This window comes from Diadema setosum, chromosome 4 (assembly GCF_964275005.1).
Source record: "Diadema setosum chromosome 4, eeDiaSeto1, whole genome shotgun sequence".
Lineage (NCBI taxonomy): Eukaryota > Metazoa > Echinodermata > Echinoidea > Diadematoida > Diadematidae > Diadema > Diadema setosum.
Genome location: NC_092688.1, coordinates 13,684,365 through 13,756,453, shown reverse-complemented (window position 1 = coordinate 13,756,453; position 72,089 = coordinate 13,684,365). Strand labels below are relative to the sequence as shown.

General features: G+C 36.9%; 1 protein-coding gene across 1 annotated transcript; it reads right to left on the bottom strand.

Moving 5' to 3' along the window:
* Positions 1-17,692: 17,692 nt before the first annotated feature.
* On the bottom strand, positions 17,693-48,999 carry LOC140227564 (sphingomyelin phosphodiesterase 4-like). Its single transcript, XM_072307981.1, has 17 exons — positions 48,891-48,999; positions 47,520-47,609; positions 46,141-46,356; positions 45,281-45,383; positions 44,428-44,489; positions 43,685-43,842; positions 39,914-39,946; positions 32,591-32,927; positions 31,925-32,070; positions 30,738-30,828; positions 29,556-29,722; positions 28,732-28,892; positions 27,262-27,467; positions 26,639-26,860; positions 25,940-26,056; positions 24,555-24,683; positions 17,693-22,918 (listed from the first exon to the last, which is right to left on the bottom strand). Exons 1-17 carry the CDS (start codon positions 48,972-48,974, stop codon positions 22,520-22,522), a joined length of 2,721 nt encoding a protein of 906 aa, XP_072164082.1. The 5' UTR covers positions 48,975-48,999; the 3' UTR covers positions 17,693-22,519.
* Between the last annotated feature and the right edge of the window lie 23,090 nt (positions 49,000-72,089).

Sequence of the window (72,089 nt, the reverse complement as noted above, 5' to 3'; positions counted from 1 at the left end):
TCATAATAAGGTGGCTAATGAATGAGGCGTTTTTTCTCGATATGTTAAGTGAAACTAACTTTGTATTTGAAGGGTTTACACAAGGAAAGGCCTCGGGGAATCTACAAGCCTCACCATCATGTATAGACCTGTACACTTAAGCGCTTTGTGCTTTCGGGCTATTGTTTTCTCCAGATTTCTCTCTTCACTCCTTCCTTGTACAAATGAATTTGAGACCAGTAAGATGGACCTTGCCAACTCTGCATAGTACAAGGACACGTGTCACTATAGAAGACGGTCTATCCTTGTCCATGGTAGTTTCTAATGAGCACTCGACAAAATGTGACGACATAAAGACGAATTATTGTGTTCAGGGGAGAACAAATTAATATAAAGTCGACAGCCATAACTGACAACGAATACCTGATTTATGAATTTCCTAAGCTGTAATTCCAGCACACCTAGTTGCGTGTTCTTATACTCAGGATTAGGACCTATACTAATCATTACTACAATAATGATGATGATGATGATGATGATGATGATGATGATGATGATGATGATGATAATAATAATAATAATAATAATAATAATGATAATAATAATGATAATAATAATGATAATAATAATAATAACAGTAATAATAATGATAATAACAATGATAATAATAGCGATAACTGTAATGAATAATATTATTATTGTTGCTATTGGAACTATCACTATTGTTAACACTATCATTATTATTGTCATCATCATTATCATATGTAGAAGTAGTAGTAGTGGTAGTAGTAGTAGTAGTAGTAGTAGTAGTAGTAGTAGTAGTAGTAGTCGTAGTAGTAGTATCAGTAGTTGTGGTAGTAGTAGAAATAGAAGCAACAGATGCATTATTTCACAAAAGGCATGAAAGGCGTGGAGATACGCTTAGACAGATATGAAAAGACGGCAAAGTGTAAGTGAGGAATGGTAGAGCTGGTAAAGCACATAGTTTATAGTGCAACGTATCTGGGTTTAATTATACTTGCGTAACTCCCGCTACGTCTTACCAAATAAGAGTTGCAACACAATGCATGATGGGATACTTGTCAATCTTCAGCCCTGCGGTCATTGTGCTACAGAATAACTGAAATCTGCGTGGGCGGGGATAAATTTTGTGATAGCAGCTGGCAGCCATCGTAAGAATTTTAAGTTAGACTAGAGGTTGGTACCTTGTAGATCATGCAAGTTCTAACATTCGGTAGAAAACTTGAAGCTTACTTCATTCGCTCATTAAAAGTTTGTTCCTCCGATAGTTCCATATCCCGAAGATAAGATAATCCAAAAATAAAATGACGTTCGTCATTTCAAATGTTTGTTGATTCGAAAATGAAAAAAAAAAGGTTCCTTATTGCAAATGTTCCTTTTATCTGAAAACTAAATAAGCTTCATTAGTATGCAAGTTTGTTTTGTATTGTTGTCTGTTTGTGTTTCTTCTTAATTTCATCAAACCTTTCAAAAACGAAGCTGTTGCATTTTCGGATTAATGAGTCTTCGGAATAACGCCACAAATGCGAGGATTAACGAACCCTATTCAATTTTTGGATCAACGAACTTTGCAATAACGAACATTACCCCATCTAATTTATTCATTTATTTATCTATTCGGTTTTATTCAAACAAAAAGTGAAGAGAGTAGTCACATTCAGGATCCAGGGGCTTGCTTTTGAAATGAGTCCTGTTACAAGTATTATAGATATTACATATGAAATAACATAGTACAACGACGACTAAACAAAATAAAAAGTAAATAAACATCTGGAAACGTAAAAGATGCAATGTCATACACAGATAAAACGTGATACAAAGATAAAAGATAACAACCTTAAGAGATTATCGAAGGCAAGTTCGAATAAATCCCGATGCCAATAAATACAATACAAAAAAGCAATGAGCAATAAGAACCAAAGCGATACAGTAACGAGTAGAAACAATTTGGGATTCGTACAAACTATCATTTGCTCGTCGTCATGCATACTGAAATTGTCTTCTGCCTGCTCTGAACCTTTCGAGACATATAGACGTTCGGATGAAACCCGGAAGTTTGTTGAAAAGGGAACAAGCAAAATAGGAAAACGTACGTTTTTTTATTCTGTTTCAGGTACAGGGATAAACAATGGGCATGATATCTGGTTTCTAACTTTTTTCAACTTGCTTTTACATTATTATGCAATAAAATTCCATAAAAAACTTACTATGATGAAAAAAAAAACTATATAAACGTTGTTTAATGTTTAAGTATGACCACGTGGAAATTTGACCCCCCCCCCCAAAAAAAAAATAAATGTATATATATATATATATATATATATCACTATTAATTAACAGTCATAATAGCTGTGGACTGTGGTGGAATTCGAGCTAATTGATAGCAACAATCAAGCTGAATGTGACCTGGATTGGATTAGAAATCAAGAACCTAAAGTCACAGATAATGTTTGGTTTGGTTTGGTTTTATTTCCCGTCATAAAAAAGACATACAAATGAAATTACTTTACAAATATACAGAGTTTACAGAAATACAATGTTATACAAGCATATGCAAATAAGAGAAAATTACTATCATTAAAAAGTAAAAGTATAAGTTTACAGACAGAGAACCTAAACATTAATAACAAAGACAGGGTAATAGATGAGATAGAGTAAAACGGCTGGAAAACCCATATTCAGCGACACTATTGTAAAGTCACTGGTCTTCCATGGGGACCAGAAAAAAAAAAGATAGAAAAGAGGGGGAGGAAAGGGGGGGCGGTCGTATCGTCTTGTAAAAATAATAATAATTTTCAACATTATCTTTTTATTCTAGTTAAAGGTCCTTATACAAAACATAATAATCATTAATAATATACAAACATCATACATAAAAATCTTTGAATTATTCATGAACAAAAAAAAACAAACAAACACACGATTGAGTCTTATTCATTGATCGTATTATTCTACCTACCTGTTAATTAAATTATTTAACAATGTTCGTATCAGCATAAATTCCGAAATATCACATCGTCTTCCTATTCTTCTGAGCTTCAGGGGTATTACATTATACACTCTCGGTGACCTGAATATTAAATATTTATGTCGCCGAGAGTGTATAATGTTTAAATTTTGAAATCGACAGCCATGCAGGTTACTCCAAAGCAAAATTCTTTACACTTTGATACCCATTGTTGATCAGCAAAAGAGATCTTAATCTCTTTCTGTGCTTTGATTGATTACACCATCCATTAGACCCCAGTTCAATGATATCGCGTGGCAGTCGGATCGCGTCCGCAAACATCCGCCTTCGTCGAGAGATTTGCCAAAGAGATTATTGGTACTTTCAAATGGTCATCTGCCATCAACGTCCAGTTCCTTGGTAGTTTTTGTCTGGCTCTGTATGATAGATCCGTCGGGCAGACAACACGTCGTGTCCCATCATTTTTTCTTTATCTTTTCTTTATAATTCAAGGCATATTTGATGTTATGAACAGACGAATCAAATCACTACGATACACTAAAACAGGTAGATTGATTATCGAAAAATTGTTATTGTTCATTTTCCATCTGTGAAGATGGCTGGATAGCCCATATTCAGCTACACTAAGCTGGTCTTCCATGGGGTCCAGTTGGATGTTTGATTTCTGACTGATGTTTGATTGCATCTTTTTATGCAGCAGGGCCCAGGACTTCTACATGTTATTTCATGGGAGAAATCACATGGAACTAATGGGAAACAAGCAGTCAGAAAACACAAAAATCCGACTTTAACTGGATAATCTGCGTGGAACTACATTTACTTTCCCGTTCTAGAGATCTTCATGGGTGTTTCACTCAGCCCCTATATAGGAATATGCCTGTAGGAAAATTGTCTTCTGGTGCAGTTTCCATATGACACCAACAAGTAACGTATAGACACTTGCAGTTGCATTTACCATTAAACAAATAAAACTGAGACACAGATCTCCATTTGAAACTTGTCATCAAATCTCCACATGCATCATTATTTCTTGAAATATCAAGGGAGAATATTGTTTTCTCAAATCCATCCTCCTTATCATCTTTATTCACTCAACAATAACAACAAAATCATATAAGATTCAGCATATTGTTTAATCGAATTCAAGCTATTCATTTATAAACAGGTGTCATTCAACCCTATGTTTTTCTTTACCCTCTTCCTAAACAATAGACGTTTATTCATAAAAAGCCACATATATCACACGAATTTGATATGTCATTCACCCATTACAGCTCCTTATATATTTATTATATACGTCTATATAAATTTGGATGCTATTTGTAAAAAGAACACAGATGAATGAGTTACGACAGCTTTACATTATCTTCATAGAAAAATAATAAATTTACACAAATAGTGGAAAGGAAAAAAACCACAACAACACACACACCGTTATTTGAACAACTTCCGTTTTCATGACGAGATGTTGTTGTTATCATTTGCATTTTCTTCCTCTTTTGATAAAATATTAAACAGCTCTGCGATATTGAGATAATCAGTCTCAAGACAACCCTTTCCTCCCCATTCATCCCTCTCTGTCAACCCTTTGAAAGAATGCGGGTGATTGATAAGTATCGATAAGTGGCTGGCGGGAGAATAAGCACATTATAATGCAGGCAGGGCGTGGCCTACACATACACTACTTTGTACCGATAAGGGCCACCAAGCCTGCTTTTGTTCTGAAATTGAATTTGATTCAATTGAAGTGTGATTTGTTGCGGAATCTTTAAAGACCTATACATACGCTATACTGATGTAAAACCCCAACCAGCACTGCTGTAAAGTGAAGATTATGAGTCTATGATTTTTATATTACGAATGCACTTTCGTGAGTCAACTTTAAACAATTTTAAAACAAAATAAAAGTGTGTGTGTGTATATAGGGGGGGGGGGGGTTGCACTCCCCCTTCCCCGGTTCCGCCGGTCTTGTATATACGTAGTGAGTAGTAAAACATCTTGTTCCAATGATGACTGTTTCAGAAAGTATTCGAACCAATAAGACATCTTTACAAATCAAAAGCCTTTACGCGCCACGGTGCTCCCGCTGGAATCTGGGCGTCATGAATGTTGAACTATCCCGTAATTTGGACACGTCTCATTTTCGGAAAATGTTGAAGGCTATCATCATGTATTAAAAACAATAACATATCGTAGATTTTGTCGGCGATACCGATATAGACGGATCTAATACCTAAAAGTCAAGAAGCGGAAATTTTTTAAATCTTTGTATTAGTGCAAATCCATGCATCATTTACATGTTCCTTTTCATTTGACTTAAGAATATTTTCAAAAAGACAGACATTGAAAACTTATTGAAATCCACGGATTTGGTCTGCAGACCACCAAAAAGAATTAAAAAAGAATAAAAACAGAAAGAAAATGTCTAGTCTCCGGCTATAATGAGAGATTTGACATGTCTTGCTTGGGGCACGGAGCGCGGTGATTTTTGTTTGATGGAGGCTGCTCATATTATGTTATCATGTACCCTTTCCCTAAACTACCGATTATGCTTTCATATAATAGACAGTTTATTGGGAAAACAGTGATACACCTGTAAAACAGTATAAGAAGTATATGAAATATAGTAATGTATCTTGATTGTTTTCTTAGTTTGAATGAAATAAGACGGAATTGCGAAAATCTATATAAGCGCGTGACGGGTATAAAGTGGGGGGGGGGGGTACAGAGAGTACTTTCGGCCCATGATTACAGATAACACTCTGCCGAAGTGACGGAAGTTTGAATGAATTGAATTGAATTAAATCAAATTAGATTAAATAAAATCAAATCAAATTAAATTTAATTGAATCGAATTGAATCGAATTGAACTGAATCGTCTTTGAACTGAATTACTTAGCTGCACCGGTCTTACACTCGAGACTCACTGGACAGTTCCGGCAAGTTTTTTTTTTTTTTTTTCCATATTTCACTTCACATTTATGTGATACATATACTAAAACAACAGTACAAAACAATAGATTAGGGGCCTACGTACCTCTCTCTGATGTGGAAAAAAAAAATACATCTTCGTCAGTACTCATTTCAGCATATTATACTTGATACATTTTGTTCGCATTTAATTTTAGAAAGACCGATGTTAGATGTTCGTTGGTATGATGAAAAGTAGCAATTTCTGAATAAAAATAAATCGTTTACTACTTATACAAGCGACGAGCCTTAGTCGATAATCCTGATTGCTGCACGAAAACTGATAAATTTATACGTCATACTTATATACAAGAAATACATAGATAAGCACGCAACAGAACAGTAAAAACGAAAGCCTGTATACCGTCGAAAAAAAAGAAAGAATGTTCATTTGCTATCAACTCTTTTTTTTTTCACACTATACTTATCAACATTCCGATACAAATGAATGTCATATATGAACATAAAACAAATAATACGATTCGACAGGCATGCTACCAACAGTCTAAATAATATGAATTCGATTTCAACACTGTGGAGGCTTCCCTGGATAAAAACAAACATTATCATCATTATTATTGTTATCTCTATTGCTTTCACTATTATTATGATTATTGTTCTTTGCAACTGATTGACAAATTGCCCTACATCGACGTAAATAAGCACTGAATTGATCAGTGTTTTAGTAGTAGCCATGATAAAAAATCATGGGCGTACATACTCGAGCAGGATTCGAACCTACGACCTCCCGATCACCGGACAGGCGTCATCTCCACTAGACCACCGAGCTTTCGCCCGACAGCAAGTGTTGGCCCTAATCCTTATAGCATGCAGCAGGTACTGCTTTGTTATTCAAATTCAAGAAATTCTTCCGTCGATTTTTTTATCATGATTTTTTATCATGGCTACTACTAAAACACTGATCAATTCAGTGCTTATTTACGTCGATGTAGGGCAATTTGTCAATCAGTTGCAATGAAAACATCTCGACGGAAGAATTTCTTGAATTTGAATTATTGTTCTTCTTCTTCTTCTCCTCCTCCTTCTCCTCCTCCTCCTTCTTCCTCTTATTATTATTATTATTATCATCATTTTTATCATTATCATCATCATCATCATCATCATCATCATCATCATCATCATCATCATCATCATCATCATTCTCATCATCATACCTTATGATAGTTATTCCTACCATTATCATTATTTCATCTTGAATACTAATGCTACGCTACTGTAGTATTGTAGTATATTCCGAATATGTATACAGGCATCACAGATCGCTCCAGTCAGCCAGGCTAAACAGTATCACGATTAACTATACTTATAGGGCTAAATTTCTTTTTTTCATAGCAAAATGTTCAACTAGTTAGGTTTATATCAGTATTATTTGGTATTATCTACTGTCATCAAATCATTCGTCGGCAATAAAGTGGATGATTAGCTGCAATGGATACGAGAAACTACAACCATTTTTCCTATGTCATGTGTGTGTAATACATGGATTGTGCAGTTGCTCTTCGCGGTCAGCTCGTGGGGACACCAGTCCCTAGTAAAGGCCATGCTGATAGATGGCCATAAATACACAAATGCGCTCCTCGGATCGAATGAAAATAATCAATCAAGTCAAATCATATCATATCATACGTTAACAGAGCCTTACATCTTTTATATACATGAAATCTGAAAGATTTAATCTCTTTCTCTTTTTTGTTGTTGCAATGTTGCAAGCGCCCTATGTATATCAAACATATTCACTGTATTGTATTGTATTGTATCATATTGCATTGTAAGTTTCAAAGTTGACGTAAATAGGCCTCAATAATATAGATAACTACATGACGTGATATTTTGATTCCCTATTATACGTTTGAAGGTGAGTTTTCTTTTTTGTCTTTTGCTTTGTTTGTTTGTGTGTTTGTTTGTTTGTTTGTTTGGTTTTTTTTTTTTTTTTTTGGGGGGGGAGGGGTTAAACACTTCTGATATTTGATGGGAGCAGTGGCTCTAAAGTATTGAGGTTTTCTTCAACGGGATTAAGGTTGACATGATTATCTTGCAGGACTGGAAGGGAAACCCCCGTCTATAATGTGCCAGCATGACATAACATACCATATGATAGCTGCTTGGGTCCCTGTGGTATAGGGGAGATGGTGTCATGAGGAGAGTGGTGCCACAAACAGTGTTGAAGACCCCGCCTCCTCAAACTTTTGTTAAGAGTTCACAGGTCAAAGCTTTTGTGTCCTCTGTTGAAAGTGCTATACGATCATTGTCACTCTTGCACAAGCGAACAGAGGTGGTGCAGCACAACAACAACAATAACAAAAATCAAAACCACAGTAAGAAGGGAATTTCCCATATACATGTAGGCTTACTAATACAATGTATGACCCTTTCTACTATTGGATTGTTTTTGAAAATATAGGAGAAAGGATGACCTCAACATTGATAAAGAGGATAATCTATTTATAGAGATTGAAAATATTGATCATAAGAATATATTTCTTGGAGTGATATATAGGACCACCAAATAAATCAAGTGAATTGTTTTTAGATAAGTTTGATAATGCTTTTGAAAAGATCTCACTAGAAAATAAACTTGTATATTCAATGAAGTGATTTTAATATAATTTTTTCTTCTTCTACTTCAAATTCAGCAAGTCGAATATTGACTATATTATGATCATTTGTAATATAATAATCTCCCCACAACCAACACGCATTACACACACAACAAAAATGCATATTTTTTTAATGGTATGTTGCTCTGAAATATCTTACCATTTTCCTATTTTTGCGATCACGAAAAATGTCCCCATTTTACCTCACGGCCGTCAAGTTGAAAATCGAATGTGCAGAAAAGAAACCAATGTTAGCATCGATTTATCAAATTTTGATCTAGCAGAAGAGCAACAGTTAGATGTTTACCAAGAAAATGACATCAATACGGAATATGACAATTTATTCATAAATTGTATAATTATAAATTATATTATGATAAAAACATTCCTTTTGATCTAGTGAAATATCGTAAACGTGTAAAAAATCCTTGGATAACTATGATTTCTATTCAAAAGAGAAATCATCTTTATTAAAAAAAAAAATCAATTAAAGAGCCATTTTCAGATAATTGTTATATTTACAGACGATACCGTAATATGATATCGTCATTGATTCGGGAATCCCCTAAGCTTTATTATATGCAAAAGATTGAAACAATAAAGGTGATAAAATTATCTTTGGCAGATTAACAATGAATAATTAGATAAGAAGACAGTTACTATTACTACAATCAGGAACGAGGGTCAAGATATTAGAGATCCACAATAATTGCACATATTTTTGATACTTATTTTGTAAATACTGGTTTGAAATTGGCTTCTGATATAGCTATTACTGATAATAATTTCATTCAAACTCTTCCTGAATCCTCAACAAATTCTTTTTTTTTTTCTTTTTTTTTTTGGTGGTGGTGGTGGTGTCCCGTAATGTTCCATTTTGGAACTGTTATTATTCATTTTACGTATGATGTTGTTTATCTCTTTATATGCCATGGTGTAAACCCCCTGTGTGGCACATTGTTTTGAGACAGGAACGTTGTCATGCTTTGGGAAAACATTCTGTTTTTTCAGATCTATGTAACTTTTATAGAATTTTGTTACCCTGGACAGGTAAGGGGCAAATTGTACAGAAAATGCAAGGCTTTACTTTAATGTAAATTGTATGACAAATCTATGATTGCTTTTATTTTAAATTACCAGTAGCTACATTATTGTAGAGAGATTACTTTTGCAGTCAAAACAGTGACAACAATTAAGAATTTACATGTAAATCCAGTCGGGAACACCCCTTGATAGTCAATCACCACATTAAATGCAAGCTGTATGTGACAGGAATTGAATCGTGTGAAACGAATTCATTGTACTGCGGCATTTGGCGATTTATTGATCAGTTTGGGCGGGTTTTTGCGTTCGGGCAGAATATGAGGAGTTGCCACGCCGGTAACTGAGTCGGGTGTGCAAACATGGCACATAAAGAGTTATTAAGCTTCATTATTACATTTCACACGTCACATATATTGAATTTTCTCACAAAAGTTTTGATACCCTTGTAAGCATAAGATACTAAATTACTGAAAATGTATTCATGGTTTGAATGTAATAGATTATCATTGAATATTTCAAAAAGAAATGATTTGCATTTCAACGGTTCACATTTTCAACCTGATGAATGTAACATTTGTATAGATGGAAAATTGTTAATTGGACGAATATCTACCACAGCACTCACTCATTATCTTCTTTTCTCCTGTAAACCATATTACTATTGCAATAGAAATAAAAATCAAACTAAACATTACTTTGCGTGAGAGGAAAACCTGAGCTATATTCCCAATGAGTCCATCAGCCCAGTCAAGCCATCTTTACGCTGACTGTCCCATGCTTCCTTGTTGAATCAAATGTACCTCTGTACTGCCTTTATTGCATTATGCAACTATAGGCCTGTAAATGTAATGTTTCACTATGATTTTTGTTATGCATGTAGTACAAACTTTTGTGACCTTTTGTGTTGCTCCTTTGTCATTTGGTTATGTTTTGTTTGAATTTGTCACACCAATGTAATTTATTTTGATTTGATTTGATTTAATTTGATTTGATTCGATTTGATTCGATTTGATTTGATTCGATTTGATTTGGTTTGATTTGAGAAGCAAAATAAATACGGGCGAGCGAACATATTTGATGAATGTTTGATATGCGGATTGTGATACATACATTTAGGTAAATTTAGCATTGACAACCTTGAGGAGAGTTGTGCTATGCAATCAGAGGAGAGTTGAGACATGGCTCAACTCTCCTCTATGACTGCATGGCTCAACTCTTCGGTTATTGGGTGACCACTTTCGTGTCGTTATTTTTCATTTGTATAGTTTTGTTCCCCTTTTCTATTTCAGAGCACCGTGGCACAAACAATAAACGGGAAACACAAAGAGGGATCTTAATGGGTGTACCGCATGAGTCTGCTTTAGAGAACAAAAAAAAAAAAAAAAAAAAAACAAAAACAAAAACAAAACACCCAGAAATGAAAATATAAAAATTGATTCTATCAAAACTCCAATGTTAAACGTCGATAGCCCACAGAATGTGCAGAGTAGTGGTACCTGTATCTGAAAATATTATTAGTTATACTCTGCTCACAATATAAATCCAATATATATTAAAGTAGTAGAGCAACCTAATTGTTCAAAAGTTAATTTTCCTCCACATACCAGGCTGCATCACTCCTATAACGTTATTCTTAAAAAAAAAAAATCGAGTGAAAATATTCACTCTTAAAAGAGTGAATACAAAAAAGAGTGAATTTAGAGTGAAATTGGGGTGAATTTTGAGTGAAAATGTTCATTTTCACTCGTTTTAGAGTGACCTCAGGGATCACTCCAAAATCTTCGAGTGATCCTTGAGATCACTCCAAAATGAGTGAAGATAAACATCTTCACTAAAAATTCACTATTTTTTGGTATTCACTCCTTTAAGAGTAAATATTTTCACTCGATTTTTTTTTTAAAGAGTAAAGTTGCATGATTTTAACGTTCGTTTCAATTGCGAAGTTGTCCATTAAGAGGGTGGGCTCCAAAGGAAATATCAACTAATTTCCACTGGCATGAATCCTAAAATGATATTTTCTTTTTGTACACATCTCGGACATAAATGACTATACTTTTTTTTTATTTACCTTTTTTGGGGGAGGGGGGTTGTCAGAAATAGTCGAGTTTATTGTCATAAAGTTCATAATTTGTGTCAATTATCTTACATTGCTTGCCTGTAAATTCAATTTTTGTCACGCAACAGGATGATTTAATGTTGATATGAAGCAGAAGCACAAGCATTCTGAAAAGGAAATACGTCTTAGTTAAAGTGAAAAAAAAAATGACTTTCCTTAAAATGATGGTGTCTTCTTACTTTCTAAGATTCATATTGATGAATATGTGTATATAATTGTATGTAATATACAGGTATATAGAAACAAACCATTTTAGGTTTTAGAACCATTAGACCATTAGACCATTAAACCATTAGATCATTAATGGCACTAAACCATTTTAGGTTTTTGCAATACTGTGAGGTATAAAAACCTAAAATGGTTCTAATGCCATTTTAGGTTTTTATCACATATATTGATGATATTGATGATCAATGATATTGATGTCCTTGTCTATTCCTTTGCTCTGGGTTGTCATCCAAGTTTACCAAAAATAGAAGAAAAAAAAAAGAAAAAATAAACTGCTTTGCACACAAATCTCACTTCTACCTCTTCAAGAATATTGATTGCAATACAATGTACCACCTTTTGGCAGAAATTGGGAAAATCCCACCGAAAGTTGGCTGAAACGGGTACCAATAGTATCAATGATACACATGATGTCATAGGTTACTGTACTGTACGTTTAACCTATGACATCATAGGTTAAACAGAAATTTGGAAAATCCCATCGATAGTTGTCTAAAACGGGTACCAATAGTATCAATGACACACGTGATGCTATAGGTTGATGTACTAATTATACGTTTAAAAGTGAGGGTTTTTTAAAAACATTTTCTCTTTTACTGATATTTTATAAAATTAAGTTTGACATGGTACACTGGAAGGGAAAACCCCTTCTGTACTGTTATATCAGTCTCATACAATAAAAATCATCCAGAATCGAGGCTCCTCCTGCCGCTGTAGGGGAGATCCAGGGCAGTAGTGTCACTAGGATAGTGGTGCCAAAAAGGTGAAAGCTCTTTTTTCTTTCTGTTGAAAGCGCTTAAAGGGATGGTACAGTATTGGCTGAGGTGATAGTTAAGCCTTTAACTTCTTGCGAGATACTTAGACATGCAATAAGTAACTTTATGAAATGTTAGAGAGCATATTTTTTATCATAATATTCTAAGAGGAATGCAATGTTTATTTGATGAAAATCAATTTTGATATGGCTGAGATACTAAAAAACAGAGTAAAAAAGAGTAATCCAAATGAAAGGTGGATCCCACATTTCATTAAAATCCATTTGTTTAGGCTATCTCAGCCATTTCAAAACCAGTTTTCATTAGATAAGCTATGAATTCCTCCGTGCATACGCTCTTCCATATTTTATAAGAGGTTTCTCATTATGTCAACAAACATCTCAACAGAAACTGTTCTTTCCCTTTTAAAAGATCACTGTCACTCTAGTACAATGAAACAGAGGTGATACACCACAACCACAACACAAGTCACCACCAAAAAAAAAAGGAAAAGAAAATAACAAATATTCTCAAAGAACAACAAATAGTGAATTTCTCAGATTGATGGATGAGCCTTTTTCAATACTGAGATGGTAACAAGTGGTTAGTCAGCGATTTATGTGTATCTTGTTTCCATTAAAGTCTTTCATTTTGGCATACATGTATTTGATAGATGCTTGATATACTGGGCCCTGTTTCATAAAGCTGTTCGTAAAGTTACGAACAACTTACGAGCGACTGGTGATCAGTTCTGATGTATTATGCTTATCAGAATTTCCATAATGCAGCACATGAACTGATCACCAGTCGCTCGTAAGTCGTTTGTAACTTTACGAACAGCTTTATGAAACACCCCCCCCCCCTGATTTTGATACATACAAGTACGTAATAGATTTTACAATGACAACCTTGATTAGAGTTTGATTAGGTCCAGTTTACCTTTGGGAACAGTGATTTCAAAAATGTTCAAGATATCACATTTGATGTATATGTGTAGGTCTGTTGTATCACAAAACATCCTACCATATGAAATTTTCACAATAAAGCCTAAAATAAGAAGGAGATATCACTGTTTTTCTCAATAAATGATAACTGTATATGGTTTAGTCTGGAAGCATTCTTATCATAACTATTGATCACATTTTGTATATTTAATAATACTTAATATCGATTATACGGATTCAATTTTTACAGTGGTTGTTTCTATTCCTAACTCACATTTTAGAACTATTTAAAAACACTAATGCTGGGTTTTTGTTTCATCTGCAAATGGTAAATTATGCCTTTAAGTGCCATGCAGTCAGAGGTGAGCGCAGCCATGGTTCAGGTCTCCTCCTCTATATGACTACAAGGCTCAACTCTTTGGGTATTGAGGTAACTTTTTTGTGATCTTGTTTTTCGTTTTTGTCATTTTATACCTTTATTTATTTATTTATTTATTTATTTATTTTCATTTCAGACGACCATGCATGAACAAAATAATGACCGGGAAACACTACGAAGGAACTAAATGGATGTACTGCATGTTTTTATTTTGAAGAACTAAAAGAAGTAAGAACAGAAATGAGAGCATAGAAATAATTTTCATCGAAACTTCTATTAAACATCAATAGCCCACCCAGTCAGAGAAGTGGCACCTGTGAATGTGAAAATATTGAATTATACTCTGCTTACCATTTACTCCAATACGTACGAACAGATTGTGTAGAATTACCTAACTTTACAGAAGTTAAAGGTACATGTTTACTATTGGGAGCAGTGATTTAGAAAATGTTCGAGGTACCACACATTTGGATGCATGTTAAGATCAGGTGTATCACCAAACATCCCACAAACAATTTCGCAATAAAGCCTAAGATTATATATAAGAAAATATCACTATTTTTTTAAATAAACAATAACTGTAAACTGTTAATTCTAGAGCTGTATTCTATATCGAAAGTTTTGTATAATCAACAATACTCAATGTAAATATTATGGACATTTTCACACTGGTTGTTTCTATCCCTAATTCACACTTTACAAATATTTAAAAGCATCATGTTGGGTTTTTGTTTCAACTGCACATGATGAATAATTCCTTTAATTTTCGTACACAAATAGGCTGCATCACGCCAAGGGGAAAGTTGTATCATTTTAACGTTCGTTTCACACTATCACTTTTCAACATTCCGGTACAAATGAATGTCATATCATATGAACATAAAACAAATACCAAGTAATACGATTTGACAGGCAGCCACAAATAGTCCAGATAATATGAATACGATTTCAGTTGATATTGGATACAAAACCTTTATCTTTTAGACGTTAAATAGAACTTATGGTTGACTCACAAAGATAGACAAAATGAAAGTCATACTGACAGAAAGAATGCAAACAACAGAAGAAATTCGAGACAAAATTGGAAAAATGACAATATTATGTGGAGTTGTCTAAATAGTCATGTACTTTATATCGTTCCACTACTGTGACACCACCAACGATATGGGCACCAAATCCGTAAAAATGAATAACTTTTAAACGGATTTTCTGATTTTCCTTGAACTCCATTGGTGTGTTCTGTAAAAACATTAACTGAATCGACATTGATTTTAGATAAATTCCTCTTTCATGTACATGTTTTATTTGCAACCTTTTATTACTTTCTGACTTGCTACATCGTTTATTATTTGTGATGCAATGATTAATGGAGACGCTCAATTAAACAATTTTGTTCCTTCTTTACACAAAATACAGCAAGAAAACCGCCTGTCTGTGCGTGCGTGTGTCTGTTTGTGTGGATGTATGTGTCGCGAAATATCGCGATGCGTCGACACAATAGCCTGTCAATCCACACATTATGGAAGTTCACACGAACTCGCCTGACAATTGTGGAACGGCAAATAAAAAAAGTATTTTGTGATAGACGAAAGATCACTGTCTAGCTGTATCCTGGATAAAAGGAATGACTGAACAAAACGATATGACAATGAACATTCTTTAGTTGTGGTTGTCTAGTTCTGGTGAAGAAGTCGAATATATCATACCATTTAATTCTTCTCATTTTTTTATGACGTCAAACATGACACGCTCTTATGCGCGTAGGGCATTATTGCTGTTTTTGTAATTTTGAGGGTGGACTGAACAATCACATAATTTATAAAGCTCTTCTCCACAGACACATGACTGTCTGCTTTTGACAGGATGCTCCGTGGCAATTTCATGGCAACCAGTGACATGAAGTCGTTTTGGTGGTTGGGTACGACCGTAGCATAAATTTTAACCGAATTATCTTAATTACATATACATTTGTATGACAATTTACACTTCAGTGGTCACGCTAACTGATTCGAGTGGTGACAACCATCAATTTGATTTTTTTTCCTTAACACGCTATATGCCTGAGTGCCTCATGTTTATGCCATTTACATGCACACACACACACACACACACACACACACACACACTTTATGGTGTTTAATCCCCTTGGGTATCTCGCAGGCGTCTCATTTCGAATAAGAATATGATGAGGTGGCATTTATCCGGTTCATGCAGAGTACATGTACCCCCTTCCACACCATAGGTTGCAAATACGCACTAAAGGTGCAATTTGATATTTTATTGCTTGCTCCTTTTGTTTGGATTCAGGGGGGGGGGGGGGTGGAGGAGTAGGGGAAGGGGGAGTGGAGGGTTGAACACACTTCTTTATTGCCTGTCGTACATGCTTACCCTCGTGTAGAACATAAACATAGTACAAGCGCAAACAATCCGCCTACGCAAGTGCAAAGACATAGAAAACTATCTCTTAATCAGATCTGAATAGAGAGAGATTAAATATGATGTTCAAAATTTGCATCGCGATGATCTGTCACATAGATCACGCAGTATCTGCGCATCATAGAATGATTGGGATATGGTACGCCTCATTGACTTTTATAGTATCACCCATGTCACGCAAGTTTCTAAGTGTGCTGCAGCTTTAAACTTTTCAGGCTCACCAACACAAAATGCTACATAGACAGCCTTGCCGGCTGGTAATCTACAGGTATGACGGGACGAATTTGATGAATTATCTTTTAACCCTAAAAAGGCCGGAGGGGGGGGGGGGGTTCAATCAACCCCCCCCCGGCCTTTTTTCGCGACTACTCCGCCGCACGAATTTTTTGACTGCGCCGTTTGCTGACTTTTTACTTTCAAGTCTCGCACATCTTTTGACACCATTTTCGCGAAAATCCCGCATACCGTTACGACGCTGCGCGACTAGACCTTTTATACATGCCTGTCAGACCGAAAATGGCTAAAAAATGTGATTTTGTGTATAAAGTCTATGCAAATGGAGTTTTCTCTTCTTATTCATGAAGATATGATTATTTTCACTTTCATAGGCTTAAACTAATTATTTTAGCATAATTATGCTTGAAGGAGGTTCTGTCATAAATTTTGAGAAAAAAAAAATGATAAAATAAAAGGTCGAAAAAACAATGAAATACATAAGAAATTCATAAAACAATAAGATACATAACAAATTGATTTTGATACCAGATTTTTTTTCATGTTCATTGTTAGGAATGCTACAAAGAATGTTATCACCAAAAATTAGGATTCTAGGAGCTTTAATTTCTGATTTAGAGCAAAAAGTATGATTGCATGCTTATATTAACATAATTAATCATTATGATGAAAATTTCCATTTTTTTTATAGTTGGGTAGATTACGTCACAGGTAATGTATGTGCCAATTTTCATGGCGATAGCACGAGCGAAGGCCGAGATCTCGGGGGGGGGGGGGGGGTGAATCAACCCCTCCCCGGCCACAGAACACCCAAAAAAGCCCGGTTTGGTTAGGGTTAAACGGTTATGAATATCGTACCCCTGACATTCGAACATTAATTGGCCTTTATATTTTTTTTCAGTGATCTTTTTCATACTTCATGGATGTTGAGTCTTTACGATACACAGTAGGCCCTATACGATCACAGCACATAAAATGCTCGAGAAGTAGGCCTATACTGGCGGTTTTGATACTTTGCCCAGTTTGGTTTCAAACTCAATTCTCTTTCATAGCGTAAAAGACACACACAAAAACACCTCCTTATATTTCCCTGAATTTATTGAATGCGTTTTTTTTTTTCAGAATTGTCAAATTTGAACATGAACTTGGGATTCGCCCTTCGTTAAATTGCGTGACTCCCTATATTTGTCAATGACTTTCTGGTCACATGATACCCCAATACACTCTATCCAGTACATATCGTGCCGAGTGTCTCAAAAAGAGATATCGAGATATAAATCAAACGACGGATTTTGGCCTTAAACAGTGAACTAATGATCTTGCAGTAATGATACGAACCACAATCGTGCAAAGTTTACAATGTGACACCACTGTCAAACTACGATAGATCATGTCAGAAAAATTATGATAAGGCAATGTTCCACTGAGTTATTGGGTGAAAAGAAACATTATATACACTAGATCCTCATAAAATTTTTCAGCAAATATGACCGCTTAACTGCTTCCATGTACCATATTTTTATGACACTCAAACATACGTCTTGTATAATAGTATAATCTTTCTTCCTTCTTTTTTTTTTTTCATATGCAAGACAAGACGCACACACAGCCATACACAAAATCACTGTTCAACATACACCAACCACCCTGCAACATTGTATGGCAATTTTCTACCTAATTTCTACTCTCCAGTAGTGTTGCTAGATTTTCCCTGAACTTTGATTTTAATGTGTCTTACAGAACATTGGTTCTAAAGTGGTATTTTGACCACAGGCCAGGAATAGATCATTAAACTGAGGTGGTAATGCGGAACATTAAGTTTTGCGTCAGCTGCTTGTACTTTTTGTTTCACGGTTGTTTCTCTTTGCTCCATTCCACATGAAGATGTTAAATGTAATGTGCAGAAAATAAACTGGCTTTGACAAATTGTGCAGATACTCATCTTAGTATAACGTCACTTCCCAGAGGCAGTAGACTGTATCAGAGTTGATGCCAGTTGTATCAGGTAGTGACAATTTGACCTGACACACAAAACCTCTCTTTTGAACCTCTTGCCTCCCTTTTGAACCGTACTTTACCATTCATGTCACACATGTATTCTCCACCATTCATACACATCATCTCTTATTGTAATTCTCATTCATCTCATGGCAATTTCAATACCTTGTTCATGGAATGTAGTGACTCAAACTGCAAGGAAGCATCTGCCTCACATTTTTGCCTGCCATTGTCCTTTCATGTTTATTATTCGGCATCAAAGACAAAATATGATATCAATAACATTAACAAAATATATAATTCACACAAAAGGTCTTACAGACAGTCTGACACAAAACTCAATACACCTTTGCAAAGTTAGGTTTTTACAGAGACGGTGAGATATCTCTGTAGTGTGTGGCATGCCATATTCAAATAATAACAAATTTATTGACATACAAAGTATCTGGAACACTTTCAGGGGAATGCCAACTTCAGAAGCAACTCTTCAAAACCACTTAAAAATGCCCACTAAGCCCCATTAAAAAAAAAAAAAAATTTGAAGTTGAGATGTTCTGAAAGAAGGAGCATGAGCAATTCTATACTGGATTGGTTAGGATTTCAGGGAAGCAAAGTGGCATGACGAACAGAGTGAGCAAAACACATTTTCACATTGGATTCCTCTAAATGTTTATACACGGATTGGTCTTTGATATCAATACTGCAATTCTGCCAAGCAACGGCATGCATGCAGACAGTAAACATGTTCGTTCTCCCCCCCCCCCTTTTTCTTTTGTTTTTTTTTTAATTCAGGAAAAAAAAAAAAACCTGTGTATGCCTTACTTTTCAGAGTTTACTCATGATTCTAGATATTTGCCATATCTCAATGCAAATAGGCCCTGTTCAATAGGAATTCTAGGCAGTTCAGACAATATCATCAATATGGGGAGGCCACAATACAGCGAGCTGTTCCCAGAATGGCAAATGTATGCTGGCATATTGGCAATGACTTCTCAATTGACAGTGCTCAAGAAGTGCCACGGATGAACACTGTGCAGCCATGCAAGATGCAATGCCCATCAGGTCATGAAAAGGATGAGAAGTTGTTGTTTCATGTAAACAGTCTATTCAAAGAGCATTCCTTCCTTGCACATAACTACTCGTCTGCTTGTGATCAGAGGAAAAAACAGAACAAAAAGACACCCCAAAATAGTGGCTAGTCACAGAAAGATTAATCAATTGTTAGCAGCATGTTGTCTAAAAAGACCAGGAGAAATGTTTTGTTTGCCTACTCTGATTTGCTAACTCCTTTTGTTCCTCTTTATAGATTCTTGTTCTCTTTAAAAACTGAACCGAAAATTTGACTTTTCGATCCAAAGTAAGCAAAACACTGAAATGCAAAGATTGGCGCATGTCCTGACAATGGCAGCTGTATTACATACTCCAAGGTAACCATAGTATAGTACACACACTATATTTTGTGGTGTTTTTGTTTCTATAGATTTGGCATCCCAACTGGTACTTGCAAAAATTACCAACTCACAAAATTAATGTCTCCTGTAACACAAGTGCACTGTTTGTCATCTCCACTGTGGAATTTCACTAACCTTTCTCCTTTAACAGGAAAATGATCATTTATTATTCTGTCAGTAGTTCTCAAATGCAAATTCAAGCACTTGCTAAAGCATGATACAAGTCCAAATCCATAAAATACTATATTTGGAAAATATAAAGCGTACAGTAGATGATCCACTGATGTCCAAGGGGTTCAGAGTTTTCTGTCACTAGTAAAAGTTTTCCTCAACTTGTTTGTCCATTGTGTATGTTTCTGTCTTCCTTCAAATACAACATTATATCTAGACTTCAGTTTTGCTTTTCCTAAGGGGCTTTGATTTGTGCACAGACAACCCTTAACCCGTTGAGGACGGTTTGATTTTGCACTTCCCATAGACACCTGCCCGAGTATACTCGGGACTCGTCCTTAACGGGTTAAAGTAACAAGATCAAAAGCAGGTCATCCAGCTGGATCGAAGTCAAAGGCATTGACATCTTGGCTTTACGCATTCATTTCTCAAATTCTACGTAAGTACTCTCTTGCCATCTTTCAAAGTGAAAATTATTGCATCATGTGTAACATAAAGACAGAAAGAGAAAAAGAAACGAATAACACAGTACTGTATACGCTATGTATTTTGCAGAGTTTTTATTTTTTGTGAATTTTGCCAGTGGTGTGCTGTTTGTGCATTCTAAAACACACAAAAATATAAACTCTGATCCCAACAAGAATGCAACATGCACACATACATTTCTCCATCCATTGCTGTACTCCACAATCACAAAAGTTTCAATTCGCAAAAAACTTACACCCGCTAAATATGTAGTGTACACAGTACTTAATGTATTTATGAATGAAGTCTCATCGCAATTTTATCAGCTGGTTGTAAATGTAAGCGATATTAAGGTGGTGAAGTGTAAGAAAAAATATTTTGTATTGTGCAACGCCTGAAATGAAGCTTATCATTGCGGATCAAACAACCCGAAAAACTACTCAATAGATGCAAGCAATCATAACAAGTGGAATAGATGCATGCCATACTACTTCTTATTAAAATAACACTGTACGCTGTTATTGCCGTTCACAGTTCAGCGGCCTCTGCATTACTGTGCAAAATTGTACACAGTAAACACAATGAATTTACCTTACACAATTCATTGGGCATGACATTATTGTCACCTAATTATCGACTGGAGAAATGCGGGAAGACACTTGGAGCTGTGACCAGGAATAAAAAATTAGTTTAGTCCCTCTCACTGTAAGGACTCCCTTTGCTGGTCTACATTCTGTAAGTTAACAGCCAATGGTTAAGCAGAGGTTCCACTCTCCAACAGTGACACAATACTTACATGCCAGAGTAGACATACACAGTGACTATCATTACAAGAAAAACAAAACAAAACAAAACAAAAAAATACCTGAAAACTGTGTACATGTACTACATACTTGCAATACAAAAAAAAAAAAAAAGAGTATCAATGATCATGTTCTGAACACTTCATGTGGAATAAGCCATTATTCAGCAACATCAGAGCAGTGCTAATCCTTTAACCAACTTTTATCCAGAGTTCATTGTGTTGCATAACACTAGCACGGGGGGCACATTCTGTAGACATTCTGGGTCTGGTTTTTGGCTCATTTGCTCACAATGACAACCGAAGCAATGTTCACAAAAGTAAACGCACGCTCCCCAATCTTCCGTTGGTGGCAGCATAGAAAACAAATCAAGCGTATCAATGTAGTGGGTGATGCCACGAGGTGCGAACACAATAAACATCAAGATTTTCTCATTCATGCCTCACCTCACAATTTGGTCCATACTGTGACATTACACTACAGTTCACAGGAACACACTTACAATGAACAAAACCTTTACTTGTAACAGAAACATATAACAAGACATACAGTTTGTACCAAAAAAAAATCAATGGTTTGCGCAATCTTTATGTTTTCCCCCATACATGATGGATGGCTTCCCTCGATGAACAATATTCACACTGGAGTGTCTCTATCGGCCATGCAAACATACTGTATGTAGCATTGATAAACTGTAACATCAGAATACTGTAATAAAAAACATTGCATGCCAACATACCAACTTTTATAAGTCAACTGTAAAGAAATGTTAGGAACAAGAAAAAAGACAAGCGTGACTGTGGCACAAACTATGAAGGTGAAAAAGTTTCTTTTACAGAGAGGGGAGCACCATTTCACATGGAGGAAACACTTTCCTCAATTCAAACTAATAAATCAAAATCTTTAAACAGTCACTGAGAATTCTTTGCAGATGGAGCACTAATCTACATGCTGATGGTGAAGGTCTTGATGGTCGTGGTGGTGGCGGGCGTACATGCGGACCTGTGGCGAAAACTCCCCACTTGTCTCCCCTCTCAGGTAGTTGAACGACGCTCCAACGAACCCGACAAAGAGCAGGCCGACGAGAAGGAGCAGGACGAAGCCCGTCGGCGTCACGCCCCAGACGTACCAGAGGAGGAGGTAGAGCAGGGCCAGGTAAGTCAGCGTGCGGTAGTGGGCCAGGAAGCGCAGGCTCAGCCGCGGATGGGCCCACGAGGGCGCCCCCTCCATCTGGTCGTGCCACTGGGAGAGGGCCAAACCCCGAGGGGCAAAGTACCACCTGGCCATGGCGCCCAGGAGACCCCCCTGGCTGCACATTTCCTGGATCCTGTCACCAAACTATTGATAAATCAGGACAAAAATAAAACAAAACACAACAACAATATTTATACAACAAAATGCTTCAAATTTCATTGAATATACATATTGTTTTTGTTTTTTTAGGGGTGTGTCCATAGAAATTGATATCAAGCTTTCATACGCTGTTACAAATCAATAATCATTAGATGATGCAAGCAGATAATTTGGCATGAAATTGCCTCCTGGTAAGGTTACATGTATGTGCACAGTGTCTAGTTACACATACATGTAATTACTTCCACTGAGGAGGTTATGCTTTTGTTTAATAGTGCTAGTTTTTGTCTGTCTGTCTTTTTCTCTTCATGCAAAATAACTAGAAAAACAAAAGTTATGAACCGATTTGAAGGAATTTTTGATTTTTAAAAAAATGAATTTGGTAGTGATCTGGGGCACTATCTGGATCTAGGAATTTTGTTGATTTTTTAAAAAGAATTCTCATGGCTAACAGTGAGGGAATTCAAGCTGCACGTATCTAAGGTGCGCATAGGCGCACTGAGCGCCCACTCAAGGCAAAGCAAGAAGCTGCATGTACGGTAGAGACACTGTCCCAAAAAGTATTCTTTATCATGGGAATAAAGGGCCAAAATTAGCATATGTGTACATGGGTGAAAATGTCTATGCTCTCTGAAGTATTACTTGTGCGAAAATATCCACTTTTACATTATCTTTTTTTCTTCACACCAACTGCATCCAGGACCCCCTTTACAGTGCGGGGCTGGGCCGCGGCTCGGCTGCGGCCGAGTCTGCCTTCATTTCAGTGTAAACACGCAAAAGGCCAAATGCGGGGCCAAAATTGGCGGCGCATTTGGCCATGCTCTGGAGGTGGTCTCGGCAGCGGCCGAGCCCGGCCTTTTCTCAGTGTAAACGCAAACTGGGCCAAATGCGCGGCCAATTTTAGTCTGGCTTCCAGACCCTCTGCCCGTACTATTTCGCTATTCAGGATATTAACCCCCTCAATGTCGAAAACTGGTATAGTTTAAGGTGGTTTTGTCCTGCAAAGGATTTTTCCTTCGGCAAAGGCCTTTGCCCGAACGGTGACTTCGTCGCCAAGGAATCCAGTTGGCAAAGGGTCTGAAAACCAGACTTTACCAAATTGTGTTTGTTTACAAGCAGAGCGCCACTATGATAAAATATTGAAAGGTTTGAATTAAAAGCGCGGCCGAGCCCGGCAGTGTAAACAGACAAAATTGGGGGGCTCGGCCACGGCTCGGCCCAGCCCCGCACTGTAAACGGGGTCCAGTACATTTCATTGAAATCAGAATGGCTCTCTCAGTCATGCAGAAATTTGAGGGGCAGTGACTCCCTTCTCATAACATAATATCCACTTCAGTCTCAGATAAGCAACACTTCTTCATTCATTGCAGCATGCCCTCGTCAAAATTGCAGCATGGCGCCTCTTTCAGAAGTTTGGACCAACAACAGTAGCATGAAGCAAGTCAACTTGACATGCTGAAGCATGAATAGCAGCTGGTAGCTTTACTGTGTTGCTCAACTTGCATACGGCTGATGGAATCCCAGTGGCATCTTGAACAGACAAATTTACTACAGTTGCATAAGATATTTCATGTGTAGAAAACTAATGAGAAGATTAATGTCTCATGTAGGCAAGACTTACATTCTCATTGAAATGGCAAGATAGTGCATGCAACACCCGGACCAGAGCTGCATTCTCATAGGTTCTGATTGGTTGGAGATCAGGGTCTCCCTGGTAACAAGCATCTGAACTCCTCAGTCTGTTAATTAGCTGCAGGAAAGTAGGTTAATATGATATTATGCACATACAGTAATCAGGGATTTGCAGATCAAGTGAAGCATCTCATACTAATCAAATGTTATGGAGTAATGGGCCTTAAAAAATTACAATGTGTGTATGAGTTCAGAGTTGAGGTCATCTTTAAAGGGAGTTGATAAAAAAAAAGTTCTATTTATGTAGGAGAGGTTATAAAAAGCCCAAGCTTGTGATGAATTTCCATACATTCCATCTGAAGATACCAAAGAGCAATGAAACTGGATTCAAGTCTAGCATCACACTCAACTCTGCATTTAGACATGTAAATGTTGGAAGACCTTCATACTACTTTCTACACAAGTTTGAAGGTATTTCTAAAGTCTTTCAGATCAAGAACCGTTATTCCTCATTTTCAGAGTCAACACTTTCTATCATAATCATTATTCAAATCCTATCCTGGGAGTAGTCCACTACTTGGTACAACATTGTGCAGGATATAAATCTTGAATGGTTAAGTGAAGTGGAACACGATCTTGCATGAGGGGAAAGACACTTTTGTGTATGTATGTATGGAGAGGACTAGCTGGAGAGAGACGAGTCAGACATGTCTTGCTCTGTGCAGGTCTGAGAGGCAATCTGTTTATTGCAGCCAACATGGCTGATTATATAACACAGTACAATATTGTACAATCATGGGATGAAGAGGGTGGGTGGAAGAGGAAGTGAGATGAACAGGTGGCAATGTTTATATGTGAGGTAATGAGGCATGGTGGTGGCTGGAGAAAGGAGTGTCAGGTTGACCGTGAGAAAGACAGGATAGAGTGACCAAAGCAGTGATGGTGGAATGATAGCATGAGATGGTACAATCGTTGTATACACACTTATGTACAGACATAATAGACACAATTTATTCAACCCAGGTGTACCTCATTACATAGTATCATAGAGCATGTCATCTCTAAGCAAGAGCATGTGGGAGTAATGTGCATGGTAGGTATTATCATTGTGTGCTCTCCAACTGCTCAAGGGCATTTGTTTGCAAGACAGCAGAAGAGTGCAACAGTATGTGTTTAGCAAATGTAATGAGATGAGTAATCAACCAATCCGGTACCGAGAATCTTTCTAGCTGTTGTAGTAAAGACAACTATTTATCAAATAAGTCTTTCATTGAGGAAAAGGGGCATTACTGACTGTCATGGCTGTGCTTGCAGTACAACTGTTTTGTCAGGAAAAGCATCACCAGGACTACTATCGGTAGTTCTTGTCCTCACCTGGTATCTGCCCAGTTGTGTGAGCTGACCGTCCATCATGTCCGGCGGCAGGTGAAGGTCGCGACCCATCTGACCTACATTCCAGTTCATCATGTCCTCAGGATGGGGCATGGGAACCTGTTTGGGGGTGGACATACTCAGATGGTCAGACTGGACAAAATGGACATTGTTCCTTTGTCCTAGGACAATTAGATTGTCAGTCAAGGCTCAAAATGCTGTATGGTAACAGGCTAATTCTCTCACCAGCTTTTCAAAGTAATCAACCACATATTTCATGAAAGCACTGCATGAAAATGATATGAGTAAGTTCAGTCTTTGATATTGTGATTGAAACATAAATTCTTGGAAGCTGTTCCATTTCCATTCCTGAAGGAAGTGAATACAGCCATGAGTACCAATTAACATGATAACTTACTGGTATTTCCATGTATATTCACTCTAAGATTACAACACCACAAAAATTACATCTTTCTGAAAAAGTTGTGTGCTGAATCATAAGCAATTGAAAGGAAAAACTATCACTTTACACAGAATGTCAAACTTGGGTGCAAGCAGGAATAGTCTTTGCGGCACACACTAGTGGTACATGTTCGCATATTGTAACTTTCATAGTGATCACACTTTCATGCAAGGGCAGGCTCACGGCTGTCAACACGTTTCACACAACAAAGCACAGTCATTGTAATGATCATTTCTCACATCAAAGGTATCCGACAGGAACTCCGCAGTGCTCCGGAGGTAGGCCTCAGTCTTGCGGGCGTCGACCGGCCCAATGTCGTCAAAGAGGACGCTGTGGTTGGCGTGTCTGTTGCTTCTGGTGAAGAGGGATTTGATCATCTGCATGATGTTGCCCAGGCCGGGACCAGCCATGGTCTTGGCCGTCACCTGGGCCTGGGTGACAAAGCCTAGCAGCTGCTGAATCTGATGGCAGCAAAAAAAATAAACAAACAGAAAATAAAAATAAAGGCAAACCACGACAATTACACTGTCCGGTATAATCAATTACCTATTTTCTAAGATGATTGTGCTTATTTAGATGTTGTGTTAAGTCAGAAGGTACAAAATATCTGAAATTTCCCACCACAATACAGATTTCAGACGATTCCACTAGTGGTGATCACTTACTAATATTCAGTAAACTGGTTTCACTCCATCCTACTAGTAGCAGTATCTCTTCTCTGCATCAAAATATTTGGGCATGACCTAAATTTTCTGAATATTGAAGTCTTCGTACTGTTTTGTTTTTTCGTTCAAATAGTGAAAATCATAGTGTGTAGAGTGTAGATTATCAAGCATCAAATGCAAAGTTGTTCTGTGCTCACCAATGCCTTGCCCTCGTTGGAGAAGAGCGGCCGGTACACAAAGCCAGCCGCCTCCACCTCAAAGAGGTGCATGACAGCCCGAGGGGTGAGGGATGAGGCGGAGGAGGAGGACATTGGTGACAGGAGGGGGGTGAAGCCAGGATTGGTGTTCAGGCTGCTATAGGGCTGGGACTGGTGGCAGAGTACATCAACCAGCTGCTCTTCCTCTACAAAATTACAGGGTTAGAAAAGAGGGCACAAGTAGATCAGAGATCTGTAGTACTTTTGGTAACTATACACAGCGCTGTCGTTTGCAACAGTGCTGTACCAACATCAGGGGGGCATTTCATGAAGGAACTTGTCGGATAAAATGTCCGACAAGTCAAATATATCCGACAAGTTCAGAGAAATCAGCCAATCTGGGGGGCATTTCATGAAGGAACTTGTCGGATAAAATATCTGACAAGTCAATTATATCTGACAAGTTTTGAGAAATTCTTTACTCTGTCAGATATAATTGACTTGTCGGACATTATATCCGACAAGTTCCTTCATGAAATGCCCCCCAGACTAAAGAATTTCTCAAAACTTGTCGGATATAATTGACTTGTCAGATATTTTATCCGACAAGTTCCTTCATGAAATGCCCCCCAGATCTCTAGCTTGGTGACTGAGTGCGATTACACAGATTTTTTGTGTAAAGTGCATACATGTATGTTCGGCGGTTCAGACCTAAATACATTTAAATTTAATCTTGACCATTTTTGCTTTGTTTTGGCATTATCGATTTTGAATTACAACTTACAAAAAAAAACAATGATTTATTGATTCGTCTACACACCGTAAGTTCACTTCTCCTCACTTGGTCAAAGTAGAAGTGACCCAAATGGTTATTGCTGCACTCAGAAGGTTTGAATAACGCAGACAAGAACAACAGCTTCCTTATATAATGCGCAAAACCTGCATTGTGCAGGTAGCCATGTATTTTAAATTGGTGCAGGGATGGACAGGTTTATATAGTCAGAAATGTAAACTTTGCCCCTTGGACATAGCCTGATGGTTTACAATGGATTGTAATGTCAAATCAAAAGTCTAAGCAATAGAATTTGTGAGAGTTATACAATGCACATAAAAGTTAAGGTAGAATGTAGAAATTTTTAATGTTTTGCATTAGAAGTTTGATTGTTTCAAGGGGTATCTCGATGAATGTGGACTGGTCATTGTCAGAGGCCTGGCGAAACATGGCATACAGTCGGGTTATATTAGCGCATATTCCTTTGGTATTTTACTGGTATATGTTAAGGTTTACATCATTCCCATGCCTTCTGAAAGAGGCAAGACAAGTGCTCTTTCATTATGCCAGAAAAATGAAAAATATTTTGAATTCTCTTTATATTCTATTCGTACTGTTGCCCTGTATGTCACATCATGAATTGTCATAGTCTTCTGGTCCAGCATTAATGATCATCAATGACACTACCCATCACTTACCATCCTTCAAGACGGCTCCAAGGTGCTCCTGGCCAAAGACCTTGGCCACGCGGTATACCATGAGGGCGTTGTTCGGGATAAGGTCCTGGTGAAAGATGCGGGGCAGGAGTTCCTGGAAGAGCACCGTGTAGAAAGGAAGATTCTCGCACACAAACCTCTGCCTGGTATGAAATATATCAGAGCAATAACTTTGATAGGAATATCACCTTGAGATATAAACCTATTTAGTTTTAAAACACTAACTTATGTTGGTCATAATGTGTGGGGGGGGGGGGGGGGCTTCTAAAATAAGAAGAAAAAAATGATTCAGTGGGTTATGTAATGGGTGCATAAAGCCTCCTAGTGATAACTGAAAGAGACATGGACTCAAAGAAATAGCAACCAAACTGGAAAGATTTATACATGTAAACACACGAGGAGTTCAGCTTCTCAAGTCAACAAGCTGCTACAGAACCAGTTGTATTGTAGCTGTCAATGAAATTGTAAGATTATCTTAATTTCACATTACCTTCCAAGCGATTATCATCATTGTTTTATGTCATAACTTGCATTTTGATGGAAAGCAATCATCCATGAAAGCTAAGATACACATTTTAATTCAAAAAAATAATACATGCAATCACTTGATTGCACATTATAAAGCATGACATTTAGGCCAATTTAACAAAAGCAAATGCAGTAGTTGTGATGTATTGGGTTCTATCCTTTTTTTTTCTGGGGGGGGGGGGGTGGGGTTATTTATTGTCCAAGTTAGGAGTTAGACTATAAAAGTATTGCCACTTTGGGGAGACAACCAAACAGTTTGTGAGTATCAACTGGCTCACCATCTCTCATCATTGACAGGGAAGGTCCTGGGCTCTCTATAGTGAGCCCTGTATATGTGGGCCTGGCTCTGCGGCGAGTGGCCCGTCTCACGCTGAAATGTGCCCGCCCGCTGGGCCTCGTCCACGTAGCGCCACGGCTGGATGTAGCTCAGCCACAGTTCCAGGATCTGGGCATGAAGGAGTGAGGAGCGAGATACATTGTAATGTGTGTCAATCAGAAAGTCCCTTTATCAACATGGAGATATTTCTTGAGTGGTGCCCCACTCGATTACACCAAACCAAATTGGCAGCCTAGGGCTGGCATCTACCCACAAATTCAACACAATACACCATGGAAAATTACAAATCAATGGCTGCTACATGCATCACAATGATACACACATTCCTCATAACGTACAGTGTATGTACCAGTACGTCCTGTATGATGCCAGATAAATATAACATCAATATTTCACTGAGGGCCAGCTAAAAAGTGACAAGAAATGTGAATGCGATCTAACTAACTTTGTTCAACTTTCAGTTTCTCTGAATCCCCTTCGAAAACTGCCAAGAGTTGCTTTCATCTGATATACACCACGCCTTCTGTCAATGCAGAATACACCATTCTAAAGTCTCGAATAAATGGTATTCAAGTTCGTGATCTGCTCGAATATTTCTAATGAATAATAAGTATTTGCAAATGAACCCGCTGAGGATGAGTACCGAGTATATTCGGGCAGGGGTCTATGGGAAATGTGTGTTGTAGCAAAATTAGCCCGTCCTCAAATGGGTTAACTTTCATAGACATGTAACTATCTAGAAATTGATTACTGTCCACAGCCATACCTCTTCCTATCTAATAGAGTATACCTTCATTCAGGGGGAAGTGCAGATCACAAAGTACTGTAAAACGAGAATGTTCGCGTGCATTTTAATTTCGCGAATTTCGCAAGCGCCAAGATTCGCGAAATTAAAATGCACGCGAAAGTTCTTGTCAACACTATATGCATTGAACGCCAGTGGCAATTCACAGAAATTTTATGCCACGAAAAAGGCCGTTGGCTCCAATGCGCGAAAATTTCATGCCGCGAATATGTTTTACAGTAAACTAACAAGAAAAGGAGACAAAGGAAACGGAAGAAAGTAACGCATGGACAGGGATAAAAAAGAACTGTTAACAGATATTTTTTTCCATGTGTTTACCTGTCTGAATGATGAATCAAGGGGGAAGTTGTCAAAGCCATGTCGCAGGAACACATACAGAGGTTGTTGCACAAACAGGGGCAGGATGTGTCTGTTGATACAAACATAACAACATACACGTACCAGTAACCAACAAGCTTGTATCATCGGTGGGGCGACAAGACCTTATATCTCATATTTCGGTGCAAATCACTTTTTTGGATGAATTGTAAGACAGGCAATCAATCGAGTACTGTCCTGTGCAAACCCTAGTTGTCTTACTCCCAAAATGAGACCACCACAACATGCCAAAGGATATAAGTATAAAGTGATCCCATTCGTTAAAGTGCTTCGGTTGCAATATTTTTTCGCTCTCCTAAACATCCAACATTTTCTAGATAAGAGGTTTTGTCACCCCCAACAGTGACATGTCAATCATTTTGAGAAACTGTTGAGGCTTGGTGGACAACGCAATGGTCTCCCAGTGTAATGAGGTTCCTGCTTTAGGGTGACTGGGCAACAGTGGTAATGCATCTGATAGGCAATACACTTCATCTCCATTGTGTTGTTCTTTGGAGGAAACTCATTTAGCTGTCAGTCTGGGTTGCTTACAAATATTACAGCACTTCATCATTTCTTCGGTGGCAACATATATGACAAATCCAAACTAGGTTCATCTGTAGGCCAGGCAAGTGTCCACGCATATTTGGAATGTTGTTTGCTCCAGTTGAAAAGTTTTACTACAATTCTTGTGTACTTGTAGCTAAGTTCTCTCGTCTCTTTTGTGGTACTGGTTTTATGATCCAACTGAAGTACAAACAATATGTGAATCAAGCTACACTAAGTAGGATGACCTTTGTCTTTTATATTCAGTACATGCTTCGCAAGTGAAGCAATGACAAGTTATCATTCATATAATAATAATAATATTAATAATAATAATAAAAATACTAATGATAATGATAATGATAATAATAATAATAATAATAATAATAATAATAATAATAATAATAATAATGATAATAATAATAATAATAATAATAATAATAATAATAATAATAATAATAATAATAGTAATAATAATAATAATAATAATAATAATGATAATAATAATAATAATAATAATAATAATAATAATAATAATAATGATAATAATAATAATAAAAATCAAATAATAATAATAAATTGTCATATATAATAAAGATCACCTCTTGAGTTGTTCCAGGGCAGAGTCTCCCCTTTGCTGATAGGCAGACTGGTGCAGGGCAGGCTGGGCACTGTTCACAAAGAAGTGCAGGCGTTTCACCAGGATACGGACAACACGCACGTGGTCCTGGCTGGGCACAAAGTTCTCCTGCGTGTGAGAGGGAGAGAGATAGGTAAATATCAAATTTCTTTTGGAACCTCAGCACTGCATCATGCTATCGACATATTACTAGAGTACCAAAGTGATGATGTCCCAGACTTTTTGTTTGAGCATGGTTAAAAACCATTGTGTTTAGATACATGTATGCTGTATTTGGGCTAGATGAGGTTGTTTAGAACCAGTTTCCATGGCAATGGATGGCTGTGACATCACACTTTGGTACTCTATCAAGGGGCTTTGGTCTGTGTCAATGCCCTCATATTTTCACAGCTGAGCCAGAACTTAACTTTGTGGTTGAAACATATCTCAAAGTGCTTTATTTATTGGGACTGTAGCATTCAAACAGACTACCAAAAATGATATGAGAAAACCAGGATTTAGAAAGACAGAAAAAGAGAAGTTTGTTACATGAAAAAAAAAAAAAAAGGCATTTACACCATACCAAGAATTTGGAATTAGCATCCTCCAACGATATAAGTCTTTAAAAGATAAAAGTATTTTGTACTACCTTGACCTGGGCCAGAAAGCTCTTCTCTGTTAACATCTTCAGCGAGTTCTGGTTGAGCCAGAACTCCGTCAGGGCCTGGACCAGCACCTCGGAGCGCCAGGTCTCGCCCAGCGGGTCATCCTGGATGGACTGCTGGAAGCCGAGGCTGTGTGAGCTGCCACCAGCCATGCCGTCCCCACCACCGGGACTTGGTCCCAGGCTTGACCGCAGGTGGTGGTGCTGGTGGTGGTGAAAGTGGTGGTAGGGGTGTGGGGACTGGGGGTGCAGACCAAAGCTGGAGTCCCCATGATGCATGGGGTCGTGATGATGGTGATGGGGTGCAGTGGTATTCGTATGTCTGAAAATCACGGACCAAGACAAAGGAAAGAAAATATTGGCAATGGAGAAACTATATTCTTTTCTTTTTTTCAATCTGTTCCCTTCACCATACTGCAAGCAACTGAGAAGACACTACTTTTATACCTAAATGTGACAAGAGTTTGCAAAAAGAGGCAATTTTCTTGGTTCTATTGAAAGGATGTGTCCGAATATCAATCCTTGACTTGTATGCACTAAGTACCAGGGGGAAGTGTTGCTGGAAATTCAATTCTACATGGTTGGTAAAACCTCCAAAAACACAAGACAGAGACAGGAACAGGAGAGCAACAGAACACGTACTGAAATCCCATACCTTTATATCTACAAATGTATGACCAATTCACTAATTTTGGTAGACATACCCCCTTTTAGTTATTCAGCAATACTCACTCTTTAGCAATGGGATTTTTTTTTAAACCATGATATATTTCCAACTTAACCTGCTCATACTGTATATCAGATTGACACATGAGGAAAAAAACTAGAAATGTCGCTTTGGCGACTGGTATGCCTCCGCCATAATGCATGATTTTCCCAATAGTACATGTGGACAATGTGTGATTACATTTTCACAAAATTGGCAAAATATTGAAATGACAAGTTTGTCACAAATGTGTTGAATGTTCACCTTCCTTGACCTAGGTTTAATTGGATGAATAGGAGAGCATGTATCTAGGGATTTAAGGACTTTAACTTGACTTTGACCCATTCATACATTTAGGCATTGAGTAATTGTCAAGGTACAGGTGTGGAGAAAAAGTGCAATTTCTGAATTGAATAGTAAATTGTTACCATTTTCATCTGGCCCTTGACCCTAAAATTCATAAGATAATCACTTTCAGGTAGAACATGCATAATATGTACTAAGTTTCAAGATAACTTGAGCCACTTCGAGATATGGAGGAAAAAGTTAGTTCAGCACTTTTCACTTGATCTTTGACCTTTTGACCTTTGAGGCAAAAAAAAAGAAGAAAAAAAAAATACTTTCCAGAGAATTTCTATTAGGTTACACATGCATACACCAAGTGTAAAAAAATAATAACCCTGCTGGCATTGCATAAATATGACGGAAATAGTAAAATTTTGAAGTGTTGCACTTGACCTTTGACCCCTGACCTTTGACCCCATGAACCCTACATTCTCTAGATAATCACTTCCAGTCAGTACATGTATATACTATGTTCCATGAAGATACCTTGAACAATTTTCCAAGGCACGGAGAAAAAAAAAAGTTTTGATATTTTTACTTGACCTTTGACCTTTGACCTCATGACGCAAACTATCACCAGAGAATCTTAATTGGGTAATACATGTATACACTAAGTTTCAAGAAAATATCAATAGATATGGTGGAAATAGTGAAATTTTATGTATTTGACCTTGACCTTTGACCTTGAGCATGTGCACCCAAAAGTTGATAGGCACAACTTCACCCCCTAATACACATACATGCCAAGTTTCATTAGGATACCTCAACAGGTTTTGATAGTTACCTTGTCCACAAAATTCATTACGGACGGACGGAAGGACGGACGGACGGACGGACGGACAACCCGAAAACATAATGCCTCCGGCACCACTTCGTGGCGGAGGCATAAAAAATAAAATAAATATGGCACAAAACCAAAATCCATGCATCAAGTGAATCATCATACATTCTCATTTTCTGGCAGTAGAGTAGCATTTCAGGAAATAACTAAATATGGACATGACTGACATTTCACAAACCATGCCTTTCATGTTCCAAATGTAACATTCTTATCACTCACCTGACCACATGCATGGTTAAATTAAACTCAGAGTTTTCAGTTTTGTTGTCTTTACTGTTGTCATTAGAACAGATATTCCCAAAAATGAATTGTAAGCTATAAACTACCAGTGATTCATTAAAAAAAAATCCAGGCATTTTACGTTGCACATACCGTAATGCACAATACATGTACTTAGCATGGCATGATATCACATGCATCAGATGATTATCAGATCATAACATAACTAGAAATGTCGCTACGGCGACTGATGCCTCCGCCATAATGCATGATTCTCCCAATAGGTGTATAGTACAATGTCTTGACAATGTGTGATGACAGTTTCACATAACTGGCAAAATATCGAAATAACAGGTTTGTCAGAAATATCTTGAATGTTCACTTTCCATGAACTGGGTTTGCTATAATTGTCTATTAAAGAGTGCAGGTACATATATTTGGGGAATTGAAAATTTTTACTTGACTTCTGACCGACCTTATTATAAGTTTATGCATTGAGTATAATTTTCAAGGTATGAAGAAAGAGTGTAATTACAGTACAAAATATTTTTTTTTTTCATTTAAACCTGACCATTGACCCTTAACCTTTGACCTTTGACCTTCTGGCTGGAAATTTCCAAGAGAATCTCCATCAAGTAATACATGTACATATATTAAACACTTTTAAAACTAATAATGCAATCACTGCATATACTAGTATACATGTATGAGGGAAATACAGTAGTAACATTTTGAGGAGTTGACCTTGACCTTTGAACCCCTGACTATTGACCCATGACCCCTAAATTCCCTAGATAATCCCTGCCAGTCAGTACATGCATATGTACCATGTTCCATGACGATACATTGAACCATTTGCGAGAAAAGTGATATTGCAACATTTTCACCTAACCTTTGACCTTTTGACCTTTGACCTTATGACATGAAACTCTCTCTGGAGAATCCTTATGCAGTAGTACATGTCTACACTAAGTTTCAAGAAAATAACTGCGGGCATTGCATAGATATGGGGAAATAGCAACATTTTTAGCATTTGACCTTGACCTTTTGACCTTTGACCTCTTGTAAATGTCACTAGAATCTACTCAACTAATTGTCCCATCATACATCATCCTTGGACCAAGTTTGGTGAAAGCTGCTTCATCCAGTTTTGAGTTATCACATAAACAGATAAATTTTAGGATTTGACCTTGATCTTTGACCTTTGACCTCTGTCCGATTTCACTGAAAAACTAATCAAGTAATTGTCCCATCATACATCATCCTCCAACAAAGTTTGGTGAAATTTGCTCCATACAGTCTTGAGTTATCGCGTAAACGGATACAATTTCATGATTTGACCTTGACCTTTGACCTTTGACCTTCAGCCGATTTCACCCAAAATCTTATCAAATCGTTGCCCCATCATACTTCATACTTGGACCAAGTTTGGTAAAATTCCAGTAAACATTACTCAAGTTATCGCGTAAACGAAAGCGGACGGACGTACGGACGTACGTACGGACGGACGGACAACCCGAAAACATAATGCCTCCGGCACCACTTCGTGGCGGAGGCATAAAAAGTGCAAAATCAAATCCACTCTATCGTTTATCTTGTAATAGTAGTCATGAGAGTAGAAGTAGTAGGAGTAGTAGTACAGTGTAGTAGTGAAACATCTAATTTACATATAGTGAAAGTGTAGAAACGCACAGTATATTACAACATGTTGATACATCAAATAATACGAAAATGTCTGTGTGTATAATTTGAATGATGTGGTATTACATTCTTCCACCATGGCCTGTGACAAGCAAGAACTTATAAAGTTTCTACATGCATTACTGCATGTTAATCATCATACATACATAAATTGCGTCTTTGAAAGGTTATAGGGATGAATGGTGTAATATAGGCATACCAAGCTTGGAGTACATTAATGTTGAGAACTGTGTATTGGTAGAATAATTGGCCTTCAGATCCACTGTAAACACATGGCAACAGTGCATGTGTGTGTTTGTGTGTATACATACATCTGTACATGTGCAATATAATCCCATCAGTGAAAAGTGTGGGGAAAACTTTAGTGTACACTGTGCCAACCATTATGACATCACACATCTAATGGTCTTCTGGGGCAAATAATATACAAATATACTGCCTGAGCCAAGACCATATTGCATGAACCAACAAATTTGTTGCAATTTTGTCTGCATCAGAGAGGGTACTAATAACATTAATTTCTTACTAATAAAGTAACAGACCAAAGAGAGAACAGTTTACCAACTTAGGTTTTAAAACAGGAAAACATGTAACACAGTGAATAAAAAGGTACTAAAATCATTGGAGTTTCAACTTTTCAGAAACAATACCTACTTTCAATGCCAAAAACTGGCAAGTATGGGAATTAAAATTTGTCTTGTACAGCATACATGCATTTAAGTTCCCAATATATACATCTAAACTTTTGCTAGCACTGGAGTGAGCCCATATATGAATATTTCTACCTTGATAACACATGCATCTGCAGCAATATACACTAAAAAAATGTACAATCACTGCCTGAAGATAAGAAAACAAAACAGAAAGGGGTGTTTCAAAGTTTGGCTGGCAGTTAAAACTATGAGAAAACACATGCATTCTCAGGGCTGCCAGCATTCACTCGAGCCATCAGCGAGGGGATATACAATACTTGTGCATTATGTGCATGCTAACTGGCAATGGTACTAATTCCAAAATCAGAGAGGCATTCATACTCATTTGTTTAAAGGGACGGTATAGTTTTGGTTGTGGTCCTAATAAAAAGTGGGTCCCATCTCTTATTAGGACCATTTTGGTTTTGGATATCTCGGCCATTTCAAGACCAATTTTCATCAAATAAACTTGGAATTCCTCTTTAATAGAATTGTGCGCTCTTTCATATCTTTTAAGTGGTTTTGAAATGGCTGAGATATCAAAAAAAAACAAACAAACAAACAAACAAACAAAGTGGTCGGAATAAAAGCTGGGTTCCACCTCTTATTCGGATCACAACCAAAACTATACCATCACTTTAATATCTAATGAAGAATTACTGAATTTTTGGGGGACCTCCCTGCTTCCTGACCACTGCACTATCTTCTCTTCCTTCTTCTACATATATACTGTAGTTTTAGCTTGCTTCTAGACTACCAAACACTGATGAAACTACTGAAATATTTTATTTCTTTATTTGCATTGGGTATGAATATGGGTGTGAACATGAAAGTGTGCGCAGGGGCGGCAGCACATACTTGTTTGACGAGTCACAAATGCTGGTGATGACATGCAAATGAAGGGGTGGGAGCAGGACTGAATGGGGACAGTGATGAGGCAAAATGAAGAACTGGCTGAATGCAAACACTACACAATGCATCACTAAACAATGTATCACTAAACCTGCAGCCACTGTTTATAGCAGGAGCACAAACATCTTTTATAGCCATGATGTGGATTACATTGTCAAATATTCACATTTTTTTTTTTTTTTTTTTTTTTTTTTTTTTTTGCAGGGGGGATGGTGTTTGCTGGGGCAGGTATCAAGGGCTTCATTGTGAAGACAGAGGGTACGTGTATCTGATGAACCAATTCAACCTGATGCAGATCTGTCCAACTTCCTGCTTCTTTGTGCCAGCTGCTCCCCATTCTTCCTAACATCTCAAATCTGAGGATTATATTAATCTAAATCCAGTAAAAATGTGGGGACAACTTCTCACACTGCAAAAGACCACTTGACTTGTGACCACTTCTTTCTCACCTGCGACCTTAAATCCCCACAGGAGCACTTCATTACTGTAGCCTAATTATTAAAAAAACAGCACAGTATCCCCACTTCCATGCAGGCACCAAGAGGTTCTTAGAAGTATGTCAGAACATTGTTAACAATTTTCATAACCTTTTGCATATCCCTGATTGCTCTGGTGCACCTCAAATGAGAAGTCAAATACCTGAATAGGATCATGCTAACCTACTGAATGTAATCTAAGCTTCCTTCAGATACATATGAAAATTCTGGACATCACTGGTTTAATACAGACAACCTATTAAGGTTCTCAGCATTCATCTCTTCTGAAAATACTAAACAAAAATAGCAAAACAAATACAAATTGCATGATTTACAAATTTGAATGCACATGCACATTGACAAAGCAGGTGAACATACTGCATGGGTAGAACAGACGTTACCAGTCCAAACAAGTATCAAATGAAATGCAGAACTGAACAACAAAAAATGTGTATATGAATACCATATATATGAAAGTGAATCTGAATGACTGAATCAAAATAAAAAAACAAAAACAGAACATAGAAAATCCTGTGGACAGTTGATTTTTGCAGTTAATAGCTCCAAGCCATGATAAATAAAGTAAAACATGACGGTGCAATATTACAAACTTCAGATGTTATAAAACACAAAACTCAACTTGCCACACTGAAGGTAGTGTTAGAATAGCAAGAATGAGCATCTAGTGGGATTTGCAAACCAAATCAAAGCGTGAAATGTGAAATCTAGAGTCCATGGAACCCAAGTTGCCATAGGGAAATGTGTGGAATCATTACTAGCTCTTTCTTTTTTTATGCCATCTATTATTTGATGACAATTAAAAAAAAAAAAAGATTGAATGACTAAAATCATCCTTGTGCTTAGACATTTGTACTATGGTGATATGTCTTTAGAATCTTCTTCAATCTATTGGCAATTCCCATGGTATAGGAGGACAATTAACAAAAGATGTTGCCACAGATATTTCTCTCAATTTGCTCTTTCTCTCTGAAGCTGCAGTAATCATTCAAAGAAAATAAGAATATAATTCATCTGTCTGAATTCAATTACAATCTTGTTTTAGGGTAGACTCACTGTAATGTAATAAACAGATGGACTGGATTGACGGTTTTCTGTTCAAAGTTTAAGACACTATTCAAAAATACTGTAATCCGCTCCTTTCACAATTGCTGACAAAATTCTGCTTTCATATGTTTTGTGAATACTTCTAAAACATTCTCTCTGGGACACCATATTAAGTGGTGGACTTCAGTATATCTTTGACTGAATTGAACACACATTTCCCTATAAATTAGCATAAGGTGGCTGATGGAAGTGCATGGACAAAAGCACGACATGAAGCTCAAATATTCTGGAACACTTAGTAGCAGTAGCAAGGATGTTTTTTTCATTGGAATGTTGCTTGGGATGACTTACAGATAGTGATACAGAACGCCATACTGTGGAAGTCTGCAAAGGGAAAATGGTTGAATCTTTGTTTTTTAGAAGAGATTAAGACAAGAAACTTCAAGATACAAACTTTACACACAAAAAAAAAGACAAAAAGAGAAGCTGATTTTTTAAGCAATGCTGGCTAACACAACACTACACAGACAGTGTCTGACATGGAAGCGAAGACACAAAATGATCCATCCAAAGGGTTTGAAAAGCTATGGAGGGAAGTTATGACTCCAAAGATGAAGTCCAGGGATTTTTGACTCCCCAAAATAGCATTTCAAACCCGGAGGTAAGAACTTTTTGTGTGCTCGTTCTCAACAGCAAAAGTCACTATACTGTATGTTATATCGTATGGGTTAGTCAAAGAATTTTAGAGCAACACAGATCTTTAACTTGAATTTTTCATGGTGGTTTTCGCAGCATCAACAAGAAGACCACAGCACGCCAATTAGCTGGCTACAGTAGGCACTACTAAACACACCTTCAGTGTCTTTGCACACAGTGCATACATTGTACCTATTAATTGGGAGCTCAAATTTTATCATGTGCTGTTTCTGATGTTTGCCATTTGTTAATATTTGATAATGCTCTCCCAGCATTAATGATTTAATGAAATGTTCTACCAAATTACAAATGGTCCACTATAATCCGGTCATGGTTATCCAATTGCAGACTGGTAATTGACTAACCCATATAATAACACAATAGCTGTAAAATCCATCTACAAGTAATCACGTTCAACGAGTGTGATATGATAGCATCTTGCAGGATTTAACAAAATAAGAATGCATGATACATGTAAAGCCTCAAAGAACACAAACAAAACCCCCAAAATGCATCATCACACCTTATAAACCTAATGGATGTCAAATTATTATGACTGGTGAACCTTGGTGTAAATAATGCATCAAACCCATGCACTCTGATGAGTGTCTATGCTGACTGTACTACACCTGTGACATGTCATGCTGCAAGAAATACCAAGTTTAATGAAATCATATCAAATGTTCCTCATGTTACCAATGATAATGCCCAATTCATCATTTACAGATTATGAACCTTGGTATGTAAATTTACATTTATTACATCACTTACAAATTACAAATTAAGAAAATGCTGTTTTATGACGGTGGGTCTAAATCTAGTCAAGGAATTCATTCTCAAGATTTGTACCACTTATCTATCTATCTTTTTTCTTCTTCTTTTTTTTTTACAAATTTATTTTCAAAAGGAAACAGTCTGTACCTGGTTTTTAAGACTTCAAGTCTGCAAATTACACAATCACAATCCATGCTTAATTTCAGCATCCACATCTATGTCCTAAATCAATCATCAAGAATACAAACTAATTCCTACAAAACAGCATTAAAAAGAGGATGAAACAACAGAATACTCGACCTCTTCAGAGATTCAAGATACATCTCTTCATCACACAATGTGAGCAGCTCAGAAGGAAGGGGATTGAATTATCAGCCAAACAATATCTTTATGTTAATGAATCAGGAGAGTTATTGAAAAACCTTCTATTTTACTTGACACACCAATGTTTTCAGTAACAGCCTCATCTTCCGGTGTCTATACATTTGTACTCCTTTTTATTACGTGTTGATCTGCATGCCACCTTAAAGGCCAAGTTCACCTTCATTAACATAAGGATTGAGAGAATGTAGCAATATTAGTAGAACATATCATTGAAAGTTTGAGGAAAATTGGACAATCCGTTCAAAAGTTATGAATTTTTGAAGTTTTTGTGCAGTCACCGCTGGATGAGAAGACTACTGCAGTGTATGATGTCACATGTGTACAACAATATAAGGAAAATATAAAGAGAATTTCACAAAATTTCATCTTTTGAAAAAAAGTACACATTCCCTTGACTCGTTACGGACGTATGTTATGGGTAATATTATTCCCATTGCCTTTAGAAAGAGGCAAGTCAAGTGCTCTTTTATTATGCGAAAAAAGTGAAAATATGTTGAATTTTCTTTACATTTTCTTTATACTGTTGTACTCATATGACATCACGAGCCCTAGTAGTCCCCTCATCCAGTAGTTCCAACACAAAAGTTTTAAAAATTCATAACTTTTGCATCGATTGTCCAATTTTCCTCAAACTTTCAATGTGTTCTACTAATATTGCTGCATTCTCTCAATCCTTATGTTAATGAAGGTGAACTTGTCCTTTAACCTGTCTACTTCATGAGCAGGATTTGTTTTCTTTCTGCAACAAGTAAAAATAAACTGATCACAGCTAGCTTGAGTTGACATAACTTCAGCATAATTAACATACTAATAATTTTTCAAACTGAACTTAAGAGTTTGAAAGAATAAACCACATACTCAAAGACACACACACACAAAAAAAAAATCCTCACACACGAAGTCATATTTAAAAGAGGGAGTACAGATACATGAGAGCGAAGACATCCCATAAAACTTTCCTTTTATCATAAACTTCATGATTTTCCCACATCATAATCCTTCACACCATTTTCCTTTGTATGTGTTAATATCACAAAAATGAATATGATTTTTAATACAAGGGGTTCAGTGATTGGGGTAATCACACAAGGATCTGAAGCATTTTTGTAACACTGCAACTTAAGCTTTTTAAAAAGTGTATACTGCAGAAGGATTGCAAAGCAGTTTTATGTAGTATGTGCACAGGATAAATGTCATGTTTCAAATGTCAACTTCTAAATAAATGTGATTTGAGATACCATATCTTAGCGAGACAACACTCTGGGAAGATTACTTGCAGCATATGATAGAATCATAGGAGTAGTATAGCAGGCATGCTTCATGAATCGTTGAACCCAATATTCCTCCAAGCAAAGGGGGAGCATTGCTCCTTGTCCCAAAGTGAAACATTACCCCCACCCATGAAAAACACTATCCTCCTCAAAAAAAAAAAAAAAAAAAAAAAATGAAATAACAATAACAATAAAAAAATTTTACACAGCCCTTACAAGCAACCTTGGTTGCCAGTAGCAACCACTGCTGGGGGAACTCCTGGAGTGAAAAGCACTATGATCATTGACTGACTTGGTAAATATATCACATTTAAATGAAAGGTTGGCAAAGAGCATCAAGTCTACATCAGACATTTACCTCGCTACTCTTTCAGTCAAAATGCAATTCTGTACTCACAAAAAAAAAAAAACCTTTCAGCAGATAAAAGTCAACAAGTGATTCCAACCCTAACACAAAACTTAGTGACTGCCTTATCAGGCCAGGTACTTTGAGCATTATTTTACTTAGACAACAGAGCAGGCACCATGAACAAACAAAACAATACTGTTTTCATATTTGATGATCCTCTTCATGTGACTATGACAAATTAAGTCAAAGAGTGCTCCTACTATCAAATCCAATGTAATGGTACATTGATTCACCTTCTTTACCCCCACTGTGATTGTGAGCAGATGCTCATATCAGCTGTCTTACTTTTGATATTGATTAGCACCAATGACCAAAGACCAAAAGCCTGTCAAAATGGACCATGTAATCTTTGAACAGCATACAGACTTTGTGTGGTTACACTTGGTCAAATGCTATTGAAAAAAACACAGACTGGTAACTCATGGCCATTAACCCATTGAGGACAGGCTGATTTCACAATAACATACATTTCCCATAGACACCTGCCCAAGTATACTCGGGACTACCGGTAGTCTTCAACGAGTTTATGTAGGTAATATGGACAGGTAAAGGCTTTAAAGGCCTCGAACAACTGGGAGGAGTACTCACCTGTAGGGTGATAGATGGCTGGCATTGGGGCTAGGGGTGCTGGTCGTGATGGGGACCGGGGGTATGGAGCGGCCATCGCTGCGCAGAAAGTAGGACAGGTACTGGTCCAGCAGCACTGGGTAGAAACAGTCCTGGGGTTGAGCCCAGGTATTCATAGACTGCAGAAGAAAAATGTTATTTGTCTTAGAGTATGTGAATTGAAAGAGTAAATTAATTTTTCAAAAATAGGTATATTGCCTAAGCTACCTTTTAATTAGATTTGTGCCGTGTTTAAATTGTCCAGCTTCCATAATTTTAAATGAACCACGTTTGTCCCATGCATACCTTAATTTGTCTCTTTCTTTTTTTAAAATCCCAATCTTTCAAACCTTTAAGATATTACTGAGTCAATGCTCAAATTCTATACTATCTCATAAGAACCCTAATACTAACATGTATATGTACCTGCATTGTACTCATATCATACCTATAACATCCCAATTACTGGCTTGTTTCTTTAATTCTGAGGAGAAAAATATATGATATATATTTTCGTTGTAGAATCAAAGAAACATGTCAGTAATGTGCATAGTATATGCACTAAAATCTTTCATATCTTTGACAATCTAAACATAAGGCAGAGCTGCAGAAAATATTGTAAATCTACTTGGACCTGCTGCACAATACATGATTTCTCTGTTACAGAGTGGAATTCTTTAAGTACTTTATGGCCTATGCATCACACAAAAATGGTAAAGACTCACCTGGTGCACCCTGTCACTGACAAGGAAATATGCAAATATGTACATGTAGTATTCAAATGCATCTAAAGTCAACAGAAGTCAAGGATAAAAAGTAATATTTTTGTGAAGATTAAAACATACATTTTCTTCTCCCTCCCCCCCCCCCCCCCCCCCCAGCTTTAACACAACTCAGTGTTTGATACTCAACAAAGACTATTCTGGAACATTCTGAATGAAACTTAATGTTTAGTGGTCATGCAAAAGATTGACTACGGGTGAGTGCATCTCTAGTAGAAATTTACTTTGCAATGAGAGCAGTGAATCAAATACCACAGATCAGAGCAAATTTAAGCATAAAGAATAAAAGATTCAGAGTATTGTGTCTTTTTTTTAAGATTATCAAATCATTAATTGTCTGTGTAAAATTTCTTCACATGTTACATAAAGTACGGTACAACATACAATACGCTCATCATTTTGTGATAGCTTCAAATGTTTGTGCATGCTTCAAGTCAAGCTCTGTCCAGCTGTTACATTCATTCATAATTCCCCTCCAGGACAGAGAAGTTTTATTTCTTCCAAAAAAAGTAAAAAACAAAACAAATCCTTTCAGTATTTGCTCTTTTGTGTACAAGCACATGTGAATTTTTCATGAAGCAAGCATAATGATCACAGAACAATAACTCCAACATCCTGGTCCAGGATGCAGCATCTAACGACACCCTACTGTAACTTTTCTTTTTCAAATATCTCTCCCATTTTGGTTCAAACTTCATCCGTAACTCATTTGATTTGCCCTTTTTCTTTTTCTAAGCAAATTTTTTCTGCATCATAGCATAGAGGCAGCAGATATACATTATTTGTATAAGGATACTGAGCATAACAGCAGAGGGCGCCCTTCCATGAGACTGGTAAGCAACCTTGCCGTGGTAGAATGGAGGAATGATGCCTGCCATCAGAGACTGTCTTGTCGGTGCCTGGTGTAGTGAAGACATAAGCATCAGAAACATAGACACGGTCAGTTATAATAGTCTGTACTAGCCACACAAAGGATGTGGCAAAAGTGTTGGGCGAGTTGGCAGACATCTTGAAAATATTCAGCCACAGCAATAATGCTGACATCATGACCTGTGTTGAGCCTTCAGTATGCACAATATACAGTACATGTATACAGCACAAGTTTATTCCTGTGATCTTTGTGAGATTGAATAGACATGAGTGAATCCCTCATTTTTTCTTTCCTCAGATCATGGATAATGCAACGAGTTTGGTTTGAAACATTGTATACATGCTTTCAATCTGATAATCACCTCTAATTTTCATTATGCACTCAACCATTGTATGCTGAAGCTCATTTGTAATTTTCTTACATCATGTTTTGATCTATCAAAAAAGAAGAAAAAAAGAAGTGCATTGAAAAAGATTAATGAATAAGAATAGATTTGTGTCTGAAGACTGCATAGACTCTCTGGGATATCAGGCAAAGAAAGACATCTACTACTTAATTGAATATTCTCATCATCCAATCCCTCCATCAACTATATCTCTACCATGATATCAACAACAGCAACAACAACAAAATTGCAGCACAACATTACCAAAAAGAACAAATTTGTATGGATTATAATAGCAGGAACAAAGATGAACTCATCCTTCTGAAATTGGAGCCATTTGCGCAGATGAAAACTATGCTATGCAGCATACATCCATTAATGAATACATTGATTTATTTACAGGCAGTTTGTCCACAGGGAACTCATATCGCAGGTACTGGTCACTCTGAAGCTTGTAGACCATTGAAAAGACCGGTCCACTGGGGGAGAGGAAGTCCTGCAGGGCCTTGAAGTCTTCCCGGGAGACGTAGTTGGACAGATCATGAAGATTCCATCCCTGATGTCCATTCAGGCCATAGATGGCATCTAGCATCAAAGGGTATACTCCATGGAGATCCTTTCACGAGAAAGTGACGAGAGAACAGAGAGGGGAAAAAAATCTTCATTACTCTCTTTGTTTTATTTATTGCTACATTATTTGTTTCACTGGTAAGATTCTTGACCTCTTTCCTGTAAGTATCAATCTCGATTTAGCTTGGAAAACAGAACCCAACACGACACAAAGAAGAAATGTAACACAGCACTGTGCCTAGACATGAAATCCAATCATTGCCAATAGTGTGACAATAAGGTTTTCTATGAGTGTGTGATATTAGATGTTGAAAACGCAGGGTGCAGGTCGAATAAATTTATGCCTTCTAATCCATAAATGCTTTTTTTTGTTGTTGTTGTTGTTGTTGTTAACTTTACATGTCAGCTGAGCTTAGTGTAGTTTATTGCAGTTGAACATTGATTGTTTAAAAAATATTGAATGGAAATGTGGTATAAATGCACTGTACAATGGTAACATGCACACATAAAGACATTAAACCACAGACATGTGTTGCCAAATAATTGCTTTGGGATGCTTAGAAAAACAATCAGATATTCAGATGTCACATGTATAGTGTGAATCTACAATTTTAGTTCATTGCAAGATATATTACCCCAAACAAATACAATTCATTTGCCCAGTTGACTTCACATACAGTGAAATCAATGTAGCCAATTTCACAAAGATTCTGTCTCAAAGGCCAATCAAAATATTGAGTCTGTTAACAAATCTTTTAATTAACATATCAAAATCTTGAAATTGATATGCCAGGATAGCAACTTTTTCTGTCTTGCAATGTAAATTATCGTAATTTAATCATGAGGCCGTATTGATGAAGAAGTGCCTGTCAAGAATATGATATCAAAATTTTGAATTTTTCTTATTTTTGCCACTGACAATACTGCCACAGGATCATAAAGGTCCTTTATGCTTGCCTTATCAATAGCAAGAATCTGAATCATATTGGTTGTCAGAAAGCATCAATATCAATGTCGATGTTTCACCCCAAACAAACAAACAATGCAGATCTTTCGTTTAAGTCTTCCTCAAAGTTTCATCAGTAGATTGCTTTGATTCAAAATAACTTTCCCTTCAAATATTACAGGCACTACAGAACCGACAAACTTTTATGAAACATCTTTACAGACAGAACCGAGAGGTCTGCAGTCTATGAAGATAACTCTTACCTTGCTGGATGTACGTTTGATGAGACTTTCCAACTCCAAACATCTCGTTTTGACAGGAAATATTGTCGAGCAGTACGACTGGACCTGGGACTGAAGACAAAGTTCATTCGCCTGTTCAGCAAGTATGGTACCTCGCTCAAAACAAACTCACTCTTTGTGCTGCCTGCACAATCTAGAACTGATGTTAGCTGTCCAATTATGCGAATGTGGACTTAATGTGGTGCAGGAGCTAAACCTGTGCAATAGTATTGTAACGGGGAACCAAGTTGAAAGAAGTTGGCGATTGAGAAATGCATGCTTGTGTCTGTCTGTGGTCTTGTGCGATCTAGGAACTGCATATCTTATCCAATTTCATCAACTTGCAATAAATAAATCATTTGAACATAGATTTTTTGCTCCTGAACAGTTGTAGTAAGCTGGTTAGTTGAAAGATCTGTAGGCGTAGCGTACTATACGATGGCCAAATTCAGTTTCAGATTATACAGGCATCATAGGCCTAGAGGTATTCTATGCCGCAATAGCTTGCGAAGAGCGAGTTGTTTTGTGCGACAACATGAAAGTCAACATTGATAACAACACTTCCTGGTGACTGATTTGTTTACAATTTACGCGAGTTCTTTTCTTGTAATTTTTGTGCAATAAAACTGCAATTTGAGTTACCAGAATTTGACATATTTACATGGATGTGAAAGCCAATTAGCACCCTAACATCGTTAAACTTTACACATGATGTAGAGGTCCACATGTAAAAGTTTACATTCCTCAAACTGGTAAATTTAGATTAGACTTCTATAGATAAATTTAGCTAATGATAACGACGTTAGACAGCAGAATAGGAGTGCAAAAATGATAATGTAAACTGCGAAGATGCCAAAACAAAGCCCGAACACCAAACGCAACAGTACTTTAACTGTGTACAAGGAGCACCCGGGGTTAACAGCAGAATAGTTAACTTGTTAGAAGTGCAAATTATCAGGCACTCTTCACAAATTTTTGAAGTGAATTATCATGAACTCAGTGTCTAGATAGTGATACCAAGCTAGGATAGGAAGAAGCTATGTCGATGCAAACAGAATGTTGAAACTAGCTAGGTAAAATTAGATTCATTTCTAACCGTTAGATTCCAATTTCCAGTTTATCAAGACCGCGTCACGACAGTGACTCATGACTAACGTTAGCGAGTTGCAGTTATATGCAGTAGGTCCTACTACCTCAAACAAAACGTTTGGGACTAAGTAAATTAATGGTTTGCTCTAACGTTCCTTTACGTTGACCTAACATGACTATTAATAATCTACATATAAAACAAAGATTAATGTTAACTCTCAAATTCAGCACAGCATGCGATAAAGTGTTCTAAAGCATATAAACCTTGAGAGTGCTCAATTCATCACAGTTTTTAGGCGAAGAAGCACTACCGCCGGCGAAACTCGTCCAGCTCATGGTCGCCGCCATTTCTTCAGATTGACTGATGCACTGCTGGCGCGCGCTCTTCAAGTTCCTCCCAATGGCAGGGAGGTCTCGGTCACACTAAAATCTCTTTGGTCACACCACAGATTTACGAGAGTCGTCGCCCGCAATCGGTTCTAATTGAGGACTGAGTGCAATAGATCAGAACTTCTTAAATTTCTGCTCTGTTGCTTACGACTTCATTCTTGGTTACTTTTTACACTGAATGATTGAAGTGCTTCAAAACGAAGGCCATAACGAAATTATATTATTTTGATGAAGCTAAATGTGTTGTATGAAATGATGTAAGAATAATGGACTCGACATTTTCAGCCATTTGATATTCTACACATAAACATAATATTTTGACATAGACGTGTCATTTCCATTCACCTGCTTTATGACAGACAATTAAACAAAACACTCATTAAAGCTGATATTAATTTCCATTTCGACATTTATTTTCATACGGCAAAACAACCTCATTCATTCCATATCTATTTACAAGCAAACTACTATTTCACATTACCTTAGAGAAATTTTAATTGACAGTCGAAAACAGAGTGTTCATACACGGCGGACATGACATTCTCCATCTCCGGAACACCGTCGACATTTCCAGTCTCATAAAGACAAGTCATCAAACCCAAGGTTGATTTTCCAAGACGATTCCAAGGTAGTCCGTTGAAAAAAAAAAAAAAGAAAAAAAAAGCGGGCGTGAGGCACTACGTTGCACATTCCTCAATAGAGCGCAAACTCTTTCCATTTTAGTTTGGTTATAAGTTTATACAGTGATCTCTCTTTGCTCGTTGACAATCTTAGTGCAGCCTGCTGTTTTGATATTTCTCGCAATCCTCCAAATTCGCATTCAAATCCCCAACCATAGTTACAACAGGCATGATCCGTCAGGCTGGGTTAATCTTCGATACAACCTTCGTAACATACCATTGCCAGAAGATGAAAGACTAAAAAACAAAACAAAACAAAAACCAAAACAAAACAACAACAACAACAACAACAACACACACACAAAAAAAAACAACAACCAAAAAGTTCTCGGCTTTCCGTCGGGCATCAGTCATTAAGTTCTTTCGAGTCTCATTCTCCATAATTTCTTCTTCTTCTTCTTCTTCTTCTTCTTCTTCTTCTACTTCTTCTATCTTCTTCTTCTTCTTCTTCTAGCCCTTTCATCCCTTTCTCTGTATAAAATAAAGAGAATATTAGGGCCCCTATATATACATATATATTAAAAAAAAATAAAAACCCCTCAAAATTCAGACACACTTCGCTGTAAATCACATCTACGTTCATTGCTATTTATCAGGCTTGGTTTTATGAATTTCTTGGAAGAGCGGGCCAAGGGATAAAGCAAGTTTCCTTTCCGCTTCGCGAATCGCTTTTCAAAAAGGCGAAAAAAAAAAAACAGGACGAAAAGTTTTCGTCTTCTTTCGTGTTCAGTCTGTGTCATCTTCTTATCAATTTGCTGATCGACCAAATCCCTCCACTCGATCCTCACCGCAAATGTATATCTCTTTCTTGCACGGTTTCCATCGTAAGACACGGTCTCTGATCATAGTCTTAAAATATTTGGGGATAGAAGCGAACGCAATGAAAGCCATTGTTTGAACGCTTCCAAAATGGGTGCACGTCACGAGACCGACACCCATTGCACGAGTCATACAGCCCACGAGTCATACAGCCCATGAGTTATAGGTCCTACAGCTCACGAGTCATACAGCCCATTAGTTCGACACTAAGCTAACAAGGCCCACGAGACCGACACATTAAGCCCTGTGTTGTATCTGTCGAACTCGTGGGCTGTTTTTACCTAGTGTCGAACTCATGGGCTGTGTTTGCCTGGTGTCGAACTCATGGGCTGTATAGGACTCATGAGATGTATGACAAAGAGATTGTATGAGGACCTGTTTTTAATGTCGAACTCGTGTGCTGTATGACTCGTGGGTGTCGGTCTAGCGGGATGACCCCTCCAAAATGACCCTTGCTCCGCAGCGAGAATGGATCCTCACTAGTAGGCAAAATGGACAAATCTTCAACACCATTCTCCAGCTTCAAATCACCCCCTTCTTGCAACAGTTCATTCATGACGAGTCCCACTTCACTCCCATTACTCTCCCCCGCATCATCCCCGTTGTGTGTCAGTGATGATGATATTGTGAAAGGTGTGAGGTAGAAGAAATTCAGGGACTCTTTTCCCTGCACCAGTCAGTGGTGTCTTGATAGAAATATGCCTTGATGGAAAATTCAGTCGAAATTGAAAAAAAAAAAATGTCCAATTGAAAATGTTACCTTTTATACGTTTACGCAGTTGCGACACAACCCTCACCGTAACAAACATTGGTAGTTTCAAATAAAGAAAATGACCAGATGTTTCATTCAAACAAAAGTACAGTCAAACCTGCCTTAGCGGCCACCTGTCTATAGCGGCCACCTGTCTACAGCAGCCACTCAGAAATCCCCCCGAGCGAAATGTCCAGTTAAAGACCTTGTGTATAGCGGCCACCTGTCTAACGCGGCCAGCGGCCACAAATTTTGTTTCCCGCGGTAGATTTAAACCTGTCTATAGCGGCCAAAAACGCAATGGAGCCGTAGCCGAGCCGATAATTCAGCGTGTTTTTCTGCTTTGTAACCGTGCAGGCAACGTTCAGTGATCGCCACCGCTGCATTCATCCCTCATTCAGTCATAATAATGCACTAGTGTTAAGCTTTCCTCACGACAATACATAGACCATACTACTGTGCAACATTTTCATATCCACCGACATGGTTAAATGCATGAAACACACGATGTGTGCCTTGTGCGATACGAACACACATACATGTACATGTGAGGATACAAGGATGATACATGTACATGTAAGCAATGCACACAAAGTTGGATTACCTGTCTATAGCGGCCACCTGTCTATAACGGCCACTTTCCCCGTCTCCCTTGGGTGGCCGCTATAGACAGGTTTGACTGTAATTATATTATATACATTGTCTTGTTCACATGATCAACAATGTTTTGTTTACTCATACCTCTGCAATGTTCATGATCCAATAAATGTTTTGGTTCACACACGTAGTCCAATCTTTTGGTTTACACAGGTGGTCAAATGTTTTTGACCACGTGATGTAATGGATCTTTTTGTCTAGAATCTCTAACCAGCACTGCTCTATAGATGTCCTAGTTCACCCGACTCCCTTATAGAAATCGGAGTGAACAGACAGTCTGCAAGAGGCTCGATGTATTGTTCGCATGTTATATACTCACATATTTGACATATACCTTATTAGGACATAGAAATTTGATGAATATAGAAGTTGCAGGGTGCAATCATTAATAAGTCAGCTATGGAAAGAGATGATATATTTAGACATGCTGACAATATTTTGCCTCCCCCCAACTAACATGCAAACAACCGAATAAAAACACCCAAAATGTTTCGGGTTTTAATTGTTATTTCTATTTCGTGATGTTATACAATCCGAATACAATCCTGTCGCCTCTTTTCTTTTGATTGCATTTATAACTGTATACACTTCAAAATATACCTCTTTTCCTAACTACATTTGGGTTACATGAGCTATTATAACGAGGGTGGGGAGATAGAGGAGGGGGCTGGGTTAAAAAATTGACCTCCTCTCATGTCGTAAAAAAAAAAAAAAAATGGCTAAAACGGCCACGCTTTGGCAATGCGAAACTAATATCAAGTATAAAATCTCCACGTACATATACTTACCCAAATTTCCTTCGAGATCGTCTATTATGTCATAACACATTATAATGTATGTTTAGAAATTCATATCAAAATACTTTAAATTACCATTATATTATTACGAATATTACACAATTCTACACAACTTCTACTACGATTGACATGTTTTTTAATGCATACACATGCTTCTGCCTTTTGAATGTGACCGATGCATATAGGACTATAACATTAAATTTTACATCACAAAGCCCAGACATCTGTCAATCCCATATCACATCTAGTTTATTTACTTGTAAATAGTTTGTCCATAAAACATGTGCAGATTTTGCTACGGTCATTACATCTTGCAATAGTATTGTGCAGTTGCTATAAGGCACTTTGCCGACATAACTGTTCCCGTAGGTAAACGAAACATGTTTCAGCCAAATCATACACATAAACACACAAACACACACACGTCGATCAGGACAAAGGGTGATTTTGCGATTTGGGGCACTGAAAGACATGAACGTTTTAGACTCTTCCATACATGACTAGCACGAATGTCTGCCGACCTTATTCATATTTTGGCGTAAAAATGTTTGTCAAGGAGAACGGTGTTTCACTGTATCACAGCGGACTCTAGTATACTAAAGCAATTCGGGCAATTCTCGAATTGGACTTTGATACCAGTTAGTATAATGCGCTATATGCACGCGCACATGATAATTCAGTTATTATGATACCTGTGGAGTAAACGTGGATATACCACATAGTTTTACAAGGCTTTATAGCGCCCGCGATCTTCTCCCCGCCGTACTGTTTTGATTCTGCGACGAATTGTGAGTGACTCTTGTTTTCACATTTTTTACTTCTAGTACTGTACTAGCCCTGTTATACGCCGCTGTGCTGACACATGTGTTTCCATTTTGATGTGAAACCTGGAGAAACGAGGCTTTATTGTAATGTACATCAATCTGGGTATGTATAGGAGCACCAAGACGCTGCGCTGCATGTGTTTCCCATGCATTTTGGGAGGGGGCGATGGATTGACCATGCAAAGGCCCGAGAAAATTTGGGACGCGTTGAAAAGTTCGTATTTCCCGCTTCATTCCTCTTCGTTTCCTCACATCGAACTGGTATTGAACCGGGTAGGCATACAGAAGTGACATCGTGATCGCAAAGGATTCAATCGAAAGGAGACTCAATGTTCGCAACTATTCTATCTAGAAGGCATCGAAATATGACATTGGTTGTCTGTTCGATAAAGCTGCGAGTTCTCTTTTATGGTCTTTCGATGTCGCATAATATTACGAGCTATGACGTCCCCGTTAGAATTAAATGAGTAGACCAATAGAAACGCATGGGAAACACGTGTTTTTCAGTTATCGAAATCGAAAATGACATTGAGAAGAAAACATTTTGGTGTGACCTAGCTAGGTAAAACAAAATAGTAAATTTTACAGCTAATCAAGTACGGCAGAATAACTGCATCTAGCTGGTCGTCATAATATCAAGAAAAAGAAAGTCAGTTGACATAAGGTTTTCGGATGATATGACATTGTTCGCAAAGGTTTGTTATTCCGAAACACACAAATTCTGGACACCTGGATAGATATTCGTTATAGTATATATATGAAAATGAAAGAGGGTCTGTTATGATCGGAACATTGGTGGCTTTATTCCGAAAGGTCGTTATCCCAAAGCCTATTTCGTTAGTGCGAAAATGAAATAAGGTTCGTTATTCCGAATGTTCAAAAATAAGATGTGATTCTTTATTCAGAACGTTAAGCATAATACTAGTACTCCGAAAATTAACTATATATGGTTCATTATTTCGAAGGCAAGTTAGTCCGAAAAATTAGATAATTTTAGGAGTAAGGAACCGGATATTTCATTTTAACCGCGATAAGCATAGATGAAACGTTTAAAGGTCATCCGGTATTAAATACAGTCTATTTTAAAACTAGATCGCTAGATAATTCCCTCTTAATGAATAAAGCTATATGAAGAGAAGAACAGCTACTTTGTATTAAATGCACATGTCGCAATGTTATTAAGAAAATAATACTTGTAATGGTGGTCCATCATAATATACTTTAATATTTTCATTCTAATAATACACGATGCTCATCTAATTAACCGAATAGTCTAGGGATACACCAGGCCTTGAATTATTAAAAAAAGGGTGAAGTTATAAAAGAAAAAGGGGCAGAAATTTCTTCATGCAGGCATATATTCAACAAGCCGGCAACCGCGACATTATGTGAGTTACTTTATGGTTAGAAATGTTTTATATTTTCCTTCTAATAAATACGTGGTACAGGGACCGCGGAACGTTTTTCAGGGTGGGGTTTGTGGTGGTGGTGGTGGGGGGGGGGTGAAGGACGGGGAAGGGTGTCAAGGTCAATGCTACGTAGCCTACACCATCCCCCCCCCCCCCCCGCTTACATGGAAGAATCTATATAAGGACAGAACATTTGGAAATTAATTATTTTGTTCCCCGATTTTTTCCTCGTTTTTTTTTTCGCTGGATTCTTCTTCTTCTTCTTCTTTTTTGAGAAGCCAAAAATGTGTGTGTGCGTGGGGGGGGGGGGGGGACTGAAGCCCCCTCCTAGTTCCCCGACCTCTGCGGTATAGTAATCAGCTAGCTTTCTCCCGTTTGTCTGTATGACAAGATTTATCACTTTGTCATGGGTAAAGCCAAGAAGAAAAGAGCTACCACTTCCAAAGCGACCGCAGCCAGCAGCAAAGATAAAGTTACTAAACGAACTACTCCGGAGTCCGGCTCTCTTCTCCGGGGACAAGGGAAGAATTTCCCAGACCAGAATGTCTCTTCACTAAGGGAGGAAGAGAGATATCAGCTGAATGTTGTCCGTCTCAGTAACAGACTCCAGTATACCCCTGTACACAAAGGGCTACCAAGAGTTGGGAAGACAGAACACCCTTTTAACAGAAACCTCCTCCACACCTACAACAGCAATGGTAAGTACAACATTAAATAATATGGCCTCTGTTTTTATCTGAAAATTTTTTGAAGGAAAATCATATATATATATTTTGTTACGACCAAAATCACTCTGAGAATGATCGCACAAAAGAAACAATCAACTAATGTTCAGGCGGTTTATTAACAGTGATATTGTGGGTACAGACTCGATCGTAATCGGTTTTCACATCCGTACAATAATGATCAATAAAACAATTATAAATCAGTAGTGGAATCACTTACACTTATCTGATATCAGGTAATCCTTTAATTGAAAAGGTCCAAATGCGATGTTCGGTGCACAAATGAATAATCCTTGACGTGCCGATGAATGATTCCTCCGCCGTAACTCCAGAGGCACAGATTGCGTTAATCCACGTTATTAATCCGGGGTAAAACTCCAGGATATACGTCCACAGCGAAACATGCAGAATCCACAGGAAACGGGCAGAATCCAAATGTTATGACGACCACGTCCAGTTGATGCGTTGAATGAGGATTCACTTTATAATGTCCAGCAAGGAATCCAGCCCGTCACAGCTTTGCCGTAACAATGTCCGTTGACATTAAAATATGGAGTCTATCTCCAACGTAGGCAAATTAATTCTCTGCAGGCAAAATGTCTCCCAGGCCTTATCTCCACAAACACAGTTTGTATAGCAGGTCAGCAGGTAACACAGGACTGACTATAACAAGTCGCTTCAGAGCCAGAAGTGACGTAACTCTCAGAGCAGAGGTGTTGGGTACTCTGCCTACCTCAGAATTTCTCCTGCTTATATACTATCCATTCACCCCTTTCTAGTACATTCTGTAATTTTCTCCAACCTGGGGCCACATAGACCTGAACATACTAGCAAGTCCAAATTCCAGGAATCCTGGATGACTCACTGCCTAATATGTGCATAACATCATTGCCAAAATTAACTATCAATCACATTGGGTTACAAAGGGCAGTGCCTCACTCAGCCAGCACTTCCTAGAATTTTCTGGAATGGGTTAAATCATTCTAGATTGAGTGAGCTATAATGTACTTCCTGTCACATGCATACATGTACTGTAGCTACATTGTATACCACATAGAAAATTCTCCACTGATCTGGTCAGCCTGTATGTACTATATCTATATCATATAGAATGTTCTCCATTAATCTGGTCACCCTGTGTACATACACATTAAACAAGCATGCATACAGCCTTGATACATGTACATAACTACTTGTGTGTACATTTGTGACAATATATATATATATATCACTGGGAGCGTGTGAGGTATGACTGCATTTTCAATAACATTATTTCAAAATACATTCAGGCTACATGATCGTTTGTAAAAAAATTTTAAAGAAATATTTGTGCTCAGACCGGGACGGATGTAGAAGGGAAATTCTGAAGAATTTTGGGAATAGAGGTAAGGCAATAGATGTAATTTGAGGGACTTGGCACGTGAGATCTTACTCGTTTATTGTCTAGAGATATTACTTTTCATGATGTGCCTCTATGCTTTCTGTTGCCCCTGCCCTCAAAAAGTCGGCGGATGGAGGAGATATGGGGGTAGGACGGAAGCCTCCTCAATGCCCGAAGAGCTCAAGGCCGATGTAAGATGGGAGTACGATCCAAACAGGTACTGTCGGTGGGGCAGCTCGGAACAGTTCGTTGACCTCCTAGCCGAAGGACTGACTGAGCAGATCCTTGATGAAGTTCAGCCAGTCATCTTTTTCTCACTGTGGTAAATCACATAGTGTTATCATTTTAATGTAAAGGCGAAAAACAGAAAACTAAGTACAATGTAGTATGGGCCTTGTGGCATGAAAACTATGTTAACATTTGGCAAGCAAAAATATTCGCGTGCTTTTATTTTCCGCTATATAGTTTCTTGTTACGCGAAATGCGCGAAAATTTCAACACGGCAGAAAATTTCCGTTTTTTATACAGTAATTCTACAATAATAGTAAACGTCAGAAATTTCTTAGCATTGATTGGCTATGGAAAATCATTGCTGTGGTAATTATCATTGATTGCAGAGTTACCATTGATTGTACAGAATGGCATGGGACCTGTTTCATTTGCTTGAGTGACCATGTTCCTTTCCTCTTCAGAACAAAAGTGAAAATAAATGATATTCATAGAAAAACCAACAACAAACAGTTTAATGACAGTTCCACGTGACTTAGATGTGAAATGCTCATCAAACGAATCAGGCATCGAGTCTACCTGGTAGGCCCTACTCCCTTATGATTGGTCAATTAGGGAAGAGTTATCAATCACACTTTGCTGTAGTCCGCTCTCAGGTTGATATCATGCAGCCCCGAAGGAAGTGCGTGTGAGAAAGAACAGTTTACTGAAGTTAGTCACCAAAAACAATACTTCCTTTCATTTCCCACCTCATGTAAATTGTTTGTAGTAGTACATGCAGATATGCTTTCTATTCCATGTTTGCAAAATGATTGTCTGAACAATGTTATATAATATCACTTCATATGGACTCATAATAGATTATACTGCTGGTAAATACACCCGTTATAACTGATGGAAAATCATAACACAAGAAACAACAACTGATTTAGACGTAATTGAATTATGTGCTAAAGGGTACAGCTACTGCTGCCTGAGAATTCAAACCAGGAACCTCATATCTGGTATAGGCCTATATACCAAAGATAGCAGAAAGGCTACAATTGCAAACCATGATATCCAAGTTTTATGATATACTGCCTTCCAGAATGTGTGTAACTGTAATATGAAATTGACTACAACACCAACAATGATATTTTTGCGCTACAAAATGTTGAGAATTTTATGTTCTTCTGGTGTTGGGTCTGTATGTCTGTTTGGATGCAGGGTGGAGTGCAGATGCGCCGACAGCTGCCTGGGTTTGTTCGCGTCAAAGATTGCATTGATGAAGGAAATAGATTGTCTCGAACCTTTTAGTGCAACTTACGACATACCTTGGCGTCCTGACCAAACCATTGGTATGGTGGAATGGACAAAGGTAAAAAAGCAAAGAAATATAAGATATAATTGTTTTGATATTGCAACATAATGTCAGCAGCTATAATATCTATTGTCCATGCGCACTCGTGATATTGATTCTTTGAACGACTTCATTTGTAATGATCGACTTTGTTTAAAAATAGTCTGTATGAAGTGTAATATATTATGAAGAAACATAATTGTGTAGATTGGTATGTGGGCAATGATGTGCATGTATGTTTGTGTGTATACGTTATATTCACTGCATACATATTAATTTTCATGTTTTGTTTTCTTTCCAGCCACATCAGAACATTGAAAGACCCTACTGTAACAATAGATGGGAACAGGTATAAATATCAAAATTTAATAATCTTTCTCTGACCATTCTTGCATTATCTCTTATTGTAATATACAAGTAATAACAATTTTCTTTCGGAGGATATTGATGTTGCATGATGCCATGTAGAATCTGTGCTATGCATGCATATGTGGTTGATATTTCCTTGTAAAGATGTTGCTATAATGAAAAAGTTTGAAATCTACTCCAAATGGATATATTTGAATTTTTTGTCTCAATGAGCCGAAAAACTATTAAAGGGTGATATAGTTTCAGTTGAGATGTGCTTCAGGTTTCAAATGTTTTTAGATGATGATTTTTGAGATAATGAGAAAACTCTTATGAAATATGAAAGAACATAATTCTAGGAGGAATTCGAAATTCATTTGATTAAAATTGGTTTTGAAATGACTAAGATATCCAAGAACAAAGCAATCCTAATAAAAGATGGGACCCACCTTTTAGTACGTTTGTTTTATTGTTTTCCTTCTGTATTTTTTGTTGTTGTTGATATCTCAGCCATTTCAAAACCAATTTCCATCAAACAAACTTTGGATGCCACTTAGAATTTTACGCTCTTTCATATTTCATAAAGTTATTTCCAAGTATCTCACTTAGAAACATATACATATTCATTATATTCATATTTCATAAAGTAATTTCCAAGTATCTCACTTAGAAATATATATACATACACACACACATATCTTTAAGTAATTTCTAAGTATCTCACTTAAAGTTAAAAGCTGAATTGTCACCTCAAGCAATAGGGATCAACCCTTTAACCAGCAATCATAGAGAAATAGGGAAAACTCAATATTATTCTTTTCTCAGGACAAGGCATCAAGAGCCTGCATCACTCTGTAAATACATTATTATTTCTCTATACCAAATAGCATGATTCTCTTTCTCAGGATCCATTCTTTAGCTAAATTTATTGAAGGCCTCGACCACTGTGCTTTCTTTTTGCACTGTGAGAGTAGATCTGGTGTTACATCAAAGACTATGGACCTGGAATTCGCTATGTCAGAGTCTGGTATGGGGAAAAAAGCGTGTGCTCAATATATGAATGCCAAATGTATCGTGTCGCTGGAAGCCAGGTGAGAACACACTAAGGAAACTGTCATATCAGTTAATAACATTATTGTGATAATTGCTTGTTATGCTTGACATAGTCAACAGAGTTGCAGTTCTCCTTAGAGAAGTTGCCGGTATGAAGATTACATGATCATCATTTGAGATTTGAATTGCATGCATCTAAACTTGTTTTCGTTTCAAGTTCTTCCGCATCGTTTGTGAGAATCTCGTCATAAATGTACTTATTCAGATTGAGTTACAAAATCAACAAATACCAAGGCTCCATAACAAGTTTCAAATGATAACCTGTCTGCAAAGCTGTCAAAACCTCAGCCCTGAACATCAGCTCTGGGAGCTGCAAACTTGTATGGTTTTCTTTTCATTTCGAATGATAATCTGATAATCAGTGGGCAAATTTCATTTTCTCAGAAATTCAAAATATCTTTATGCCTCCACCACAAAGTGTCACTGAAAGCATTAAGATACATATGTTATATATCTATAATATATATAAATATATAATGTATATATATATATTATATACACACGCATACATATACATTTTATGTTTCATATATATACATATAATATATATATTTTTTTTTTAACTGATGCAATATAGCATTAAGATGCAGAAGTCAGTGTGCTAGGGAGAGTATGTAAAAAAAAAAGTATCTTCAACATGCAAAAAGGCTGTATACATCCATCATGATTGTTTTGTAGCTCCGTTTTCAAATCAAAAAGAATGAACTGAAGCAATTAGAAAAACTCTGATTTTCTATCTTCAAGCAATGCTGTCAGTTCATATGAACTGAACACGATCAATACATTTAAACATTCATTTATGTATTGACTAGATTGATTGAAATGAATGTTTTAAATTATTAGTCTTACTGAATCAAACTGATTTGATATGAATAAAATTTGAATATACCTAAAATATTGTGTTGTCACGGGGGCGACAACACCTAGTATCTAAAAAATGTTAAATGTTCAGGAGACAAAAAAGCAATAACAAAGCAAAAACATGGCAGCTAAAGTACTATATCAAATGGGATAGCCTTTTCTTTGACATGCCATGGTGGCTACATTTTGGGGGTAAAACAGCTAGGATTTGGACAGGACATTATCTGACAACTAATCCAAAAAAAAAAAAGTCATTTTCACCAACATTTGAGATACAAGGTCTTGTCACCCCAGCGACGAAAGTGGATTATGATCTAGTCCCTTGATCAGATCTTCACTTTCTTGCCTCAAACAGGTCATGGCCCTTTTGAAAGAGGCTGATGTACCTGATACCACGTGCCTTCAACCAAGAGGCAAGACAGCGAAAAGGGGCAGGAAACGGAAGACTGGCCGGAAGCGAGCACCCACACTGAAATTACAAGAGTGGCCAAGTTTAGCGTTTGACCACCCATTTACTCACAGGAACCTGATCCAAAATGGTAGCGCTCAAGGTAAGCATGACAATGATCTGATACTACTGGCATTACCATCTTTGACATTGTATTTGAGCTTGGAACAAAAGATGTATTATGATGTCCATGTAGGCTTACACAAATATATTATGCAATGTCTAATGATAATAAAGTCAGATGTATTATGCATTTCAGAACTGTCTACAATGAGTCTATTTTAATGATCTTTGGACAAAATCCATCCACTGAGGAGAAAAAGTAAGATTTTCTAAACGTAGAAGGACCCTCTGTACTTGGATGCACCAGTACAGATATAGCAACAATCCAAGTTTTGCAGTCTCAAGGTGGCATAAGGATATTTTTAGTCTCTGGCAGTGGTCTATCTTTGAAGAAGTGAAATTCCGCATTCAACACATTTCATCAGAGAGTTAGTGATGAAACTATATACAGTATACAACTTTATGGGTGTTCTCAATTGAAGCATGCATATTCAAACATAACGTTTTCCTCTCCATACTGCTTGTAAAAGATATGTGTTACTACACAACAGTAATATTTGCCATATTACTACATACATGACCATTTCATGACCATTTCAGCAATTAAGCACAGGTTAGGCTGCTTGCTGCAAGCAATGTATCTCTATCCAATAATCTCTCACTGTGTGTAGATGTCTTGTAAAGTTGCCATCAAAGATCTGTATAGAAGCTAGCGCAGCTTCTAAACTCTTTGATTGCCATATTAACTTTTGTGTCTCTTAGATAGCCATGGAAATCAGGAAATGCAGAGCTGGGTGGTGACTGCCAATGGTGGGGAAGGCTGGACGGTAGGGAAGAAAGGCGAGGATGAGACTTACGTCCCTTCGCAGCTGGAGCAGACGGAGGGGAGAGGCAAAACCTTCTTCTGCACATCCATGGAGTGGTGTGCTCGGGAGCAGGTCATCGACCTCTTGGCTGAGGGATTCACTGAGGACTTCTTGGATGAGGTTCGGCCTCCAATCTTTGTCTCCACCTGGTGAGTGTTGCAGACTAACGCAAATAAATTTAGGGATTCACACAACTGCATAATTTAGAATGTGATAGATCCTGTGTAAAAGCCTTAATTGAAGATTTCAACATTTTGCATGCTGACCTTCAAAACAGGTTATTCATTGGAACCTGAGGAAATAAAGAAGAAGAGGATGAAGTCATGAAAATCTGTTTAGACATGTTGAAAAATTTTGTAACCTTTCTTGAAAGGGATTTATAAAAGAAAAATTTCGTGAATTTGAAACAAAGATGATTTTCAAACTTGTTTTTATTCATTTATTTATTTATCTATCAATTAATTGATAAATAAACAAATAAATAAATTAATTAATCAATGAATTAATGAATTAGTTAATTCATTCATTCAGTATTCTTTACACACAGCCGGTAGCCCCATCAGGGGTTTCTACACTGTTATACTTGGGGGCACTGCAATTGTACCAAAAATCTTGTTTGATCATCATGTAGGTATGCTGGACAGTTTGACTGTGGGACTGAATACCAGATGTCCGCAGAACTCTTACGCAGTCCCTCCCCAGAGGGAAATTCCCTAATTGATAGCCGTCAATCCGGCACCCTGTCCACAAAGGAGGGAGAGTGGAGGTGGAGGCGGGTGAGTGTGCTCTGTTCTACTCCCAGCACCACAAGTCTTTCTATTCTTTATTTCTGTTCTATTGTAAAATATTATGCTCTATATGTTATATAAGCAATGAGCAAAGTGTCATCTGTAGTTTATGCTGGTTAAAATGAAATTTGGAAACTGGCCTTTGCGGACCTTACTACATAAGTAATTGGGAGGATGTATGTGTCCCACTGGCCAGTGAATGGGAAAATGTTACAAGCTGGAGTGGCTAGTGAGGATAAATCAATTTTTATAGCATCCTGTGATTTGATGTATGAAGTACAGCTCACAAAGTGCGTGGAGAAATTGGTTGCAATATCATGTTGGCAGACATTTTCTTAGCTCAGGATTAGGTAAGGCATTGCTGATGCTGCTTGGTAAATTGTATATACAATAGTTATTAATTAATTCAATTGCATGACTCAATATTATTTCATACAGTCCTTTTCACTTATCATTGTTTTATCCTCTGTTAAAACCGTTTTTTTTTAATATCTGTAGATATATGTGATATGTAATTTGCAAAGCATTTTATATTTAACTTCATATGTTTTGTATATTATTCATATTTTACATTGTCCATTTAATTTGTTAATTAGATAATTGAAATTGAATTTTAATTGATTTTACTCTCAATAAATATGATTTAATTCAATTAGATGATTCAGTATAATATATTGTTACAATTATATTTGATTTACAATTTGCAAACTATTGTATAATTTATTTCTTCATTTAATGTTCCATACTTTATTGTTACGTTTACATTGTATAATCCATTTGATCATTTTTTTTTTTCATTTGACCACTGTAAAAAATCACATACATCTTGTTTTTTTTTTTCTTAGTTTGCTGTTATGGATAGAGTTATTTACGTTTGTATTTGTTCATTGTTATGTTAACGCTGTATTTTTACCTGTATGTGGACCCCTTTGGAAATCAGCCTTGAGCTGAAAGGGCTATCCACCCTTTGAATGGAAATGAATAAATCAGAATAAATAGAAATAAAATAGTTACATACATGTAGGTAAAGATACACATTATGTACATAGATATGCATGTTTAAACAAATTATGATATATATATATATATATATATATATATATATAGATATATATTGTAAATATCTGTATGAATATATATATACATATATATATATAATGGATATATATATATATATATGAATGTATACATGTATATATAGAAATATATAATATATATTATGTAAATATATGTGTGATGTTACCATGTATGTTGATACATGCATACATTCACTTTCAAAATATGCATAGGAAGAATATGATGTGTGTTAGCCTCATTTGTACCCAACCCAGATCTTCTACTGCTTCGAGGACTACCAGCCAGGGCTACGTTTCATCCACTTCTCCGACCAGGGCAGGGGGACTGGTACTGAGGGAGGGGCGGGTCACCTCGGTGCCAAGGTTACTGGAGCAGAGGTGCGCTTTGTTTCCCCCAAGACAGTCTATGAGTGTTACTCTGCGAGCCACTGACTGGCTACGCCTGTGTGCCAGCACCTGCCATAGAATGATTCTTGAGTTTGTTGGAATGAGTACACAGTGCACTCCCGTTAAAACGAACACGGTTATAATGAAATTTTGGTTAAAATGAAGTAAAATTCAGGCTTCAACATTATCTATTCTATTTCATCTATCGTTTATTTGTTCAGTTACAATGAAATTCCGATAGATCGAAAGAAAACTGCCGGTCCCGATCGGACTTCGTTATAACGAGGGTCCTCTGTATCTACTACTAACATGATTGGCAAGAGCATATCACATGCGAAAAATCTATCCTTTGATAACTCATGATTATGGTTTTGCAATTTCTGACTCGTGTTTAATAGTCTTGCTTGCAATCGTAAAGTGGAAGGGCTGTTTGATCATTGGTGGAATATATTGATGACATAAAGAAAAAGTGATTTATGCTATCATAATCTACATACTATTTTTTTTCTCCCCAAATAATGTTGTCAACCAAACTGACCACAATGTGACTCATTATGAACTCACTGCCTGCATGTGATGAAGAGCAAGAAAGCATTATTACATATTCATGGATCAGAATGTTGCATCTTTAATCTTCTGTATACTGTATTTTCATGGATGCTTGTGTTTCTTGCGCTGTGATGCTTGCTCTGTGTATAAAGAATCCTTCTTGAGTACACAAGAGTCAATTTTGGCTTCATCAAGAAGTGCACATCATGATATTGATATTCACCCAAACGATGCCGTAGAACGTACTGCTTGACTGCATATAACATGGGTGTGGTTTTGGGCTGAGCTTGCCCTTATGCTATTGATAATGGCAGTAAGGCTCATATGATGTATTCAATCACATTCAAACTTGCCACACTCTCACAGAGTAAAGAATGCCCAGGGGGATAGGAAAGAACAAACCTCCACTCAAAGCTTTTCAGTAAATACACCTGTTTGGTTCTTTTATTATAAATATTTGAGCACAAAATGCCAACAAGAGCACAGCTATTGTCTTTGTACCTAGCTTTAATCTATGTGATTCCCATACGACATTTAGTGTTAGATTTATTTTTCCATATAGATTATTTTAGATATAATGTGGATCATATCATACAGAAGACTTCTATATCGTATCGTACAAGAAATCACATCACAGAGAGAAGAACACCACCTATGTAACGGAGTGCAAGGGTGACCAACCTGTTATCTATGGGTTAAGCATACACTGATCACCTAAAGTGACCTCCATTTGTTTAACCCCTCTGCTATCATACACTGCTGCACGCTACATGCTAATGTGGTATTTGGTGCTTTAACAACAAGGACAAACTACTGACAGTGCTTGACCACATGGATAATGTCCATAATTATGCAGTAAATGAAGCTGGGGTAGATCCTACAGACACAATGGTACAATATATTGACCATGCTACCACTTTTACTGCAGGATTGCTACCAACAGAGCAATTTATCATACTAACCAGATTTTCTTGCAATTAGATTGTTAAATACAATTAATCTAACACAAATGGAGAAGAGTGGAAGTACATTTCTGCATTTAGCAATATAGAAGGTAATCCAGGGCACATTAATTAAGGTATCTCCACCCAGGGCACATTAATTAAAGTATCTCCACTTTCGACTACAGAAAGATGCACTTGTCAGGAAATCATCTGGACTACACATCTACTTAAAAAGCTTCTCACTTTTTCACATGGAAATACACATTTTGTATCACGATTAGGGTCGGGTTACATGTATCACAATTCTACGACCGTTCTGTGACTAAAATTTATATTTCCAGTGATATTAAAAAAAGACCGCAGAGCATGTTGCTGCATACTAATATACTGTCACACTCATACTCACAAATGCATGCACATGCACATGCACGTGCACACACACACACACACACACACACACAACGCCATGCACCAGATTGGAGAGTAACATTTTGGAACTTTCTACTGTGAAGTTAACTACTGCCCCAGACATAAAATTATCATATGTACATAGAAAGTGCATGTACCTATAGCTAAACATTTACACAGGTTGGACACCCTTGTGTAGCATCAAGGCACATGAAATGAATATTTGATATGATACATATATTTTTTTGCTTAATTTTTCCATTTTCCTTTCACAAAGATACAAATTCAAGTGAGAATTTCCTATAGTATATTTGCACCTATATCTAGTTATTTACATTTTTCCCACAATATGTCACCAACAGATACTGATTTGCCACAGTGTTCGCACATAGGAATGTTTTCATATAAAGTGTTTTTCTTACTACATTTCAGTCACATTGAATGCAGGTATACAATATGGAAATGAGCATATATTGCATCAAAAAGATACACACATAAGTAAACTGCATGTTTTGTAGAATATACAATCCACTATTAAAATTTGCAGATGGAACAGAGTACGCAACAGACCTCTTGCTTTGCGGTAGATAACATTTCGACAGTGTAGCTGCCAACAAGTAATAATAAGCTGGTTAATTGTAGACTGGTTATTTCAACAAGGGAGACAGATTAACATTCAAAACTGTATGCTAATTAAGGGCATATAAAATATGCATCATAGTGGAACTGCATTGACACTAAAACACCATTGATACAGTTTCGACCATGCATGAAAGTAGGAGAATGAACTAGCCTAAAAACCACTACACAAGCATTGGAAATCGGCTTTAATATCTCACATGAATCTGCACTTGTGCACATTGACAAATGCTCACCAATCTTTAAACAAATGTGATACAAGAGTGCAAGTGATATGTATCCTTCAATCACTATGACACAAGCGAGATCTGTTGGAAAATCAAAACATGTTTTCTGAAGGCTATACAAGCCACTAATAGATATTGCTTTTGTTAGCTTTCAGAGTCTATAATCAGGTGTGTATATGACTTGTATTTTCATATCACTATAATACTATATCACACTTTTTCCCCCCGAACCACTAAAAGTATTTTGTGAACCCGACATATTCCACCAAAAGGTATTTCCACTTTAGTTTTCAAGTAGAATACAATTATTGAGAGAATGCCTGACAAATTATGATTGTTTGTCCATCTTCAAGAATGCAGGAGCAAACTAGACAAGAGAGCTTCTGAACTGTGTAGTGTAGTGTAGTGTAATGTATAACTGCAGCGCAGGCTGTTGTGTTGTGTGTGTGCAACCTTACCATCATCAGCAGCAGGCTTTGAATGAACCAAGGGCTGTGTACAACAGTCTCAGTGTTCTGTATGTGTGTACGTAGTTGTATATGCAGACAGTCAAAGCTTCTAAATTTAATTCAAAATTTGAACTTGCCTTCTGTTTCAGTTGCATCAAATGTATGTATGAGAGGAATTAAGTGTCAGCTCCTTAAAGTGTTTGAGCTTCATAATGCTACAGCCTTATCCATCAGTATCATATATGTCTTCATAGTGGACCACTAATTAATCCCAAAAAAACCTAACAGGATTTGGAAAAAACAGAAGTAGTTATTATCATTATTATTATTATTATTATTATCATCATCATCATCATCATCATCATTTATTATTATTATTATTAATATTAATTAAGAAATTCATCAATAAATTAATTTATTTATCTCTTTATTTGTCATCATCATTATTATTTATTATTATTATTATTATTATTATTATTATTATCACTATTATTATTATTATCATTAATTAAGAAATTCATCAATAAATCAATTTATTTATCTCTTTATTTGGCATTTCAACATAAAATACAAGTTGACTTTTCCACGTGAGCTTTTTATACTTGCTGTATTTTTAGATGGGCTTCAAATACCGGGTATGCATTATTTAACTCGACCAACTTAAATCTGCACCCTGTGTTCTTTATATACATGTGACCTGTGGGAATACATTTTGATACGAAAGCCTTTGGTTTGTCTTGTTTAAAGGAAAAGTTTAACAAGAAGAAAACCTGTAATGTTCTGTGTTTGGCATCAGTTGCCACTATAATGCCTTTATGCTGTCATTTTCTTTGATGAACTGAAAAGAGGAAATGTAAAAAGTCATTGTTACATGACATAGCACTGTATCAGAAGCATTATTTGTATCTTTCCCACCTTGGATTTCCACAATCAATTAATCAAGTATAATATTTCCCTCATGTAATGTGATAAATGTAGAATCATTCAATCAAATATAATGATTACAATTTCTGATAAAGCACACATTCTGCTAGAAATCAATATTTGCATCTTTGTGAAATACAAACACTAGCTTAGAGCAGCTCCATTTCTTTTCTTTGTTTAAGAGCAAAACTGCCTTTCCATACATAATTATGAACATTTTGTGATTATGTGCTCAAACAAATTACACATTAATTTGGCAACATCAGCATACTGATGCCAAATGGCAGCATTTTTTTTTTTGTTATAGAAAATTTACACTAAAATACATGTATGTGTCTGCATGCATGGTGTTATATACATGTGAAAGAATATGGGTACCTGGTACTCTGTAACATCTAAACTATACACATGTGCAATATAGCCTGTGCCTCAATACCTATAAAAACCTACATTTTAAAAATACTTTTCTGTGATTGGACAATAAAAAAAGGGTTCGGCTAATCTAATTAACTAACTGGCTGGAACATGTGTCATAAGGTACCAACAACTATGTACATTGTAAATAACAACCTGCTGATATGGAAAGTACCATATCATATCAAGTGAAGCATTACACAGTCATGGGTGCTGGTTATGAGCTTTCTTTCTCTATTTGCAGTGTTTTGGAAAAAAAAAACAACCCCACATTAACCATGATACCACAGTCTGATCTACAGTTTCTGAAAGAATGCCACTCTAGAGTAATTTGCAGTCGACTGTGAAATCTTGTACTTTGAATATAGTCTGATACTACTGTAATCAGACCTTTGTGTTTATTTTCATATTGATACAATATTCAGGTTAAGGTTTCACCTTTTTGATACTTGGTATTTTTTGTGCAGTATAACTGTTTTTTTTTTTTTTTGTACGATATTTTCTTGATATTACTGTAGGCAGCAGACCTTTGTGTTAATTTTCATATTGAGACAGTTGTATATTCAAGTGATGGTTTAATTCACCTAATCTATACTTTGTGACTTGTGGTTTAATTGTATTTGTTGTATGATTTTTTTTTTCTTGAGAAATATGAAAATAAATTGAAATTGAAATTGAACTGTGGAGAGTGATGCTTTATGGGTAATGCCTGTTTTGATTTCAGTCAATTTCCATCCTCTGAAAGTCAAAATTGAAAGTGCTTCTCTGTTTTGACACTTGGTAAGTTTCAGAGTACGACTGAACACAATAAATTAATCAAGTACATGCATCCCCTTGGGTTTTGGTGAATATCTAATGAGCCATGATTATTAAGTTTTTGTGATGTGCAAATTTCAATCCCTTCACTTTTTTTTCTGCTCTGAAAATCAAAGGTGTTAAAGTTGAGACATTGAGACAGCCACAATGTGTGTGTGTGTAATCATGTTTACAGTGCTCATGTGCCTAGGTTTAAGTTCAGAAAATCCCCAAATTTAATTGAATGTTATTTATCTAAATGAACGTTCATGAATAAAGCTATTATCTCCATCTTCTGCAGTAAATTGCTACAATTTTATACATTTATTAATATTTCCATCATATAGCCTACTCACTACGCAATCCACATTGACTTTGTCCTTTCCTTAACCAATGAAGTTGCAGAATCAAAGAGTACCTGTAATGAATGAATTATTTTGTTAATTTGTCACTTAATCAATTAATCAATAAGTGAATAAATAAATGTATGAACAAACAAATAGATACACATACTCTTACTTCAGCATTTTGAATGCAACAAATCCAAGTCCAATATCAAAATATGCCTATCATAATTCAATCAACAAAATTATGTGTTTCTCTTACCTGGTTTTTCACAGCATAGATTTCAGCACGTTTCTAGCAAAGCATTTGTTCAATGTGCCTCAATGAAAATTAATTAATGAATCAATAAATCAAATATTGATGAATGAAATAATTATGTATTTAAAAGAAAATAATGAAATATAAGAATAGGAGTGTATATAAGGATCATTCAGATACAAATGAGTACATGAAATGAATCATTCATACTGTGTAATTTACAAAACAAATTGGCACCTATCATCAAATAAATGAGGATGCAAACTAATCAAGAAATCAATTCAATTCAACACATTTCCTGAAGTGTTTAGACTATTTTTGCCTTCTTGCAAATAATGATAACATAAGTAAGACATGTCTCTATAAATCAGATATGGAGATTGGTGTCTACAAAAGCATTGCAAATACATATGATGGTAAACATATGCATATCTGGAAAATCTGTGCTCTGGTATTTTTTGTGTCAAATGTCATGCAAAAGAAATCATTATTCGGATGGATATAAAATGTGAATTAACCACACCCTCTCTATACAAACAAAAATGTCAATGCTGTTAAACCAAGGAGGTTTTATACATGGAGTTCCAACTGGCTGTAATTACTCAAACAGTTGTCAGATTTCTATTGATGTACAATAGAATTCCACAGGTGCACTTGTGCCTTTGATGATCGATGTTCCAAGCCACTGTCTTGCTGAGCAATCTGAAGATTCATTTTGAACGTTATCATAATGTTGGCCTTATTTTGCTTATTTATTTATTAAATGAAATGAAATTTCACTTAATAATAAAGCATGTAAAACAAAATCAATTCCATTCAGAAATTTGCGTTAAAGTGTAAATCAGAGCTGTATTGTGTGAAAATGTTTGAAACTGTACCATCCTGGAAAGCTGGTTTTATCACTTTTCGACTTAATTTCCCCAAATGAAACTAACATGTAATAATCTTCAAGTATAATTCTTTATTGATAGATATATCAGATTAGTGGCCGCGTATGCCCAGTCGAGTAATTTTCATTTTCATTTCAGCATTTTTTCCTCAATTTCTGTTCGCGCATCCTCGTGTCTATACCACCTAGCTTTTATAAGAAGGGATAGCAAAAAGTAATTACCATCACAAAGACATATCTTCCTTTGAAAGTGGCTGGTGATTATGCAATGAGACACAAGTCAATTGTCTTCGTATCGGCGCGGCAGATCCTGTTTGGCACATGCTTCAAATACTTCTGAGCGGCGACTTTGAACATAGATCAAAGGGAATAACTCTGTTGTTACTCCATCTCTTCAACCTCCTTGGTTAAACTAGTTAACAGATATAAATAAAATGTTGATTTACCACACCCTCCCTATGTAAACAAAAATGTCAACGCAGCAAAAATTAATTTACAGATGTAAATAAAATGTTGATTGACCACACCCTCCCTAAATAAACTTAAGTCTGGACATGAGGAAAGGGGACAAATCTAAACTGACCAATTAAGAATCCTTTCAAAGGTTAAAAACTTCTGCATGGATTGCTATAGGAAAAGGCAATAACATTGAATTGGTTTCAACTAAACTAA

Bases quoted from the DNA above. Each gene is read 5' to 3' on its own strand.
- LOC140227564 (XM_072307981.1), bottom strand. From the start codon at position 48,974: ATGGCGGCGACCATGAGCTGGACGAGTTTCGCCGGCGGTAGTGCTTCT. The intron at 39,947-43,684 runs GTGAGTACTCCT...TTCCCTTTGCAG, and splicing joins AGCCATCTATCACCCTACAG to ACTTCCACAGTATGGCGTTC. The intron at 26,861-27,261 runs GTGAGCACAGAA...TGCTGCCATCAG, and splicing joins CCAACGAGGGCAAGGCATTG to ATTCAGCAGCTGCTAGGCTT.